The sequence below is a fragment of the Triticum urartu genome, chromosome 5 (genome assembly GCF_003073215.2).
Source record: "Triticum urartu cultivar G1812 chromosome 5, Tu2.1, whole genome shotgun sequence".
Classification (NCBI taxonomy): Eukaryota; Viridiplantae; Streptophyta; class Magnoliopsida; order Poales; family Poaceae; genus Triticum; species Triticum urartu.
Genome location: NC_053026.1, coordinates 130843874 through 130915962, shown reverse-complemented (window position 1 = coordinate 130915962; position 72089 = coordinate 130843874). Strand labels below are relative to the sequence as shown.

Below are 72089 nucleotides of genomic sequence, written 5' to 3'. Positions count from 1 at the left end.
TAAGACCCACAAGTTTTCTGTGAAAAACTATGGTGTGGTGTTAGTGATCCGACAAATGAGGTGTTTGATTAGGTGCCAAGGGTGTGTGGTCTCTGCACTTCGTGCATGTGGTGGAGTGAGTGTGGCTTCAAGCAGGATGTCGTGGCGGTGCGTGAATTAATTCTATGTTGGTAAAATTATTTGCCGTGGTGGTCCTTAATAAAGTCTCAATCTGAGATTTGTTATGGGTGAAAAATCGATTATAAATCATGGCAGCAAAATTACTCATATGCAACTTCAACCAAACCATTCACTCATAGGGTAAATCCTGAGATGCGACACAGATATCAAATCATACAATTAAACACTAGACTAACGATCACAACCATGGTGTCTATGGTACAAAGGTAAGATCGCTAGGGTTCTGAGGAAATATCCCCGGCATTGGGACACATCCTTCTTCCTCCGGGGAAATTCGATGGAGGGGTCGGAGAATGTTCCCTCCTTAGTTTGGCAATAGTGGTCTGTCGATGACGATCTGAGGATTCAAAATAGCAAGAGTCTGGAGGAAGTCCATCACTTGCTGGGCCAAATGCTCCTGTGTGATGACATATTGAACAAGGTTGGCCAGCATTGGATCTCTCTCTGATTGTCCGCAGGGGAAAGATGCTTCTTCTCTGGGTGCTGCACGGCTCGTGTAGTAGTGATACCCCCTTTCACTAGAACGAGGCACTGCGAACCAAAGACGGGTAATCACTTCGTAGGCAGCAATTTCTATAGCCATTTCTGAAGTTCGCATAGATTTCCCAATGAAAACGACATTTGTAGGGTCTTGGTTTGGGTCTACTAGTGGGATGTGCACGACTACCCAATATTTCAAGGCGTTGTGGTTGATCCTCGATTTGAATAGCTCGTACTAGGGTGGTTGAGTGGAGCCAAGAGTGTTGCGGGTGAAATCCCACAATATATTGACAAAACTACCCGGGGTTGCATCTAGGGTTCTCAGATGAATCCCAAGGTGCGACATGGGGGAAATGGTTGTGGAGGCAGTGTACAAAGTGAGGGATGGTGGTTATAGTCACGAGAGTGGCCTCTTATATAGTGTCTGGCTAGGAAACATATTTCAGTGTGGGTACGATTTTGGGTATCGGCTCTGTTCTAGAGTGGTCGGGGTCAAAGTCGCAGATATAAATCACAAAATGTGACGTATTACTGTTGTTGTTGGTTAGGGAGGTAGGTTGGGCACCGACTGCTGAAAGGTGTCGACTGGCCACTGCAGGTTGTCGGATAGGATGGGCTTGACTATGGACACGGAAGGATGTGGATGGTGTGGAGACCTAAGGACAGTGACCAGGCTATGATAGGATTAGCCAATGGTCAGTCTAGCTCTGGTACCAAGATTGTCATTGCCAGATTTTCTGAGACATAAAATCCCAGCAAATAACCCTTGTGTCATCACCGTCCCCAGGATTTTACTGTTGTTGGTGGACACTTCCTTGATATAGAATTCCAAGTAGTTACAAGAATTTGAATACAAGACCATAAAGGTCCATTGAGTATATCAAGGATCTCTAGTGGTGGATGACGGAAGCGACTCGTGGATCTCCAACGTTGATGGGACTCCATTCCCACTGGAACAACTGGCCTAGCTAACTTCTATCTCAAGTGGCTGCTATCTCCAATTTCTAGGTTGCAAGGTGTCTTCGTAGTCCTCGTCTCCGAATTGTAAATTTGGCCAAGACAATAGCCAAATACAAGCCAGTGAGTACGCTTGAATGTGCTCGCAAATATCATGAACAAAAGATATAATAAAAGCAGGCAGAATGCATGCAACTAATTCTAAGTATATTCTACCATGTCGTGATAAGAATTTAATGCTATCATGTGAAGTATTATATATGCACAATTAATAAAGGTTGTCAACTAATATCAGTAAGGTATAAGTAAATCATAATGTTGCATAGAAATTTAGATTCGGGCCTCAGGAGGTAGAACCGTCCCAAAGGAACCCAAGAGAAAAAGGTAAAACAATGCCACAGTTGGATGTCTTCGCGACGCCACACAAAGGGCTTTACTTCAATTGGAATTAAAGGCAAAGGGAATTCTAGGTGCTAGAACCGCCCGGTGAATTCCAAAAGAAAATAATATATGAGCCAGTCAGGTGTCTGAAGTGACGCCTCGAAAGGTCTTGAAAATAAATACCACAGTCGGGTGTCTGAAGCGGCGCCTCGTAAAGGGCTTACAAGAAAATAAAAACACGAGTATCCAGGTGGTAAAACCTTCCCAGAGATACTCAACAATTAATATAAGAGAAAGGGTTAGTCCATAATAACATCAGTGATCACAATCTTCCATCGTAAATCATAACCAGTTTCTGATTTAGTTCCTTTTTCCTCCGAAGACCAACACTAAAACCGACACTTGACCGATCCCAGACTATAGTCCTTAACCGCGGACACAGCTATTTGAATAGGTTTTATACTCTGCAGAGGTTGTACCCTTTACCCACAATTTCTTTAGTCAACACCGAGACATTGACTAATTCCAGTTACAGCCTTTCGGTTGACAACACACCTAACTAGCACACACCAACTTAAATTTCCTGATGTCGAGAATCACCGAAAGCATCTCTCAAGAAAACTCTAAGACGGAGAGGTCACAACCTTGCATGGGATCACAATTTATACCGCGCGCTAACTAAGGGGTGCCCTCCTCTCGGCCTCCGCCGGAAACACCCATGCCCCCTGACCCGATGACTGGCATTATTCCTGGAACCGGGAAACCCGCATCATGGCCCTCTGTATGGTGTGCACAGGAAATGGGTTAACAACTTACTAAATCGTACCCTACCTATGGAAGGGACAAGTGGGAGCATGAATCAAGTATGGGGGTTACCGGAACAAGACTCGATCTATCGTCAACTCAGGAGATTTATATTTTCTTGCAATGATTAGCACAATATATTTCCTTGGTGGTACCCAACAGGGCCACCCCATGGCATGTCCCAACATGCACTCACTATTCATACTCGTCACAACGAGATCCATGTCTCACGGTCACTTTCACTAGTGAAAGATTCTTTCCTGCATGTTAGTCAGAACAAATATAGCCATGGGTGTCACGAGGCAATAACCACATCCACATGAGTTCATGTCATGTCTAAGTGAAACAATTCTATCAAAGAATCCTCACATGCCTAAATATCATTATGCAAATTTTTATTTGAATTACCATACACATGATCAAAATTATTCTAGCAAGCAAACAACCAAACTTTCACCATATCAAGTGTTAAAGGTGCTTGCCTTGAGCATGCAGAAAGGTTGGGTGTACTTCACAAGGTTTTGAAAACATCATCTTCCCTCCACTTTCCTATTTTCAAAATAATGCAAATCTCACATAAAACCATAATAGTACAAAAAGCTGTTTGTAAATTTTTGAAATAAATACTAAGATAAATTAGATAAAATTTTAGGAATAACAGAAAAAGAATCAAGTTGTTTGGAGTTGTGCTTTAAAAACTAAAGGCGGTCAAAGTTGTAGTCAAATCTATTTTTAATTTAAAACTTAAAAAGAAAACGGTCCGGACATAAATACGTCTCCCTGCAGGGTAAACGTACTAAGCCGAACGCGCCAGCGATTTAGACGGAAAAGAATAGAATCCTGGCAGATGGGTCCCCCCGTCAGGTTTGAAAATCGCGGGCGAGAACAGAGAGGAGGAGGGGGTGGTCACCGGCAGCGATCGACGACGATCCAGGGGATGGCGGTGGTGCAGGTGTGCACAGGGTGCTTGTCCGCATCGGTGGGTGGTGTATTTGGTCGCCGACGAGCAGCGTAACGACGGCGACGTCGACTCCGGCGGACGGCGGCTTCTGGTGATGTGGGATCTCATCGGAGGGACCTCCGAACGTCAAATTGACGCACGGGTCAGATGAAGAAACGTATTTTGAGGCTACTGGTGAAATTTGGGAGGTGGAGGTGGACGAACGGCATCGGTTTCTTCTCGGGATCAAAGGCGGATCGGGCGGCCGGAGTTGGGGAAGAAGACCTCCCCGAGGCCGTTAGATCCCTCTGGTGTGCGATTGGGAATGGGTGGAGGTGGTGTGTGCTCAAAACGGGGCTTGGATTGCCGTTTTAAAACCCGAGCGGCGATGATAGGAGACGATCGGATCACGCCGGAGTTGATTTGGCCGGTGGAGGTAGCTATGGCCGATGCGCGTGGACGGTGGGTGTCGATGTGATCGGTGGAATCTCCTCAAAGCGCCAGCGCGCTCGATTCCAAGCTCCACCGCCTCGCCCACAGTGAATCTCCCGTACGGCCATGGCGGACGACGCCAGCTCCGGCGACTGACAACAGGGCCTGAGCTGTCTAGACGGTGGTCTGGCGTCGCGAGGTAGTGCCGCGTGGAGGAAGGGGTAGGCCTGGGCAGTGCGGGGTGTAATGGCGCGTCGGTGGCAGTGGCTAGCTGGCGGCTGCCCGTGGCTTGGCCGGCAGCCATTGCACCGGTCTGGTGCCCCGCTGGTCGGTGCTATCGACTGGCGAGTGGGTCAGGGCGTAGTCTAGAAGGTTTGCAATGAAGGGGAGGAAGAGCTCCTCTGATTTTTTTTCCCAAAATCAGTATGGTGCACAGAAGGTGTTCGACGAAATGCCAATGCTAGCTAGGCATTTTTGAAAAATTTGAAACTTTTTGTGGAGGCTCTCTGATGCAGTTCTTAGATGCTGTAAAAGTTCCAGAATTGTTGGAGTAGGAGAGATTGGGTTTTAAGCAAGGAATATGAATCTGGTCCAAATTTCATTCAAATGGAATTTGAATTATTTGAACTATGGACCTGAATGTTTTTAAGAAATTGAATGAGGGTATTGATGTTTTGTTGTAGTAGGATTTGTGAGGCCAGAAGTGCTAAGGAGATCATAGTTCCTTTGCAATCCACAAGAATCAATAATTGTTGGAAAATTGGGTTTAGAAATAATTTGAATAACAAAAGAAATTTTTGTGTGGGTAGAATGAGGTATGGATTCTGCCATAGGGCAGGGGAGGTGCTTGAGAACACATTTTGAAATAAATTTGGGTCTAAAAGGGCCCCAACTTTTTTTAAAAAAAATAAAACAAATTAGACAATTGAAGAAAAAATTACTTCCATAATAATTTAAAATATGAAACTTTTCAGGATATTTGTGAAAAGAAAACCATCATATATAAATCACAAGAAAACTTTAAACACCAAAAAGAAATTATTTGAATTAGTTTTAGTGCAACAAAAACATTCTAAAGTTTAAAAAATACCATAAAAGATAATCTTTGGGCAAACTTTTATTATGGAAATATTTCTTACTGAATTTTAAAAGTTAAATGAAATGATTTAAGAACACTCTCAAACACACAATATTTTTCAAAATTTTCTATATGGAGGGAAGAATATTAGAAAAGAAACTAGAAATAATAAAAGTCCTAATATAATTCAAAATTTTATTTCTGTCCATGTTTTACTTAACAAAAGCATGGTTAATTTTTTGGGGTGTCACATAGGGTCACCGCTAAGAGGGTGACCAGATTGGTGATCCTTTCTTGATCAAAAAGTTGGTGGAGATTGTTTTGGAAGATCAGCTTCCTCAGCCTAGGATCATATCATGTCCCTTGGGCCTGGTTGGCATTGAAGTCGGTTTATCGTCTGGCTTCCCAGGAGGTGAGCCACCCACAGTACCTTGTACCATCAATAACTTCTTATAAGAATTCTATGGGTATGTTACCATTTCAAATGGTTTATGCATCATCATGTAATCTACCTTGAAGATAAAACATAAAGCACATTGTCCTGTTAAACAACAAAATAATGATTCGGATTGGCTCGGGAGAAAATGTTACTTGACATGAGTGCTTTAGGTGAATGTCAGAATTAATCTTATGAAAATACTAAGATGTTTGACAAGTGTTGGCCACTGACCACAATACTTTTTTTGCTCACGCAAGCATAAACACTGAAGATGTTCACCGACACCACTTCATAGACTCCAGTGTAATTACAACCAATTAAAACATAAAGAGTGCAGCTAAAAGGTTGACATGACAAATACTAAGCGTTCATTCAACACCACATAGATGCTCCTCTACTAAAATGCCCACGGGTTCTCCCTGCGGATCTTCTCCTCGTCCTCTGGCAAGTAGTCGTTCTCGATGTTGAAGAAATTACGGATCTCCTCTGGAGGTTTGCCACTAATCATGTCTGCAGCAGTCTGGCAAGTCAGGTCGAACAACCCCTTGATGTCGAGGTAACTTGCAACCTGAGAGGGGGTAGAAAGAACCATAGGGTGTCAGAGAGAAGCATTAATGGCTATAGAACATGGATAATTAGATAGATCGTCTTGCATTAAGATTACAAGCTAATAAAACACAAAACAACACATGAAGTGACCTATCATGTGAGAGAGAAGCATTAATATATGTAGCATAATCATAAAACATAAAACAACACATGAAGTGACCTATCGTCTGATGTTTCCGCATGTTAATCACATAAAATTTGCTGGCACAATGATAGTGCATTTGGTAAGTTCACACTGATCATAATAAAGCTTCATAGGTTACACATAACAATGACATACACATATCAATGAAACATATCAGATCACAAGATGATACCCTAACCTATTTACTAGGATTTTGTATGGCCGACCAATGTGTACATCACTAATAAATCATAGTCATGTATAATCTAAACCTAATCTAGTCCAATCGAATCGAACCAAATCTACCTTGATGCTTGTACGAGGAGTCCATCCAATCTAATATAAACAGTAGCAAGACGGGCAAGCCCAATCTAGATTCGAGTGCTAAAAGGGGAACATCAAGAAAAAGTAGATCTAGAAAAACGAAATGGTCGAATTGAAGGATATCATACCTTGATGAGTTCGAAGAGGGTGTCAGGGTCGACGTTGATGAATTCTGCGTCCCAGATCTTGAGGTCCTCGGCTAGGGTGGCAGGAGCCATGGTGTCAGACGCAGTAGCACATGTGGCTCCACTAGAGACGTCGACTGTCTTGGCCAGGACATGTTTATTGCAGTACTCGATGACCTTGGAGAGGACCTTGGAGTTGATGTTGGGTATCGGGATGCCTTTGTCGGCGTAGTCATCCTCGATCATGTGGCGGATGGTCTGCGACTCCATGGTGACTGCCTCCTCCACCTCGAACTCCTCGCCATCGGCCGACTTGAGCATTATCATCTTCTTCTCACATGCCTCTACGGTCGCCATCTGCTGGATCTGGTCTAAGGTGGGGGCGGATGAATTGGGGATTGGGCAAACCCTAGAAACACAGCGATGGTGACGACGGCAGAGGAGAGGAAAAGATGGGAGATTTGGTTGTTGTGGGGTGGGCTGGGCTAGGTTCCAGGGGAATTTATTTATTGAGGCGGGGCAACACATGAATGGACACCTATCTATCATACATCACAAGGAAACGAAGACAAGTACTACCAAACCAATTCGAACCAAATTTGGACGGGATTTGTTTTATGAGATCTGTAGGAGCAAGGGTCCGAGTACATATTCCACCGTCCGATCTATATCTAGCGCATGCAAGGCCAGCGGTTGCACTTTTACAAAAAGGCTTCCGCCACTCCGCTCTTTACTTTTGCACAAAACCACTTTGTCTCCCCGTGCAACCTCATCCCTCCCCCAACGTCCTCCAGCCAGTCATGGATCCCGATCTAGCATGGTGGGCACCACACCATCCCGCGCCTCAATGCCACACATGCCTCCTCTTTATCGCGGTCGCCCACCACCACCAGGACCCCCTTCTCCGGCCATCTCCTCTATGCCATTCCTCGTCTCCTCCAATGCCGACCTTTGCAAGTACGTGACCAACACTGTAGTTCCTCGATGCATCGTGAATTTCCTCCTCTGTTCCAACAGCCCCACCACCCACCATCACCACCACCTCCCCTTCCTCCTCCTCGGCAGTGGTAGCGGCTAGGCGAAACCCTAGCAGGGTGAGGAAGAGGAAACATGGTGGTGGTGGAAGATAGGAAAGATGGATGATTTTGTTGTTGTAAGATGGGTTGGGCTTCTAGGGTCCGGGTTGGGATATTTAATGGGGGAGGGTCGGCAACGCCTGGTAGGATAGAGTGTCGGACCTCACAAGGAAGTGACCCAAATTTGGACCGTGTAGATGGATTAAACATTTATCAATGTTAAATCATGGGACATAGTTGTATTGTGGTTTCCTAATTTGGCTTCTGCCTGAGCACTAAAGTTTGTCATAGACACTTAAATTTAAGTTTCTATATACGAGAAGATTGTACTTACGATAAAAAGTGCTCATTGCAAATATCCTAGACATGTTAAATATATGATTCAAAGAAGAAATGTAGAGTTCGTTGGTCTCCATCTACCATCAAATATTATGCAATAATATTCAATGCTTTGGTGGACTGGGGATTAGGGAAAACCCTAGTGTGATAGCGGTGGCGGTGGAAGAGAGGAAAGATGGGCGCTTTGTGAAGGAAATATGCCCTAGAGGCAATAATAAAGTTATTATTTATTTCCTTATATCATGATAAATGTTTATTATTCATTCTAGAATTGTATTAACCGGAAACATAATACATGTGTGAATACATAGACAAACAGAGTGTCACTAGTATGCCTCTACTTGACTAGCTCGTTGACCAAAGATGGTTATGTTTCCTAACCATAGACATGAGTTGTTATTTGATTAACGAGATCACATCATTAGGAGAATGATGTGATTGACTTGACCCATTCCGTTAGCTTAGCACTCGATCGATTAGTATGTTGTTATTGCTTTCTTCATGACTTATACATGTTCCTATGACTATGAGATTATGCAACTCCCGTTTACCGGAGGAACACTTTGTGTGCTACCAAACGTCACAACGTAACTGGGTGATTATAAAGGTGCTCTACAGGTGTCTCCGAAGGTACTTGTTGGGTTGGCGTATTCAAGATTAGGATTTGTCACTCCGATTGTCGGAGAGGTATCTTTGGGCCCACTCGGTAATACACATCACTTAAGCCTTGCAAGCATTGCAACTAATGAGTTAGTTGCGGGATGAGGTATTATGGAACGAGTAAAGAGACTTGTCGGTAACGATATTGAACTAGGTATTGAGATACCGACGATCGAATCTCGGTCAAGTAACATACCGATGACAAAGGGAACAACGTATGTTGTTATGTAGTTTGACCGATAAAGATCTTCGTAGAATATGTGGGAGCCAATATGAGCATCCAGGTTCCGCTATTGGTTATTGACCGGAGACGTGTCTCGGTCATGTCTACATAGTTCTCGAACCCATAGGGTCCGCACGCTTAAAGTTCAATGACGGTTATATTATGAGTTTATGTGTTTTGATGTACCGAAGGAGTTAGGAGTCCCGGATGAGATCGGGGACATGACGAGGAGTCTCAAAATGGTCGAGACATAAAGATCGATATATTGGACGACTATATTCGGACTTCGGAAAGGTTCCGAGTGATTTGGGTATTTTTCGGAGTACCGGAGAGTTACGGGAATTCGCCGGGGAGTATATGGGCCTTATTGGGCCATACAGGAATAGAGGAGAGAGGCCAAAAGGAAGGAGGCCTATGCCCCCCCTCTGGTCCAAATTGGACAAGGGGTGCAGCCCCCTTTTCCTTCTCCCTCTCCACCTCTTTCCTTCTCTCCTACTCCAACAAGGAAAGGAGGAGTCCTACTCCCGGTAGGAGTAGGACTCCCCCCTTGGCGCGCCCTTCTCCTAGGCCGGCCGCCTCCCCCTTGCTCCTTTATATACAGGGGAAGGGGGGCACCTCTAGACACACAAGTTGTTCAAGTTGATCGTCTCTTGCTCCTTCATGACTTATACATGTTCCTATGACTATGAGATTATGCAACTCCGAATAGCGGAGGAACACTTAGTGTGCTATCAAACATCACAACGTAACTGGGTGATTATAAATATACTCTACAGGTGTCTCCAATGGTGTTTGTTGAGTTGGCATAGATCAAGATTAGGATTTGTCACTCCGATTATTGAAGAGGTATCTCTGGGCCCTCTCGGTAATGCTCATCACTATAAGGCTTGCAAGCAATGTGACTAAAGAGTTAGTTACGGGATGATGCATTACAGAACGAGTAAAGAGACTTGTCGTTAACGAGATTGAACTAGGTATGAGGATACCGATGATCGAATCTCGAGCAAGTAACATACCGATGGAAAAGGGAACAATGTATGTTGTTATGCAGTTTGACCGATAAAGATCTTCATAGAATATGTGGGAGCCAATATGAGCATCCAGGTTCCGCTATTGGTTATTGACCGGAGACGTGTCTCGGTCATGTCTACATAGTTCTCGAACCCGTAGGGTCCGCACGCTTAAAGTTCGATGACAGTTATATTATGAGTTTATGTGTTTTGATGTACCGAAGGAGTTCGGAGTCCCGGATGAGATCGGGGACATGACGAGGAGTCTTGAAATGGTCGAGACGTAAAGATCGATATATTGGACGACTATATTCGGACTTCAGAAAGGTTCCGAGTGATTCGGGTATTTTTCGGAGTACCGGAGAGTTACGGGAATTCGCCGGGGAGTATATGGGCCTTATTGGACCATACGAGAATAGAGGAGAGAGGCCAAAAGGAAGGAGGCCTGCACCCCCCCTCTTGTCCGAATTGGACAAGGGGTGCAGCCCCCTTTTCCTTCTCCCTCTCCTCCTCTTTCCTTCTCTCCTACTCCAACAAGGAAAGGAGGAGTCCTACTCCCGGTAGGAGTAGGACTCCCCCTTGGCACGCCCTTCTCCTAGGCCGGCCGCCTCCCCCCTTGCTCCTTTATATACAGGGGCAGGGGGCACCTCTAGACACACAAGTTGATCAAGTTGATCGCCTCTTAGCCGTGTGCGGTGCCCCCCTCCACCATAGTCCACCTCGATAATACTGTAGCGATGCTTAGGCGAAGCCCTGCGTCGGTAGAACATCAACATCGTCACCACGCCATCGTGCTGACGAAACTCTCCCTCAACACTCGGCTGGATCGGAGTTCGAGGGACGTCATCGGGCTGAACGTGTGCTGAACTCGGAGGTGCTGTACGTTCGGTACTTGATCGGTCGGATCGTGAAGACGTACGACTACATCAACCGCGTTGTGCTAACGCTTCCGCTTACGGTCTACGAGGGTACGTGGACAACACTCTCCCCTCTCATTGCTATGCATCACCATGATCTTGCGTGTGCGTAGGATTTTTTTTGAAATTACTACGTTCCCCAACAGTGGCATCTGAGCCAGGTTTTATGCATTGATGTAATATGCACGAGTAGAACACAAGTGAGTTGTGGGCGATATAAGTCATACTTCTTACCAGCATGTCACACTTTCGTTTGGCGGTATTGTTGGATGAAGCAGCCCGGACCGACATTACGCGTACACTTACGCGAGACTGGTTCTACCAACATGCTTTGCACACAGGTGGCTGGCGGGTGTCAGTTTCTCCAACTTTAGTTGAACCGAGTGTGGCTACACTCGGTCCTTGCGAAGGTTAAAACAACACCAACTTGATAAACTATCGTTGTGGTTTTGATGCGTAGGTAAGAACGGTTCTTGTTAAGCCCGTAGAAACCACGTAAAACTTGCAACAACAAAGTAGAGGACGTCTAACTTGTTTTTGCAGGGCATGTTGTGATGTGATATGGTCAAGACATGATGCTAAATTTTATTGTATGAGTTGATCATGTTTTGTAACCGAGTTATCGGCAACTGGCAGGAGCCATATAGTTGTCGCTTTATTGTATGCAATGCAATCGCCCTGTAATGCTTTACTTTATCACTAAGCGGTAGCGATAGTCGTAGAAGCATAAGATTGGCGAAACGACAATGATGCTACGATGGAGATCAAGGTGTCGTGCCGGTGACGATGGTGATCATGGAGGTGCTTCGGAGATGGAGATCACAAGCACAAGATGATGATGGCCATATCATATCACTTATATTGATTGCATGTGATGTTTATCTTTTATGCATCTTATCTTGCTTTGATTGACGGTAGCATTATAAGATGATCCCTCACTAAATTATCAAAGTATAAGTGTTCTCCCTGAGTATGCACCGTTGCGAAAGTTCTTCGTGCTGAGACACCACGTGATGATCGGGTGTGATAGGCTCTACATTCAAATACAACGGGTGCAAAACAGTTGCACACGCGGAATACTCAGGTTAAACTTGACGAGCCTAGCATATAACAGATATGGCCTCGGAACACGGAGACCGAAAGGTCGAGCGTGAATCATATAGTAGATATCATCAACATAGTGATGTTCACCATTGAAACTACTCCATCTCACATGATGATCGAACATGGTTTAGTTGATTTGGATCACGTGATCACTTAGAGGATTAGAGGGATGTCTATCTAAGTGGGAGTTCTTAAGTAATATGATTAATTGAACTTTAATTTATCATGAACTTAGTCCTGATAGTATTAGCATATCTATGTTGTAGATCAATTGCTCGCGATATTGCTCCCTGTTTAATTTTTTATATATTCCTAGAGAAAACTATGTTGAAAAATGTTAGTAGCAATGATGCGGATTGGATCCGTGATCTGAGGATTAACCTCATTGCTGCATAGAAGAATTATGTCCTTGATGCACCTCTAGGTGACAGACCTATTGCAGGAGCAGATGCAGACGTTATGAACATTTGGCTAGCTCAATATGATGACTACTTGATAGTTTAGTGCACCATGCTTAACGGCTTAGAATCGGGACTTCAAAGACGTTTTGAACGTCATGGACCATATGAGATGTTCTAGGAGTTGAAGTTAAATATTTCAAGCAAATACCCAAGTTGAGAGATATGAAGTCTCCAACAAGTTCTATAGCTAAAATATGGATGAGAATAGCTCAAGCAGTGAGCATATGCTCAGATTGTCTGGGTACTACAATCGCTTGAATCAAGTGGGAGTTAATCTTACAGATAAGATAATGATTGACAGAGTTCTCTAGTCACCATCACCAAGTTACTAGAACTTCGTGATAAACTATAGTATGCAAGGGATGATGAAAACGATTCCCGAGATCTTCGTGATGTTGAAATCAACGAAGGTAGAAATCAAGAAAGAGCATCAAGTGTTGATGATTGACAAGAACACTAGTTTCAAGAAAAGGGCAAAGGGAAAGAAAGGGAACTTCAAGTAGAATGATAAGAAAGTTGTCACTCCCGTGAAGAAGCCCAAAGCTGGACCAAAGCCTGAAACTGAGTGCTTCTACTGCAAAGGAAATGATCACTGGAAGCGGAAATTCCCTGAATATTTGGTGGATAAGAAAGATGGCAAAGTGAACAAAGGGTATATTTTATATACAGGTTATTGATGTGTGCCTTACTAGTGTTTATAGTAGCCCTGAGTATTTGATACTTGTTCGGTTGCTAAAAATAGCAACTCTAAACAGGAGTTACAGAATGAACAGAGACTAGTTAAGGGTGAAGTGACGATGTGTGTTGGAATTGGTTCCAAGATTGATATGATCATCATCGCACACTCTTTATACTTTCGGGATTAGTTTTGAACCTAAATAAGTGTTATTTGGTGTTTACGTTGAGCATAAATATGATTTGATCATGTTTATTGCAATATGGTTATTCATTTAAGTTAGAGAACAATTGTTGTTCTGTTTACATGAATAGAACCTTCGATGTTCATACACACCAACAAAAATGGTTTGTTGGATCTTGATCGTAGTGATACACATATTCATAATATTCAAGCCAAAAAGATGCAAAGTTAATGATGATAGTGCAACTTATTTGTGGCACTACCGTTTAGGTCATATTGGTGTAAAGCGCATGAAGAAAATCCATGCTGATGGGCTTTTGAAATCACTTGATTATGAATCAGTTGATGCTTGCGAACCATGCCTCATGGGCAAGATGACTAAGACTCCGTTCTCTGGAACAATGGAGCGAGCAACAGATTTGTTGGAAATCATACATACTGATGTATGTGGTCCGATGAATATTGAAGCTCACGATAGGTATCATTATTTTCTGATCTTCACAAATGATTTGAGCAGATATGAGTATATCTACTTGATGAAACAAAAGTCTGAAATATTTGAAAAGTTCATATAATTTCAGAGTGAAGTGGAAAATCATCGTAACAAGAAAATAAAGTTTCTATGATCTGATCGTGGAGGAGAATATTTGAGTTACGAGTTTGGCCTTCAGTTAAAACAATGTGAAATAGTTTCACTACTCACGCCACCTGGAACACCACAGTGTAATGGTGTATCCGAACGTTGTAACCGTACTTTATTAGATATGGTGCGATCTATGATGTCTCTTACCGATTTACCACTATCGTTTTGGGGTTATGCATTAGAGACAGCTGTATTCACGTTAAATAGGGCACCATCTAAATCCGTTGAGACGACACAATATGAACTATGGTTTGGCAAGAAACCAAAGTTGTCGTTTCTTAAAGTTTGGAGTTGCAATGCTTATGTGAAAAAGTTTCATCTTGATAAGCTCAAACCCAAGTCGGAGAAGTGTGTCTTCGTAGGATACCCAAAAGTAATTGTTAGGTACACCTTCTATCATAGATCCGAAGGCAAGACATTTGTTGCTGAGAATGGATCCTTTCTGGAGAAGGAGTTTCTCTCGAAAGAAGTGAGTGGGAGGAAAGTAGAACTTGATGAGGTAACTGTACCTGCTCCCTTATTGCAAAGTAGTTCATCACAGAAATTTGTTCCTGTGACTCCTGCACCAATTAGTGAGGAAGCTAATGATGATGATCATGTAACTTCAGATCAAGTTACTACCGAACCTCATAGGTAAACCAGAGTGAGATCCACACCAGTGTGGTACGGTAATCCTGTTCTAGAGGTCATGTTACTTGACCATGACGAACCTATGAACTATGAGGAAGCGATGATGAGCCGAGATTCCGTGAAATGGCTTGAGGCCATGAAATCTGAGATGAGATCCATGTATGAGAACAAAGTATGGACTTTGATTGACTTGCCCATTGATCGGGGAGCCATTGAGATTAAATGGATCTTCAAGGGGAAGACGGACGCTGATAGTAGTGTTACTATCTACAAAGCTAGAATTGTCGCAAAAAGGTTTTCGACAAGTTCAAGGTGTTGACTACGATGAGAGTTTCTCACTCGTATCTATGCTTAAGTCTGTCCGAATCATGTTAGCAATTGTCGGATTTTATGAAATCTGGCAAATGGATAAACAAAACTGCATTCCTTAATGGATTTATTAAAGAAGAGTTGTATATGATGCAACCAGAAGGTTTTGTCAATCCTAAAGGTGCTAACAAAATATGCAAGGTCCAGCGATCCATCTATGGACTGGTGCAAGCATCTCGGAGTTGGAATATACGCTGTGATAAGTTGATCAAAGCCTATAGTTTTATACAGACTTGCGGTGAAGCCTGTATTTACAAGAAAGTGAGTGGGAGCACTACAACATTTCTAATAAGTATATGTGAATGACATATTATTGATCGAAAATAATGTCAAACTATTCTGCAAAGCATAAAGGAGTGTTTGAAAGGAGTTTTTCAAAGAAAGACCTCGGTGAAGCTGCTTATGTATTGAGCATCAAGATCTATAGAGATAGATCAACACGCTTGATAAGTTTTTTCAATGAGTACATACCTTGACAAGATTTTGAAGTAGTTCAAAATGGAACAGTCAAAGAAGGAGTTCTTGCCTGTGTTACAAGGTGTGAAGTTGAGTAAGACTCAAAACCCGACCACGGCAGAAGATAGAGAGAGAATGAAATTCATTCCCTATGCCTCAGCCATAGGTTCTATAAAGTGTGCCATGCGGTGTACCAGACCTATTGTATACTCTACCCTGAGTTTGACAAGAGAGTACAATAGTGATCTAGGAGTAGATCACTGGACATTGGTCAAAATTATCCTTAGTGGAATAAGGATATGTTTCTCGATTATGGAGGTGACAAAAGATCCGTTGTAAAGGGTTACGTCGATGCAAGTTTTGACACAGATCCAGATGACTCAAAGTCTCAATCTGGATAAATATTAAAAGTGGGAGCAATTAGCTAGACTAGCTCTGTGCACAGCATTGTTGACATAGAAATTTTCAAAATACTTACGGATCTGAATGTGGCAGACCCGTTGACTAAACTTCTCTCACAAGCAAAACATGATCACACCTTAGTACTCTTTGGGTATTAATCACATAGCGATGTGAACTAGATTATTCTCTCTAGTAAACCCTTTGGGTATTGGTCACATGTCGATGTGAACTATGGGTGTTAATCACATGATGATGTGAACTATTGGTATTAAATCACATGGCGATGTGAACTAGATTATTGACTCTAGTGCAAGTGAGAGACTGAAGGAAATATGCCCTAGAGGCAATAATAAAGTTATTATTTATTTCCTTATATCATGATAAATGTTTATTATTCATGCTAGAATTGTATTAACCGGAAACATAATACATGTGTGAATACATAGACAAACAGAGTGTCACTAGTATGCCTCTACTTGACTAGCTCGTTGATCAAAGATGGCTATGTTTCCTAACAATAGACATGAGTTGTCATTTGATTAACGGGATCACATCATTAGGAGAATGATGTGATTGACTTGACCCATTCCGTTAGCTTAGCACTCGATCGTTTAGTATGTTGCTATTGCTTTCTTCATGACTTATACATGTTCCTATGACTATGAGATTATGCAACTCCGTTTATCGGAGGAACACTTTGTGTGCTACCAAACATCACAATGTAACTGGGTGATTATAAAGGTGCTCTACAGGTGTCTCCGAAGGTACTTGTTGGGTTGGCGTATTTCGAGATTAGGATTTGTCACTCCGATTGTCGGAGAGGTATCTCTGGGCCCACTCGGTAATACACATCACTTAAGCCTTGCAAGCATTGCAACTAATGAGTTAGTTACGGGATGAGGTATTACGGAACGAGTAAAGAGACTTGCCGGTAACGATATTGAACTAGGTATTGAGATACCGACGATCGAATCTCGGGCAAGTAACATACCGATGACAAAGGGAACAACGTATGTTGTTATGCGGTTTGACCGATAAAGATCTTCGTAGAATATGTGGGAGCCAATATGAGCATCCAGGTTCTGCTATTGGTTATTGACCGGAGACGTGTCTCGGTCATGTCTACATAGTTCTCGAACCCATAGGGTCCGCACGCTTAAAGTTCAATGACGGTTATATTATGAGTTTATGTGTTTTGATGTACCGAAGGAGTTTGGAGTCCCGTATGAGATCGGGGACATGACGAGGAGTCTCAAAATGGTCGAGACATAAAGATCGATATATTGGACGACTATATTCGGACTTCGGAAAGGTTCCGAGTGATTCGGGTATTTTTCGGAGTACCGGAGAGTTACGGGAATTCGCCGGGGAGTATATGGGCCTTATTGGGCCATACAGGAATAGAGGAGAGAGGCCAAAAGGAAGGAGGCCTGCGCCCCCCCTCTGGTCCAAATTGGACAAGGGGTGCAGCCCCCTTTTCCTTCTCCCTCTCCACCTCTTTCCTTCTCTCCTACTCCAACAAGGAAAGGAGGAGTCCTACTCCCGGTAGGAGTAGGACTCCCCCCTTGGCGCGCCCTTCTCCTAGGCCGGCCGCCTCCCCCTTGCTCCTTTATATACAGGGGAAGGGGGGCACCTCTAGACACACAAGTTGTTCAAGTTGATCGTCTCTTAGCCGTGTGCGGTGCCCCCCTCCACCATAGTCCACCTCGATAATACTGTAGCGGTGCTTAGGCGAAGCCCTGCGTCGGTAGAACATCAACATCGTCACCACGCCGTCGTGCTGACGAAACTCTCCCTCAACACTCGGCTGGATCGGAGTTCGAGGGACGTCATCAGGCTGAACGTGTGCTGAACTCGGAGGTGCCGTACATTCGGTACTTGATCAGTCGGATCGTGAAGACATACGACTACATCAACCGCGTTGTGCTACCGCCTCGGCTTACGGTCTACGAGGGTACGTGGACAACACTCTCCCCTCTCATTGCTATGCATCACCATGATCTCGCGTGTGCGTAGGAATTTTTTTGAAATTACTACGTTCCCCAACACTTTGGTGCAAGGTGGTCTGGGTTGGGGGTTCTGGGGCATTTATTTCATTGAGGCAGGGTAACGTGTGGATTGATAACTATCGTATTTGTGTCTCCCAATGAGAAGGAAACCGAACCAAATTTAGATGGATTTGTTACAATCGGAGAGGGAGCACCGGTGTGGACAAACCTCCAATGCTTGGGGCGACGACATCATTGGGTGAGCACCTACCTCAGTCGTGCACTAATTGTCTCGGACTCGTCCTTGGGGGGCTGATAATCATCCGCGACTGCCACCGTGACCTCATGGAGGTCGAACATGAACCTCTCACCAAGATGCTGCAAGGAAGAGGATCTAGTTAGATGAGGATGCTGGTGGTCCCTCAACCACATTGCCAGGAAACCTTTCTCTATCCGTTCTCTCACTCAGGAGTATCTAGGTGACATTAGAGTTGGTTGATGTGTTGGCTTGTGAGAATTGCTAAAACTTGCCAAGAACTAAAATTGGGAAAAGCTAGGTTTTCATTTGGTCAAGTAGTCTAATCACCCCCTCTAGACCTACTTACAATCCTACAAAGGCGGTCACTAGAATCGAGCTCATACGTCGCCATTGTCAGAAAGCGGATCAGATCTTCTTCCTTGTAGCCTCACCGACTCCTCACCGTGTTGTGTCGACCATCTCTAGGCCATGCCACCCCTACTATCGGTTCAACATCGCCGATCAACCGTGACACATCCACCGCCTTGCAAGTGTTCGATGAGTTTTTATTTTTTTTGCTTTTCCTTGTTTTTCCTTTTGTCAATTGAATTGAACCCAGTCATTTAAATTGAAGATGAAGAGGCTGAGAGAGATGATGTTAGTGGACTCTTCATCATCATCTAAGGAAGAAGATGACGCTGACTTTGAAATGGTCACTGGCATGATCTTCAACGATGATATTCGGCGGCCGAGGAGATGATCATAGTTCGTCCGCATACACTTCAATTGTGATAAGCGAAGGGCCATGCCAAGATCATGAGGGATTATGTAGACCCGAATCCAACCTATCTAGAGAAGTAGTATTGCTAGCTATTTTGAATGCACACAAGTATCTTTCTCACCATTTCAAATGTCGTGGAGAAACATAATGATCGGTTCAAGGTCACGAGGAATGTATGTGGAGATACAAGTGTGGGCCCTTTGATAAAGTGTATCATGACCGTTCAACTGCTAGCCTGTGGGTATTCCACTGATGCCATTAATGACTATGTTCGCATTGGAGAAGGTACAATCTTGGAGGTTGTTCAAAAGATACATAAGAGCCATGATTGATATCTTTGTGTGATGCCCCGAGACCAACGCGTCAGGTGTATTCCAGTTATTCGCCGACGTTGCCATGTCTTTTGCTTGCGTGTTGCATTGTATCATGTCATCATGTGCATTGCATCATCATGTTTTCAAAACTTGCATTCGTCCGGGTCTCCCCGTTCTCTCCGTTGTCCGTTCTGAGCCCAAACACACTCGCACGCGCCCGCGGCATGTCAGAAATAGTATTTTATAAGTGGCCAGAAAATGTTCTCGGAATGGGATGAAAGTTGGCATGCGGTGTTGTTTTAGTGTAGATAGGCAGCTTGCCAAGTTTCATCGCTTTTGGAGTCCGTTTGATGCCCCAACGGATAACTATAGCGGCATAGTAGTCGGTCTTTCGTCGGACGTTTTGGTCTCTGAAACTGTTGTCGGGCATCTCTCTTCTCTCTCTTTTCTGAGCCCATCAAACCCCTCACCTTCGTTGACCGTTCTGAGACCAACCGGGTTATCATTTCCCTCTTGTCAAACCACCTACTCCCTCTTTGCACAATGCATCGACCCCTCGCCCATGTCTGAAATTGTCCCGAACCCGACCCGCTCTGACGTTACCAACGGGTCTGGATCATCCCCAAACATCTACAAAACATCGCCATTTTCTTATTTGGACTCCCTAGCCTATTTTTCCCGACCATCCGATTTTGATTCGAGGGACGAGATAGCCCCTAATCTAACCCACTCACTATATAAACTAGACCAACCCTAGATCCTAGGCAGTTTGTCCCATCCATCAAATCCTCCTCCGCCGCCGCCACTGTCTTTCTCCCATCTCGGGATCCCCATCGCCCAACCCAGTGCCTCCACTGTTTCCCCAATCCAATCCCCTCTGCCTCCACTCTCTGCATCCACTGCAGCCTCACTCCCAGCCTCCCGCAAGAAGAGCCCCGCTCCTCCCGTGCGCGTGCACCAGACCTCGACCCCGCGCCCTGGTCTGCTCCATCGAGCCTCTCCACCACTAGCACCCTCCAGCACCTCCCAGAACGGCCCGCGCTCGTGCTCCCGTCGCCCCCTCGTCCCGGAGCTCCACGAGGAGAGGAGCTCCTCTTCGTCGCCCCAAGAAGCAGCCGCGCCCGAGCGCTCCTCTCCACGCCAGCATCCCCGTCCCGAACCCTCCTTGACGCCTGCATCTCCTCCGGCAGCGCTGCCGTGCCCGCATGCCTCTGGCGAAGCTCCGGAGCCGAGCCGTCGTTGTACTGTTCGACTCCCACCATCGGGGACCAGCTTCCCTCGTCAGATCCGGTGGAGCCCCTCCGCCGTCCACCTCCCATGCACGCGACGTTGCCGCTGCTTGAGCCCCAAGTCCGGCCACTGCAGGTGTTGCCCCGCGTCCTACTCGTCTGCGCTTGGAGATGAACACATTGAGCGAGCGTTGCCGCCCCTGCATTAACCCGTTCCAGCGCCAAGTCGCCCCGTCCACACCATCATGTCACCCGCGTCGCGCCAGGGCCTTCATCGCCCGAATCTCATTGCCACCAAGCTGTTTCCTCGCCTTCCCGCCGACGACCTCGACCACCAGCACCTCCGCAAGCCGCTGCCGCTGAGCCTCTTCATCAAGCTGCTGCGTCCCTCTATTCGTCTCGAGCATGAGTCCCTCCGCTTCCCTTCCCTGCATCGCCGCCATGCCTCGTCGCCGGAGTCCCGTGCGTCGTCGTGCCAGTTGACCGATTCCGCTGCTGCGCCTTCTTTTCGTGGGAGATGAGCGTCACAACCTGGAGCCCGCGTCCCTACCTCGCGTTGACCGCGGCCTAGATCCAAGCCAGCGTGGACGAGCGCCAGGACCCAACCCCCTCTGCCTCGCCCACGGGCCTCCCCCTTGTTCGGCCCAGCCAGATCTGGCTGTTGGGTGAGCAGCCTCCCAGCCTTTTCCACTGTTGGGCCAGCCTTTGTTTCGGCCCATGTATGTTTTTTTAGCATCTGCGATTTTAGCACTATTCATGAGACCAGGAATTTTGTAGTTTAGCCCCTAAACTTCATGCATATAATAACTCTTTAACCGTGCATCGTATTAAAATGTTTTACATATGAAACATGCTTAGAATTTTATCTAGTTTCATAATATCCAACTTTCATGCATGTTAAAAATGTTTAAAATGATGTTTGCATATATTTTGCCTCTTGGCATGTTAAAATGCTTTATTTCATAACTAAATAACCGTAGCTCCAAACCTAATAAACTTTATATGTAAATGGGGTAGAAAAATGCCTAGTTTAACATGGTGCACCCCTCTTGCATGTTTAACAACTCTAAAATATGGTTTATGGCAGAACAGCACCATGTCTAAAATATGCATATGGGGATTTACCAGAATTGTTGTTCGTTGTTTCCGGCCTCTTTTAAACTTGCCTAGATGGGTAGTTTTGTTGTGCTTCACCTCTTGCCATGTTAATCAACATTTAATATTGTTGGGTACCTAAACGAGAGAGAACTAAATAAGTCAGGTGGTGTTTCGTCAATATGCAACGGAGCTGCATATTGAGCTCCACTTAATTTGTAGGATTCTTTGTGCATTTTGCCATGCCATGCCTCAGTAAACCGGACATGCATCATACTTGGTTGTGCAACGTGCCATGTTTATGTGTGATGGTTGTTTACCATGTTATTTGCTTCTTTCCGGTGTTGCTTCTTCGGGTTAGTTCCGATAACGTCGCGTTTGTGAGGATTCATTCGACTTCATCCGTTTGTATTTTTCATGGACTCGTTCTTCTTCCTTGCGGGATCTAAGGCAAGATGACCATACCCTCGAAATCACTTCTATCTTTGCTTGCTAGTTGTTCGCTCTATTGCTATGCCCCGATACCTACCACTTGCTATATTATACCTCCCATATTGCCATGTCAAGACTCTAACCCTCCTTTCCTAGCAAACCGTTGTTTGGCTATGTTACCACTTTTGCTCAGCCCCTCTTATAGCGTTGCTATTTGCAGGTGAAGCTGAAGTTTGTTCCATGTTTGGAACATGGATATGTTGGGATATCACAATATCTCTTATTTATATTAATGCATCTATATACTTGATAAAGGGTGGAAGGCTCGGCCTTATGCCTGGTGTTTTGTTCCACTCTTGCCGCCCTAGTTTCCGTCATACTGGTGTTATGTTCCTTGATTTTGCGTTCCTTACACGGTTGGGTGTTATGGGGACCCCTTGACAGTTCGCTTTGAATAAAACTCCTCCAGCAAGGCCCAACCTTGGTTTTACCATTTGCCTCACCACCACCTATTTTTCCCTTGGGAGTCGCGCTCCCGAGGGTCATCTTTATTTTAACCCCCCCGGGCTAGTGCTTCTCTAAGTGTTGGTCCGAACCGAGCCGCTTGCGGGGCCACCTCGGGGAAACTCGAGGGCTGGTTTTACTCGTAGCATGTCTCATCCGGTGTTGCCCTTAGAACGAGATACGTGCGACTCCTATCGGGATTGTCGGCACATCGGGTGGCTTTGCTGGTCTTGTTTTACCATTGTCGAAATGTCTTGTAACCGGGATTCCGAGACTGATCGGGTCTTCCTGGGAGAAGGAATATCCTTCGTTGACCGTGAGAGCTTGTGATGGGCTAAGTTGGGACACCCCTGCAGGGTTTTGAACTTTCGAAAGTCGTGCCCACGGTTATGGACAGATGGGAATTTGTTAATGTCCGGTTGTAGAGAACTTGACACTGAACTTAATTAAAATGAATCAATTGCATGTGTAGCCGTGATGGTCTCTTTCCGGCGGAGTCTGGGAAGTGAACACGGTTCTTGTGTTATGCTTGAATGTAAGTAGTTTCAGGATCACTTCTAGCTTCTCGACCATTGCGTTGCTTCTCTTCTCGCTCTTTTTTGCGTATGTTAGCCACCATATATGCTTAGTGCTTGTTGCACCTCCACCTCACTACCCCTTTCCTGCCCATAAGCTTAAATAGTCTTAATCTCGCGGGTGTGAGATTGCTGAGTCCTCGTGACTCATAGATACTTCCAAACAGTTGCAGGTGCCAATGATGACAGTGCAGGTGACATAACCGAGCTGAGCTCGATGAAGATCTTGTTCGTTGTGTTGTTTCATTTCTTGTTGATCAGTAGTGGAGCCCAGTTGGGACGATCGAGGATCTAGCATTTGGGGTTGTCTTATTTTATTTTGGTTCCGTAGTCGGACCTTGATTGTACTCTGGATGTTGTATGAACTATTCATGTATTGTGTGAAGTGGTGATTGTAAGCCAACTCTTTATCCCTTCCTTATTCAGCACATGGGATTGTGTGAAGATTACCCCTCTTGCGACAAACCTACCATGCGGCTATGCCTCTAAGTCGTGCCCCGACACGTGGGAGATATAGCCGCATTGTGGGTGTTACAAGTTGGTAATCAGAGCCATCCCCGACTTAGGAGCCCCCTGCTTGATCGAATCGCTGACGTTGTTGAGTCTAGAACAAAATGTTTTGAGTCTTAGGATTATATATATCGGAGAGTAGGATTCTTTTTACTCCTCAGTCCCTTCGTGGCTCTGGTGAGGCCTCCTGATGTAGAGTTTTGACTCTTCCGTCCTCAAATTTCACGAAAAAATTTTAGGATCACGCGGGTATCTTGTAATCATTCCGATGGTTTTGTGATGAGAACATTGTTCTTGGTGCCTCCTGACATTTAGGGGTTGTGGCCGTGTCCCGGGGAGTTGAGATCTGAGGTGTTGTTGTCACAATTTTATCGTTGAAGTTCTGGAATACCTGAGTTTCGCCGACATCAAAAATCTCTTTTATGCAGTTGTTGGTGAGATAACCTCGACGCCACCCAATACTAGGGCGGGAGTTCGGGAGTATTGCCATAACTTGTATGACGGATGCTTTTTGAAGGTTGAGGTACATGATTTCCGAAGGTTTCTTGGTTATGTGTTGAAGGATGGATACAGCTGGATGTAGGAATTGTTAGTTTGGGTGAGATATTATGCTTCCCCTGTATCCCCAACACCCGATTGCATAACCAGAAAGTTTCGGGAGTTTATAAGTGGGAATTCAAGTATCACCTAGGATATCCTTCCAACAGACACATGATACGATATGGGGTCTATCATATGTTTGTTTCCGGCTTATTCTGCAAGCCAATCCTTTGTTTTTGTTTTGGTTTGTGGTATTCGAGTTGCTTCAATGTCAAGTGTTGATTCCATACCTTTCCTAAATGGTGTTCTCATATTTCTATGTGAATACTAATCCTTCATGATAATCGAGATTGTCATGTCAATCCTTTTCAACCGGCGTGTTTCTCTTCAAGTGGATCCGATCATTTTCCCATCCGCAAGATCAACTCAAAGTCTTCTCAACGTTATTTGTTTCATCCGTCCGAAATTGCCTTTGTTTTCCCGCCCTCGCACCCTTTTTCTATAAGGACTCGAATTTATTATTCAAGTATCCTTTTATTGATGGCAAGTCTCTCCATTCTTTTCCATCAATGTTCTTATCCGGTGATTCTCAGGAAGATGCTAACGGAGCTTCAAGTTCATCATTCTTCGTTCTCTTTCTTCTCCGGTGGATGCAATTCAAGCTTTTGGTGTTGATTATATCCATTTCCTCATTTCAAATGCTTTCTCTTGCCGGGGCACCCCCCCTAATCTTTCACCTCTCGTTTCCCATTTGTTCCGAAGTGCCGAAGATATCTCAAAAAATTCACGTTTCCATTCTCAATCCGTTCAAGTTATTTCGAGGTTGTTATCTCATACAAGCCATTTAATTCAACCGGTGCAATCTCCCTTTCAAGTAATCGTTCGAAGGTGTGTATTTTGAGTGGGCCCTAACCCACAGGTCTTTTCCCAGGATCTTACCTGACTCTTCTAATTTTTCTAGAGCTATTCTAAAATCTTTCAAAGTTTGACGTAAAAATGAATTGTCATCAGTCATATGTCTTTCTCCAAGATCTTTCAAATTCTTTTCATCGTTGGTTCAACCTTTCTATTCTTCATCCCGGAGTGCCTCAACAATTCAAGGTGGTGTTTCTCATCGACATTCTCAACATTTGAAGACCAAAGAAGAGTTTTTCCTCCAAATCTTATCCGTTCTCTTAGAGATGCGTAGTTCAAGATTGATGCCATTCTCTCATAATTGTTTTTGATTATGACAACTATTTTCAACCATCCGGAGAAATTTAAGAGTCTTTTTAGTTTGATTCTCCGAAGGCCATCATTTTAGAAGATTTATTCATTCTCCGCTTTCAGCTATTGTTCTCCAAATCTTACCGGTGCATCATTCAAATATTCTCTAATCAGTTCGTGATCTATTCGTTCTCATGTATCAAATTCCCTCAAGTATCTTCATTCGTTTTCTAATTCTTCCCGGTGTTTCCTTATCTTTTCTTTGTTCATTTTCAATTCTTACGGTGGTTTGCTCAAGATTCTCTTCCATGGATATCATATTAATTCATTCGTTGTTTCAATCCTACCGGTGGTTCGTTGAAGACCTTCTCAAGTTATCGATATCTCTCTCTTAATCCTTTCTACCGGAATAAGTTGTATGCAATCCGTTGATTGGCATCAATTTAATTTGGTGAAGGATACTCATAACATAACTCTTATTCTTGCTTCATCCAAATGATGGGTTCATTCTTCCAGAGTTTGTTCACAATGAGTAAATTCTCGGTTCAAGTGCTTCATACTTTTCCCGGAGTTCCAAAGATCTCTCAACTATATCACCATGAAGGTTCATCTAAATCATTGCAAGGATTCACCTTGTGTTTTCAACTTCTCTTTCTTTCTATCATCCTTTTATTACCGGAGTTCTTCATGGAGGCTCTACATGATGGTTCATCAAGGATTAAATTCCTTCTCGAAGTGTTCATCGAGATTCTTTTCAGAGGAGCTCAAGTATTCTTCATCTTGCATTTCAAAGTTCAATCCCTTCTCCCTTATCTTTTGAGGTGGTGTTATGTCATTCTTGATAATTTCCCTTCGTGTTTCATGATTTACAAGTTATCAAGAATGAGGTATTTTAAATCCATTAATCTCTTCGTTGGAGTATCTTGGTTTAGATTTCACCGAAACCCTTCCATTGGGAATGTTGCTATTGGGATGCTTATCCATTTAACCGAAGTGTTGTGTCATCTGCTCAAGTTCTTTTCATCTTATCAAGTCTTGCATCTCTTTTCAACCGGAGTGTTGTCTGAATTTGTTCGTCCTTGTTCCTCTTTTCTGACGGAGATTGTCAACTTTGTTCATCTTTGTTGTATTCTTTCTTTCAAGTTGTTCAACCTCTCAAGGCTCTTTGGTTTCACTCGTTTGTCAAAGAAGCAACTTAGTTTTACCTCTTCTCTTCCTCTTCTGTTTCCCTCTGGTGCCATCCTAGATCTCGGGACGAGATCCTCTCGTAGTGGTGGAGTGTTGTGACGCCCCAAGACCGACGCGCCAGGTGTCTTCCAGTTATTCACCGACGTTGCCATGTCTTTTGCTTGAGTGTTGCATTGTATCATGTCATCATGTGCATTGCATCATCATGTTTTCAAAACTTGCATTCGTTCGGGTCTCCCCGTTCTCTCCGTTGTCCGTTCTGAGCCCAACCACACTCGCACGCGCCCGCGACATGTCCGAAATAGTATTTTATAAGTGGCCGGAAAATGTTCTCGGAATGGGATGAAAGTTGGCATGCGGTGTTGTTTTAGTGTAGATAGGCCGCCTGCCAAGTTTCATCGCTTTCGGAGTCCGTTTGACGCCCCAACGGATAACTATAGCAGCAATAGTAGTCGGTCTTTCGTCGGACATTTCGGTCTCCGAAACTGTTGTCGAGTATCTCTCTTCTCTCACTTTTCTGAGCCCATCAAACCCCTCGCTAATACGTCTCCAATGTATCTATAATTTTTTTATTGTTCCATGCTATTATATTATCTGTTTTGAATGTTTATGGGCTTTATTATACACTTTTATATTATTTTTGGGACTAACCTATTAACCCAGAGCCCAGTGCCAGTTTCTGTTTTTTCCTTGTTTTAGAGTATCGCAGAAAAGGAAAATTAAACGGAGTCCAATTGACCTGAAACTTCACGGAACTTATTTTCGGACCAGAAGAAGCCCACGGGGTATCGGAGATGGACCAGGAGAGTCCCAGGCTGCCCACGAGGGTGGGGGGCGCTCCCACCCCCCTGGGCGCGCCCCCTGCCTCGTGGACAGCCCGGAGATCCACCGACGTACTTCTTCCTCCCATATATACCCATATACCCTAAAAACAACGAGGAGCACAATAGATCGGGAGTTCCGCCGCCAGAAGCCTCCGTAGCCACCAAAAACCAATCTAGACCCGTTCCGGCACCCTGCCGGAGGGGGGAATCCCTCTCCGGTGGCCATCTTCATCATCCCGATGCTCTCCATGACGAGGAGGGAGTAGTTATCCCTCGGGGCTAAGGGTATGTACCAGTAGCTATGTGTTTGATCTCTCTCTCTCTCTCGTGTTCTTGAGGAGGTACGATCTTGATGTAGCGCGAGCTTTGCTATTATAGTTGGATCTTATGATGTTTCTCCCCCTCTAGTCTCTTGTAATGGATTGAGTTTTCCAAGTTATCTTATCGGTTTGAGTCTGTAAGGATTTGAGAACACTTGATGTATGTCTTGTGTGGGATACATGTGGTAACAATGGGGTATTCTATTGATCCACTTGATGTATGTTTTGGTGATCAACTTGCGGGTTCCGCCCATGAACCTATGCATAGGGGTTGGCACACGTTTTCGTCTTGACTCTCCGGTAGAAACTTTGGGGCACTCTTTGAAGTACTTTGTGTTGGTTTGAATAGATGAATCTGAGATTGTGTGATGCATATCGTATAATCATACCGACAGATACTTGAGGTGACATTGGAGTATCTAGGTGACATTAGGGTTTTGGTTGATTTGTGTCTTAAGGTGTTATTCTAGTACGAACTCTATGATAGATTGAATGGAAAGAATAGCTTCATGTTATTTTACTACGGACTCTTGAATAGATCGATCAGAAAGGATAACTTTGAGGTGGTTTCATACCCTACCATAATCTCTTCGTTTGTTCTCCGCTATTAGTGACTTTGGAGTGACTCTTTGTTGCATGTTGAGGGATAGTTATATGATCCAATTATGTTATTATTGTTGAGAGAACTTGCACTAGTGAAAGTATGAACCCTAGGCCTTGTTTCCTAGCATTGCAATACCGTTTGTGCTCACTTTTATCATTAGTTACCTTGCTGTTTTTATATTTTCAGATTACAAAAACCTATATCTACCATACATATTGCACTTGTATCACCATCTCTTCGCCGAACTAGTGCACCTATACAATTTACCATTGTATTGGGTGTGTTGGGCACACAAGAGACTCTGTTATTTGGTTGCATGGTTGTTTGAGACAGACCATCTTCATCCTACGCCTCCCACGGATTGATAAACCTTAGGTCATCCACTTGAGGGAAATTTGCTACTGTCCTACAAACCTCTGCACTTGGAGGCCCAACAGCGTATACAAAAAGAAGGTTGTGTAGTAGACATCACTCACCTTCGTTGACCGTTCCGAGACCAACCGGGTTATCGTTTCCCTCTTGTCAAACCACCTACTCCCTCTTTGCACAGTGCATCGAACCCTCGCCCATGTCTGAAACTGTCCCGAACCCGACCCGCTCTGACGTTACCAATGGGTCCGGATCATCCCCAAACATCTACAAAACATCACCGTTTTCTTATTTGGACTCCCTAGCCTATTTTTCCTGACCGTCCAATTTTGATCGGAGGGACGAGATAGCCCCTAATCTAACCCACTCACTATATAAACTAGACCAACCCTAGATCCTAGGCAGTTTGTCCCATCCATCAAATCCTCCTTTGTCGCTGCCAATGTCTTTCTCCCACCTCGGGATCCCCATCGCCCAACTTAGCGCCTCCACTGTTTCCCCGATCCAATCCCCTCCGCCTCCACTCTCTGCATCCACCGCAGCCTCGCTCCCAGCCTCCCGCAAGAAGAGCCCCGCTCCTCCCGTGCGCGTGCACTGGACCTCGACCCCCCGCCCTGGTCTGCTCCGTCGAGCCTCTCCACTGCTAGCACCCTCCAACACCTCCCAGAACGGCCCACGCCCGTGATCCTGTCGTCCCCTCATCCCGGAGCTCCACGAGGAGAGGAGCTCCTCTTCGTCGCCCCAAGAAGCAGCCGCGCCCGAGCGCTCCTCTCCACGCCGGCATCCCCGTCCCGAACCCTCCTCGATGCCTGCATCTCCTCCGGCAGCGCTGCCGTGCCCGCATGCCTCTGGCGAAGCTCCGGAGCCAAGCCGTCATTGTATTGTTCGACTCCCACCATCGGGGACCAGCTCCCCTCGTCAGATCCGGTGGTGCCCCGCCGCCGTCCACCTCCCCTGCACGCGACGTTGCCGCTGCTTGAGCCCCAAGTCCAGCCACTGCAGGTGTTACCCCGCGTCCTGCTCGTCTGCGCTTGGAGATGAACACATTGAGCGAGCGTTGCCGCCCCTGCATTGACCCGTTCCAGCGCCAAGTCACCCCGTCCACGCTGCCGTGTCACCCGCGTCGCGCCAGGGCCTTCTTCGCCCGGATCTCATCGCCGCCGAGCTGTTTCCTCGCCTTCCCGCCGACGACCTCGACCACCAGCACCTCCGCAAGCCGCTGCCGTTGAGCCTATTCATCGAGCCGCTGCGTCCCTCTATTCGTCTCAAGCACGAGTCCCGCCGCTTCCCTTCCCTGCATCGCCGCTAGGCCTCGTCGCCGGAGTCCCGTGCGTCGTCGTGCCAGTTGACCGGTTCCGCTGCTGCGCCTTTTTTTCGTGGGAGATGAGCGTCATGACCTGGAGCCCGCGTCCCTACCTCGCGTTGACCGCGGCCTCGATCCGAGCCAGCGTGGACGAGCGCCAGGACCCAACCCCCCTCTGCCTCGCCCACGGGCCTCCCCCTCGTTCGGCCTAGCCAGATCTGGCCATTGGGTGAGCAGCCTCCCGGCCTTTTCCACTGTTGGGCAAGCCTCTGTTTCGGCCCATGTATGATTTTTTAGCATCTGCGATTTTAGCATTATTCAGAGACCAGCAATTTTGCAGTTTAGCCCCTAAACTTCATGCATATAATAACTCTTTAACCGTGCATCGTATTAAAATGTTTTACATATGAAACATGCTTAGAATTTTATCTAGTTTCATAATATCCAACTTTCATGCATGTTAAAAATGTTTAAAATGATGTTTGCATATATTTTGCCTCTTGCCATGTTAAAATGCTTTATTTCATAACTAAATAACCGTAGCTCCAAACCTAATAAACTTTATATGTAAATAGGGTAGAAAAATGCCTAGTTTAACGTGGTGCACTCCTCTTGCATGTTTAGCAACTCTAACATATGGTTTAGGGCAGAACAGCACCAAATCTAAAATATGCATATGGGGATTTACCGGAATTGTTGTTCGTTGTTTCTAGCCTCTTTTAAACTTGCCTAGATGGGTAGTTGTGTTGTGCTTCACCTCTTGCCATGTTAATCAACATTTAATATTGTTGGGGTACCTAAACGAGAGAGAACTAAATAAGTCACGTGGTGTTTCGTCAATATGCAACTCCACTTAATTTGTAGGATTGTTTGTGCATTTTGCCATGCCATGCCTCATTAAACCGGACATGCATCATACTTGGTTGTGCATCATGCCATGTTTATGTGATGGTTGTTTACCATGTTGTTTGCTTCTTTCCGGTGTTGCTTCTTCGGGTTAGTTCCGATAACGTCGCGTTTGTGAGGATTCGTTCGACTTCGTCCGTTTGTCTTCTTCATGGACTCGCTCTTCTTCCTTGCGGGATCTAAGGCAAGATGATCATACCCTCGAAATCACTTCTATCTTTGCTTGCTAGTTGTTCGCTCTATTGCTATGCCGCGATACCTACCACTTGCTATATCATGCCTTCCATATTGCCATGTCAAGCCTCCAACTCTCCTTTCCTAGCAAACTGTTGTTTGGCTATGTTACCGCTTTTGCTCATCCCCTCTTATAGCGTTGCTAGTTGCAGGTGAAGTTGAAGTTTTTTCCATGTTTGGAACATGGATATGTTGGGATATCACAATATCTCTTATTTATATTAATGCATCTATATACTTGGTAAAGGGTGGAAGGCTCGGCCTTATGCCTGGTGTTTTGTTCCACTCTTGCCGCCCTAGTTTCCGTCATACCGGTGTTATGTTCCTTGATTTTGCGTTCCTTACACGGTTGGGTGTTATGGGGACCCCTTGACAGTTCGCTTTGAATAAAACTCCTCCAGCAAGGCCCAACCTTGCTTTTACCATTTGCCTCACCACCACCTACTTTTCCCTTGGGAGTCGCGCTCCCGAGGGTCATCTTTATTTTAACCCCCCCCCCCGGGCCAGTGCTTCTCTAAGTGTTGGTCCGAACCGAGCTGCCTGCGGGGCCACCTCGGGGAAACTCGAGGGCTGCTTTTACTCATAGCATGTCTCATCCGGTGTTGCCCTAAGAACGAGATACGTACGACTCCTATCGGGATTGTTGGCACATCGTGTGGCTTTGCTGGTCTTGTTTTACCATTGTCGAAATGTCTTGTAACCGGGATTCCGAGACTGATCGGGTCTTCCTAGGAGAAGGAATATCCTTCGTTGACCATGAGAGCTTGTGATGGGCTAAGTTGGGACACTCTTGCAGGGTTTTGAACTTTCGAAAGCCGTGCCCGCGGTTATGGGCAGATGGGAATTTGTTAATGTCCGGTTGTAGAGAACTTGACACTGAACTTAATTAAAATGAATCAACCGCGTGTGTAGCCGTGATGGTCTCTTTCCGGCGGAGATCGGGAAGTGAACATGGTTCTTGTGTTATGCTTGAACGTAAGTAATTTCAGGATCACTTCTTGATCACTTCTAGCTTCTCGACCGTTTCGTTGCTTCTCTTCTCGCTCTTATTTGCGTATGTTAGCCACCATATATGCTTAGTGCTTGTTGCAGCTCCACCTCACTACCCCTTTCCTATCCATAAGCTTAAATAGTCTTGATCGCGCAGATGAGAGATTGCTGAGTCCTCCTGACTCACAGATAGTTCCAAACAGTTGGAGGTGCCAATGATGACAGTGCATGTGACGTAACCGAGCTCAAGTGGGAGCTCGATGAAGATCTTGTTCATTGTGTTGTTTCGTTTCCTATTGATCAGTAGTGGAGCCCAGTTGGGATGATCGGGGATCTAGCATTTGGGGTTGTCTTCTTTTATTTTGGTTTCGTAGTCGGACCTTGATTGTACTCTGGATGTTGTATGAACTATTCATGTATTGTGTGAAGTGGCGATTGTAAGCCAACTATTTATCCCTTTCCTATTCAGTACATGGGATTGTGTGAAGATTACCCCTCTTGCGACAAACCTACCATGCGGCTATGCCTCTAAGTCGTGCCCCGACACGTGGGAGATATAGCCGCATTGTGATGTTACACTTTGGGCTGGAGTACTTGAGGAAAACCAACAAGGAAGACATTGAGAGGTTGTTGGCATTAAGTGAAGAAATAGGATGGCCTAGGAGGGTAGGATCAATTGACTGCATGCACTGGAGATGAAAGAATTGTCCTGCATGGTGGAAAGGTCAGCACAAAGGCCACTGCAACAATCCAACAATCATTCCTGACTCTTGACGCTATTGCATCAGAGGATCTATGGATTTGACATTCATTATTTGAATTGCATGGGCCTCATAATGACATGATGTGCCATCAAGATCACCACTGTTTGCTAGGATTGTTCTCGAAGAGGCTCGTCCTTACAACTACAAGGTCAATGGCCATGAGTACACGATGGGTTACTACCTTGCAAATGACATCTATCCTCCATGGGCCACATTTATCAAGACAATCTCACGTCCAAAAGGTGTCAAGAGTCGATAATGAAGGATGTAGAGAGAGCTTTCGATGTGCTTCAGAAGCGCTTTGCCATCCTTCGGGCCCTGCCGAGTATTGGAACCCCAAGGTTTTGTGGAAGATCATGACATGCTGCATCATCTTGCATAACATGGCGTCGAAGATGAGAGAGGCATGTCTAAGAACTATCTATACATCACCTATGTGAATCATGTTGAGCCGGAGCACGACATAAATAGGATACAAAGACTCCTCATGGCACATCACAGGATCGTGAACCAAGAAGTTCATCTCCAAGATGATTTTGTTGAGCACCATTGGCATTTCCATAGCACTTCGTAGTTGTGCTTTTGTCATGCTATTCACTTCATTGAACCCTTTTGTGTGTTTGAATTTGAATAATTTGGTTTGTACACTATGAATTTGTAATATTCATGAATTGTGTGAAGCTTAATTATTATGTTTGGATTTAATATTAGTTCAAATATTTAATATGTGTGCAAACTAAAATTGATTTTTTTTGGCAAAAACAAAATTTTACTCCAAGTTTAGGGGATCGGTTAGAAATGACCAATTTTTAAAAGAGTAAAAGTACTTCTCCAAATGATACTTGACCGTTTACTCCTCTTAAATTTAGGGGATTGGTTATAGTTGCTCTTAGCCCGTAATCCCCTGTAGTTGTAGCAAATCTCAGGTTGGATGGTCGGCTTCTCGCAAGCTATCCACGGACACGTCCTGATGCATCCACGAACATTGTGCAGCGTTGGAGTTTCCCTTAAGCTGCTAGTTAAGAAGTTTTGCCTGGTTTTGGTGATGGAGAGGCGATGATGATGACGTGGCTTCATCTCGCTCTAGTGTTTGTAGTCACTGTTAGGTGGTCTACAGACCTCCAAATAAAATAAATTAGTTGTAATCACATCAAATAAAAAAGTGGAAAATAAAAATAGATGAAAGTAGCAAAAGAATACAAAGTTTCGAACTCACAGCTTAATAGATAATTGTGCTAACCAGGACGATGCCACATTTTCTTTATTTCTTCAACTTTGTTGGTGTACATGAGTAAATTTTTTTTGCATATATCAAGGTTTGAGATTGCTTACCGGGTCTGCCACCCGGTAGAGTACATGGATATATATGTGCATTTTTACACCCACTAATAAATTATGGAAAAATTAAAAACATTCATATTTTCTCTACTGTCACGCTATTGTGTGACCTCATGATATATCATTACATGGTAGGAATATTTTCTGTAGTGTCATCATTGCATTTAATGACATTGATAATGTTATTTAGGAATGCAATTGTTTCCTTTTACTAGTGGGTGACTATATGGTAGGAATATATCACTTTCGGTTCTGGTGCTTCCTATCTCTACTCCTAAAGTCCTAGATGGTAGGCCGGTAACCGCGGTTTTTTTACCTCATCTCCCACCACCCCGTCCCACTCGATTTTTTTCCTCCCATTGAAAAACCAAACCCCACTAAAAACCCTAGGCCGCCAATATTTACTCCCAGAAAAGGGAGGCGGGTTGATTTGGTTGTCAAAAAAGGAATCACATTGATTTGGCTATCAAAAATAAAGAATCACCTTGATTAGGCTTCCAAAAACAAAGACGCGTTGATGTGGCTGCCAAAAAAAGCAGTCGCATTGATTTGGCTATCAAGAATAAAGAATCGACTTGATTAGGCTTTCAAAAACCAGGAACCAGGACGTGCCTTGATTTGGCTTCCAAAAAAAGAGGAGGCTCCTGTGACCACGCCGCCCCTCGGAACCTCAGGTGACGCCGCGCCTGCAAGGGCCACGCCAGACTCCCTACCACGGAGACGTCTTGAGGGAGCAAGCTTCGACTGCTGCGGCGGCCGCAGCGGCAACACCATCACCTGGTATGTCTTCCTGCCACGAGCCGGCCGCTGACCTTAGCCTACTTCTATCCGTGTCCTCCGTATCCGCTGTTGAACATAGTATGACTCTTTGGAGTTTGTACATCACATTCTTAGACAAATGCTTCAGCTAGGTAGCATTACATGCTTCACACAGGTAAATTTGGTGCCCCACATTTACTTGCCGTCCCTTGTCTATCTTTAACGCATTATCATCTTCACAACAAAGTAATGCATCCATCTAAGTACCATTGGTGATCTTGGCGGCCCAGTGGAGACTTCGCTGACATTGCTAAAGCTCTCATAGAAGTAGGCTAAGCTCAGCGGCATGTACAACCATGACCGCCGGATATAGTTTTGATGCCTGCAAAACTAAAACAATGGTACGCTGAAGATCTTTTAGTGCAGATTGAAACTCAGATAACAATCATGGAAGGAAATATAACTATCGTATCAGGAATAGTCACAATTAGTGATGTAGATGCAGACAGTACTCCAAGATGTTAACAGTACTGATAAACACAAATGTTCATATCAAATATACTCCCTCCGTTCCTAAATATATGTGTTTTAAGAGATTTCAATATAAATTACAGAGTGTAGGTTTAGCTAGAAAGAAGTATGGGATGTAATGCATCCTCTCGTTTTTATATAGACAGGACAGGAGCTAGCGATTAATCTTGGGGTTTAATAGTGCCCTGTCAACATGCTTTGTGATATCCAACTCTCTAGCGGGGAGAGTTTGGGGAGATCGGTCGGGATCCGTCGCCGCCGCCTCTGGTCGTCTTCCTCTGCAAACGACGCCGCCGCATCGCCTCTGTGCCTCATGCCGCCGTGTAGGAGAGTGGGAGGGGATTGAGATGGAGTTGGAGAGGCGGAGGGAGTGAGGAATGCCGGTGACTATGGTGAGAGTGGGGGTGACTTGAGGGTGACGCTGGGTAGGTGAATTTTTTGGGGGATTGTGTCACTCATGTTTATTAATATGATTTGTATATATTTATATGTAATTAGTGGTACCCAGCTTTTTATTGCAAATAAAAATGTGTTAGTCTCACTTTTTTAAATATATTTTATATGTTTATTTATATAATGTAGTATAAAATATTTTTATCAATTCCACTTTTGTTCATCAGAAATAATAAGTATTGGATTCCGATGTTTTTTTAGAAATATCATCTCACATAAGCACTTATGTAACGATGACGGACCAAACTAATACACCATGAGAAGAGGTGCATACCTAAACCTTCTTTATATGTATGTTATACAAAAGGTGCATTTTTATACTCCCTCCATTTCATAATGTAGTGCTTTCTCTATCCACGTGCTTCAACTTTGACCGTAAATTTAACTATCAAGACCGATTGCGGCGGGAGCGAAAATTATATCAGTGAATTCGTATTTGAAAGAAGTTTTCAATTATATAATTTTTTCTTCCACCGCAGTTGGTCTAGTTGGCTAAATTTATGGTCAAAGTTGGACCTCGGAAAGCGCGTGCGCACTATATTATGGAATGGAGGGAGTATGATTATTGTTGCAGAACATGGGAGAGACAGAGATGTATTCTGGCGATGTTTAAAAAGAATCCATCGACAAGGGTTTCGAGGCCACGTCGTTGGAAGGGGTTGAAAGTTTCTAAAGCCTTTTACAACATAATGATGTGCAAGCGCTGATAACAAATCAAGAAAAAACAAATACAAATGTCATCGCACAAGGTATTTTTTCAGTGTTATTATCCGTCCTTACTTTGTCATATTGTTTTTTGTGTTGAACTAGTTTGGCTCATTTTTGTATCACGACGGTAAACTATGTTTATACATCTAAATATATCACTAACATCGAGTCAACCATGTCTGCTCCCAAGAAAACCAACTTTGTGGACAGTAGAGATGCCTTATTATCAAACAATGAGTTGAAATGCCTTATGAAAGATGATATGATCTTGCACAATGGTGTAAGACCAATCGCATAACCTTTGTCCTTAATAATCGCAAGTGCGTGGGCTTCAACTATCATTCGATTGTGCGTGTGTTATATTGTCTCTACATGTAAAATCTAGCATGCATTATCTTTGTGTAATAACTCTAGCAAAGTATTTCAGAAGCCCGTGGCAACGCACGGGCATTCTACTATTTTTCTAAAACTTGCCAAATATGAATGTTGGGAGACCTATTTTTCTAAAACTTGCCAAATATGAGTGTTGGATGACCTATTACCTCGTTCAATCTAGACCCTTGGATCAGAAATAATGGTGGGTCCTTAATAGTTGGGACCATCTTAAAATTTGCCTTAATGTAATTGCTATGCTCAGTGGCCAGCATGACAGTGGCATCTAATCCCAGTCGGAGAGATAAGATCAATTTCCCCACCTTTCTTCCTTGCAATCTTTGTGAACACACTCGCTGCTGATAGGCATCCATGACCCAACTTTACCCGACCCATCATGATCACAAGACAAGGTTCCCGTCTCTGCCCCCCTTGCGTCGGCTTGAAAACTTCTTGGCGGGTCCCGATCCGATAGTGGAAGATTTCAAAAATTTCCGCCTTCAACCGGGCAGAAAAGCAAGCGGAGAGAAGACAGGCGACGCCTGGAATCCTCTTTCCTGCCATTTCTAATTGAGAAGAGAAGAATTCTTGCGGCTGACATGGCTTCGGGCTGCGCCAAGAGGAAGCATGGAGGGGAGGCGAGATGCCGGTGCAGATGCCGCCATGTCCACGTCCACTACCACCTGCCACGCAGGCGAGTCTCGCTCCTCCGGTGGTTGCCTCGCCCTCGCCTCTCGCTGCTCTCCTACCTCCTGGTTCCTCCTGTTCTCTCCTTCGCCCTGCTTGCCTTTGTGGTGTCGTTTCTCTGGTTCACCTTGCTCTATTTCGTCGCCTCGCTCTTGAGCAACGATGACGATCTCGAATCCGTCAAGAATGTCGGCATCGGCGGCCCTGCCAGCGACGTCGAAGACAGTGGGCAAGAGGGAAATTCAGAGGCGAAAGGGGAAGCTGTGAGGCATGCGGCGGAACACCTGACTGGTGATACTGCTACGGCTGACAATTCTTTCAGGAGACTCGAGATAAAAGAAGTTCGGGCTGATGGATTCTCTCAAGTACCTCGGACGAACGACGACAAACTGGTCGAAGATGTGAATATCTTTGAGACAAGCAGTGCCACCATGGCTGATTCAGAGGGATTTTCCGGATGGCGTCAGGTACAGGATGTGCCGGTCGATTGGTTTGTGGATGAACACGACATCAGAGTGGACAGCAGTAGCACACCAGATGATTTATTTCCATCTCTGTATTCCACTGATTCAGCTGAAATTCATGATTTTCCTGACATGGACGAACCGAGAGGGATGTCACCGGACTTCCTTGCTGAAAGCAAGCAAAATATGGTCGTGTCATCAAATACTTCGTGTCATCATCATGGTATTAGCGACGAATATGGTGAAGAATATCGTGACGATAGGAAGGAGTTATCAGCTTGTGGTACATATGAAATTATTGATTTCATTGACAAGCACGAAACAAGAGACCAGGCACCTGACGGTTCTTTTGTTGAAGATGAGGAAACCGGACAGTTTGAATCCTCAGATGAAGGGAGTACCCAAGAAAAAGATGCAAAGAGTGTACTTGAACTGGTTGTTGATAGCATAGCGACTCTGGAAGATTTTCGTGAAAAGCAAGAAGTACAAAACGTGCCCGAAGTTCTGATCACGGAGGCAAATGCAGAGCAGAGTGTTGGAGCTTCAAACGAAGGTCAGGATTCCAGCAGTGAGAAGGAAGCATCAATGGTGTCACTTCATTCTGTTTGTGAAGATGCAGCCTCCTCAGATGCTTCATCCCACCATTATTTGGTTTATGAAGATGACAAACAGGAAGAGGTTACCAAACACAGCACAGCAGAAGCAGAGGCACCCGATCCTGCATCTGCTGTAATTTGCAACATCTTTGAGAACCGTCAGACACCAAGAAATGAGGCATTTGATGGTTTCGAGAATGACGACGAAGCCAGAGAGGTGGCCTCACAGGAGAGTCTGGGAGATGAAGCTGATAAAATTAACGATGACTCTGCCTCGGAGGTGAGTCAAAAGAGCCTTTTGTTTAGTTTTCTTCATTAAGTAAGCTGTCGACTGAAATTTTCCCGGGTTCATGTTTCAGCTGGATTTGAAGGGAGTGCATTGTGGAGCGCCACTCCTCAGGAGGTCCCCATCACAATGGTGGAATTTATGTGGAGTCGTTGATGTGTTTGCTGGCTCGGGGGATTAAATGAAAGGTGATGCTATTCGTGGCTTCCTCTGGTCCACTCCGTTTGTCAGGCTTCCGTGTTTTGTAACTTCATAAAGTGTTTTCCTTGTCGATAAAGTCAAGACAGCTATGCTTGAATCAAGCTGCAGCGTTTTTTCCCTGAAAGAAATGTCTCAAACTAGGATAACATAGCGACATTTATTTTCATTGTGATGAATTGTTCTTTCTTTTTGCGGGTGATGATGAATTGTTCTTGCATTGTGAATTGTCATGACTGCCGAAATCTATGTGTGAATTGCTTGACCTATTCACTTAAAACAAACATACACTCCCTCCGTCTTAAAATAAGTATTTGTACTAAATCAAAGACACTTGAGTAACCCAACGCACCGACCCATTTCATACGTGTGTCCGTTGGGTCAAAACGGACACAAAAATCGGCCCAATGCGCCGACCCAAACGGACACGCGTCCGCTTTTTGTTCGCCTGCCGACCCATTTCCGGTCCAAATTTGAGCCTCATTTGCGTCGGCGCGGACACGAAACGGCCATCCCACCCCGCCGCCGCCGCCCAGTTCCGGTGCCCATGCCAGTAGTCCGCACCCACATACATCCCCCCGCGCACGTCACCGGCACCACTGCCTCGCCGTCGGGCCCCCCCCCCCCTCGATATCGACACGAGCACCTCCTTGGACCCGCACCCCCCGCGTCCCTGGCCAGCTCCTCCGACAACGCAGGCACGCTCGTCTGACGCCGCCACGCTAGCCGGATGCTGCCAGGGCAGCCACTGGTCCAGGGCAGGCGCGCGTCTCTTCGCGGGCCTGCTTCTTCGACGACGCCCGTAAGTTGTTCGACGGTTTGCCTGCAAGGTACAAATGGACTCTGCCGACGAGTTCTTTTCCATAATTTTATTTGCGACTCGGATGATTCTTCATCTGACGATGAGGAGATGGTGGCTGCTGTGTTCGTCGTCCATGACCACCTTAGTAATTAGCGGCCGTTGTTTCGAGGCTCGATCCCGGGGCACACTCCGGCGTTGAATCTCAACCGAGAGAGCGGTCATTTCCTTCTTTGGAATGACTACTTTGAGACACCCAACCCGCTCTTCAAACATCACCAATTCCGGCACCATTTCAGCATGGCTAGCCATCTTTTCAACCGTATTCGAGACGGGGTGGTCGGGTACGATAAGTATTTCGAGTGCAAGGAGGATGCCCTTGGAAAGATTGGATTCTCCTCTTATCAGAAATGCATCGCGGCTATTCAGACGCTTGCATACGGAGTTCCTGGTGATCTCATTGATAAGTACGCCTGTATGAGCGACTCCACGTGCCTAGAGTCCATGTACATGTTCTGCAAGGTTGTGATTGCAATTTTGGCACTGAGTACTTGAGAGAGCCAAACGCTACAAATACAGCCCGCTTGTTGGCGATGAAAGCCAGCAGGGGCTTCCCGAGGATGCTTGGTAGTATAGACTGTATGCACTGGGAGTGGAAGAACTGCCCTTCTGCTTGGCAGGGGCAATATAGGGGCCATGTCAAGGGTTGCACTGTCATACCTGAGGTCGTGGCCTCACAAGATCTCTGGATCTAGCACTCTTTCATCGGCATTGCCGAATTGCGCAATGATATCAACGTGCTTCAACGCTCTCCAGTGTTTGCAAGGCTTGCCGAAGGCAACTGCCCGCCGGTGAATGTTAACATCAACGGCCACAACTACAACAAAGGATACTACCTAGCTGACGGTATCTATCCTCAGTGGACAGCTATTGTGTGTTGGGGAACGCAGTAATTTCAAAAAAAATCCCACGCACATGCAAGATCATGGTGATGCATAGCAACGAGAGGGGAGAGTATCATCTATGTACCCTCATAGACCGTAAGCGGAAGCGTTATGACAACGCGGTTGATGTAGTTGTACGTCTTCATGATCGACCGATCTAGTACCGAAGATACGGCACCTCCGAGATCTGTACACGTTCGGCTCGGTGACGTCCCATGAACTCACGATCCAGTAGAGCTTAGAGGGAGAGCTTCGTCAGCACGACGGCGTGATGACGGTGATGATGTTGCTACCGAAACAGGGCTTCGCCTAAGCACCGCTACGATATTACCGAGGTGGATTATGGTGGAGGGGGGCACCGCACACGGCTAAAGATCAATGATCAACTTGTGTGTCTATGGGGTGCCCCCTCCCCCGTATATAAAGGAGTGGAGGAGGGGGAGGGGGGCGGCCTCTCTAGGCGCGCCCGGGAGTAGGACTCCCTTGCCCCTTCCCTTTGTTGGTTTTAGGAGAGAAGGAAGGAGGAGGAAGAAGGAAGGAAAGGGGGGCCCGGCTCCCCTCCCAATTCAGATTGGGCTTGGGGGGCCCTCCTTTGCTTCTTTCCCCTCTCTTCCACTAAGGCCCAATAAGGCCCATATACCTTCCGGGGGGTTCCGGTAACCTCCCAGTACTCCGGTATACTCCCAATTTCACCGGAACCATTCTGATGCCCAAACATAGACTTCCAATATATCGATCTTTACGTATCGACCATTTCGAGACTCCTCGTCATGTCCGTGATCAAATCCGGGACTCCAACTACCTTTGGTACATCAAAACACATAAACTCGTAATACCGATCGTCACCGAACGTTAAGCGTGCGGACCCTACGGGTTCGAGAACTATGTAGACATGACCGAGACATGTCTCCGGTCAATAACCAATAGCGGAACCTGGATGCTCAGATTGGTTCCTACATATTCTACGAAGATCTTTATCGGTCAAACCGCATAATGATATATGTTGTTCCCTTTGTCATCGGTATGTTATTTGCCTGAGATTCGATCGTCGGTATCTCAATACCTTGTTCAATCTCGTTACCGGCAAGTCTCTTTACTCATTCCGTAATGCTACATCCCGTAACTAACTCATTAGCTACATTGCTTGCAAGGCTTATAGTGATGTACATTACCGAGAGGGCCCAGAGATACCTCTCCGACAATCGGAGTGACAAATCCTAATCTTGATCCATGACAACTCAACAAATACCATCGGAGACACCTGTAGAGGACCTTTATAATCACCCAGTTACGTTGTGATGTTTGGTAGCACACAAAGTGTTCCTCCGGTATTCGGGAGTTGCATGATCTCATAGTCATAGGAACATGTATAGTTTTGGAGAAAGCAATAACAACAAACTAAACGATCATCGTGCTAAGCTAACGGATGGGTCAAGTCAATCACATCATTCTCTAATGATGTGATCCCGTTAATCAAATGACAACTCATGTCTATGGTTAGGAAACATAACCATCATTGATTCAACGAGCTAGTCAAGTAGAGGCAAACTAGTGACACTCTGTTTGTCTATGTATTCACACATGTACTAAGTTTCCGGTTAATACAATTCTAGCATGAATAATAAACATTTATCATGATATAAGGAAATATAAATAACAACTTTATTATTGCCTCTAGGGCATATTTCCTTCAGTCTCCCACTTGCACTAGAGTCAATAATCTAGTTCACATTGTCATGTGATTTAACGCTAATAGTTCACATCTTTATGTGAGTAGTTCACATCTTCATCTGACTAACACCCAAAGGGTTTACTAGAGTCGATAATCTAGTTCACATCGCTATGTGATTAACACCCAAAGAGTGATCATGTTTTGCTTGTGAGAGAAATTTAGTCAACGGGTCTGCCACATTCAGAGCCGTATGTATTTTGCAAATTTTCTATGTCTACGATGCTTTGCACGGAGCTACTCTATCTAATTGCTCCCACTTTCAATATGTATCTAGATCGAGACTTAGAGTCATCCAGATCGGTGTCAAAGCTTGCATTGACGTAACTCTTTACAACGAACTCTTTGCCACCTCCATAACCGAAAAACATTTCCTTATTCCACTAAGGATATTTTTGACCGTTGTCCAATGATCCACTCCTGGATCACTATTGTACCCTCTTGCCAAACTTATGGTGAGGTACACAATAGGTCTGGTACACGGCATATCATACTTTGTAGAACCTATGACTGAGGCATAGGGAATGACTTTTCATTCTCTTTATTTTTCTGTCGTGCTCGGGTTTTGAGTCTTTACTCAACTTCACACCTTGCAACACAGGCAAGAACTCCTTCTTTGACTGTTCCATTTTGAACTACTTCAAAATCTTATCAAGGTATGTACTCATTATAGATCTTGATGCTCAATATGTAAGTAGCTTCACCGAGGTCTTTCTTTGAAAAATTCCTTTCAAACATTCCTTTATGCTTTCCAGAAAATTCTACATTATTTTCGATCAACAATATGTCATTCACATATACTTATCAGAAATGTTGTAGTGCTCCCACTCACATTCTTGTAAATACGGGCTTCACCGCAAGTCTGTATAAAACCATATGCTTTGATCACTTTATCAAAGCATATATTCCAACTCTGAGATGCTTGCACCAGTCCATAGATGGATCGCTGGAGCTTTCTCACTTTGTTAGCACCTTCAAGATTGACAAAACCTTCTGGTTGCATCATATACAACTCTTCTTTCAGAAATCCATTAAGGAATGCGGTTTTGACATCCATTTGACACATTTCATAAAATGCAGCAACTGCTAACATGATTCGGACAGACTTTTAAGCATCGATACGAGTGAGAAAATCTCATCTTAGTCAACACCTTGATCTTGTCGAAAACATTTTGCGACAATTCGAGCTTTGTAGATAGTAACACTACTATCAGCGTACGTCTTCCTCTTGAAGATCCATTTATTCTCAATGACTCATCGATCATCCGGCAAGTCAATCAAAGTCCATACTTTGTTCTCATACATGGATCCCATCTCAGGTTTCATGGCCTCAAGCCATTTTGCGGAATCTGGGCTCATCATCGCTTCCTCATAGTTCATAGGTTCGTCATGGTCTAGTAACATGACTTCCAGAACAGGATTACCGTACCACTCTGGTGCAGACCGTACTCTGGTTGACCTACGAGGTTTGGTAGTAACTTGATGTGAACTTTCATGATCAACATCATTAGCTTCCTCACAAATTGGTGTAGGAATCACTGGAACTGATTTCTGTGATGAACTACTTTTGAATTCGGTAGAAGGTACAATTACCTCATCAAGTTCTACTTTCCTCCCACTCACTTCTTTTGAGAGAAACTCCTTCTCTAGAAAGGATCCATTCTTAGTAACAAAATATCTTGCCTTCGGATCTGTGATAGAAGGTGTACCTGTCGTGGTTCTAACTCTGACAGTGATGTAGGGGGGTGTGTATGGAGAGGCTAGATCTTAACTATGGAGGAGCTGTAAGCACACGAGGATTACGAGTTCAGGCCCTTCTCGGAGGAAGTAACAGCCCTACGTCTCGGTGCCCGGAGGCGGTCGATTGGATTATGCGTGTGTGAATAACAGGGGTGCGAACCCTTCATACTGAGGAGGGGGGTGGCTTATATAGAGTTCTCCGGCCCCCTCCTGCCCTCAGTAATGCAGGGTTTAAGGTACATTTAAGGTCGGGCGTTACTGGTAACGCCCCTAATAAAGTGCTATAATGACCATAAAGACTACTTAACAGCTGACCGTTTGCCTGCGGAGTGACTATAGGTCTCCTGGCGGTCGAGTGGTTGGCTTCATGGTCGAGTGATAGCTTCTTGGTCGAGTGTCTTGAACCCGTCGAGTGGGATACCTTCAAGTCGATTGAAAGGTGACTTCTTCTAGGGATGTCCTAGGGTAGGGCTCCTTGGACAGGTCCGTGCCCCTACCCTAGGTACATGGCTTCATCATTAGCCCCCGAATGGATCGAGGTTAGAGTGGGGAAAGAGTTGGAGATCTTTCCGACTGGTTCTTTGGGCTACGTGAGCGCCTCGTTTTGGGCCAACCGTCACGGATGACGTCATCAACCTCTTTCAGTCGCCTTGATCCATTCCAGGCCTTTCGTCGAGTGAATTTCTTTACGTGTGACATACCGAGTGTTGGCGCGAGCGGGGTCTTCTGTTTCAACAAGTTGTTCTGCGGCCCGCGGGTGTCGCGGGATTCGGATTTCGGGAAGCGTGCGGGACGGGAGCGGCCGCAGTAATCGGAAGCGATAAAGTGGAAGCTCCTCGATCCTCGCGTCACCTTTTTCGCCACGTACTGCGCGCGCGTCTGCTGCGGGATTTGACTGGATAGCCTGGGCCTACCAGTCAGCCACTCGGAAGCGGCCCCTTATAAGTTGCCGCTCGGGGTTTCCAAACAGTGCGCTTCCTTCTTCCTCTCTCCCTTCGCGAGTTCCTCCGCCGCCTCCGCTCTCACCCTAGCGCCGCAGGTCCGTGCAAGATTTGCCGGCGACGATGGCGAAGGACAAGACATCCGCCCTGGAGCGCGCGAAGAAGGCAGCGGCGCAGGGGAAAGGGAAGAGGTTCGCTCGGGGCGGATCCTCCTCAAGGTCTGCTCTGCCCCGAGGCTGGATCCAAGGCGATTGGATGCCGTCGGTGATCCGGCAAGAAGATCTTGACGACATGGTCGAGGGGGGGGGGGTCATTCCCCACGAAGCTGCGCGTCTCCCGGGGAGAGAGATCGAACCTCAACCTCGCGACGGTGAGTGTGTGCTCCTAGCCACCCATGTCGACCGCAGGTTTTCTCTGCCGCCCCATCCTTTTTTCCGGAGCTTCCTGAACTTCTTCAGAGCGCAGCTTCACCACTTCACTCCCAACTCCATCGTATACCTCGCTGCTTTCATTTCCATGTGTGAGGGTTTCTTGGGTTGCCGCCCCCATTGGGGTCTCTTCAAGCACATCTTTACGTGACGTTCTCAATCGGTCAAGAAGGCCAAGTCAAGTGACGAAAGGACGCAGGTGATCCAGCTGTGCGGGGGCCTGGCGATCCAGACGAGGGGAAATAGTTGTTTTCCATCTATCACTTTCCCGGAGTCAGTCCATGGCTGGCAGGCGACCTGGTTCTATTGTCAAGACCAGGCGACCCCAGGACAGTCGACTGGTCTTCCCCCTTTCTCACTCGACCGAGCTGAAAAACCTGCTTCTTTGAAAGTGACGCCGGAGGAAAAGGCCCAAGTCAAAGTGCTGGCTGGTCGAGTGGTTGAGCTTGTCCATGAGGGCGTGACGGGTATGGATTTGCTGGAGGTCTTCCTCCGGAGGCGCATCCAACCGCTCCAGGCTCGTGACCACCCGATGTGGCTATACTCGGGTCTCGACGACACCACTCGGATCCACCCGGAGGAGGTCACTGATGAGATGCTGGAGGGGTGGTTGTCGAGCATCACAAGAAACAAGGACAACCCCCGAGGAGCCAGGAGGGTAATTCCACTCGACAACCCGTATGACGTGGACCAGGTATGTCTTTATGCTCCTGACTGAGATCTTGTTTTCTTCATTGGTCTTCTTTGAGTTGGTCGATTAACCTTTGTCTTGTTTGTTGTTTTTTTCAGGCGACTACTGAGATGTACTCGACGCCCAACGGGGCACAGGGGCCAACCGAGGAAGGGGAGGCAAGCGGAGGTGAGAGCGGAGACGATCAAGGCGAGTGGGAGTCCGACGGTGAAGGAGAGGGAGGCGACGACGTCGACTCCAGCGAAGAGGAGGAGGAGGAGGTTGAGCCCCCCCGCCCGGAGGGGCGATCCAAGCTCACACACGATCCAGCGCGGGAGCGTGGTAGGGCGACTGCTCCTGTTGGGCAGTCGTCGAAACGCCCTCGGACCTCTTCTCCTACGCCGACTGGAAAGGCTCCCAAGCACCCACGCGCGACGCCGTCCAAGCCGCCCAAGGCTCTGCCCAAGATGAAGATGGCCGTCCCCACCATTTCTGGGTAATAATAATAAAACTTGCTTTCTTTCGTCGACCGCGGACAGATCCTTGGTCGATTCATTGAGCCAACCGACTGATTTTCGAGATTTGCAGCGCTGCTACTTCTGAGATCTCCGCCAAGGACGACGACCAAGAGATGGAGGATGCTGTTACCTCCAACCTTGGTACGATTACTGACGTTCTGCTTTGAGTCGACTGAGCATTTATTGCAACTCTGGTCGATTGAATGTTTCCCTTGTAGCTCCTCCTCATGTTATCGACCTCCCGGATGACGACGACAACGAACCGCTGAGGGTGAGGAGGAACAAGAGGGCGTCGGCTGACAAGACCCCCCAATCCGCTCCGGCGTCTGAGGCCGTAGCTCGGGATGGTGGTGACATCACTCGAGCTTCTGTGACCTTTGCCATTCCTCTGACGAGTGTGCGCCCCTCGACGTCGACTGCGGATCCGTCTTCGCTTTTTGCCGCATACCCCGTCCCTGAGGACCAAGCGGCTGCTGCAAAAGAGGCTATATGCCAGGCGGGGATCATGATGGAGCAAGTGAAGGTGGCTCGGGAGGCCAGCCAAGTAGCTTACGACGCAAGTTTGGCTCTTCAGAGTAACGTCTAGGTCAGTCGACTCAACACTTGGTCTGTTCGCGATATGCTGTTTGAAGAACCTCTTTTCCGAAGATCTTTGTATTTGTACACCCACTGGGTGTGTTTTACAGTGGGGGCACGCTGAGTGCACCCACTGGGTGTAGTCCCCGAGACTACGGTGGACTGCTGGCAGTCGACTGTAGTCTTTATGTTGTGTTGCTGTAGCTGTATTTCTTCACTCGGTCTGGTCAGGCCATGTCGAGTGGGACTGTATCCGGTCGACTGTGGGCAGTCGACTTTTTTTTACAGTGGGGGCACGCTGAGTGCACCCACTGGGTGTAGTCCCCGAGACTACTGTCGAATGTTCTTGATTCGGCTGTAGTCTTAGAAACGTCATCATTGTCTCTTAGTCGCTCGGAAGCAACTTGTCTTGGACGTATGTCGACTGATTTTTCTTTTTACAGAAATCTTGCGAACTTGTAGCTCGCTATACTGAGCTAGAGAATCAGCAGATCCAGCTCAACCTTAACTTGAAGCTTGCTCAGGAGAATTTGAAGAAGGCGCAGGAAGAAGCAAAAGGTATGGCTGGTGAGGTTCTCCATTCTTGACGAGTGGCTTTTCTTTCTTGTCCATTCTTGATGTTGATTTCACTCGACGCACCGCAGATAAACTGGAGGAAGCTCTGAAGAAGAAGGATCAAGATCTTGCAGAGGCACAGAAGGAAGTCTTGAACAAAACGAGGCTTGCTGAAGAGAAAATGGCCTCGGTCGGAGCTCTTGAGCAGGAGAACTCCAGACTGAAAGCTGCTCTCGAGGTAGCCAATCAAGAGGTCAGCCGACTGAAGAACGACAACGTGGATCTGCATGACAAGGCAGGTGAGCTGGCGGGGAAGAGGAACGATCTGGAGGCTTATCTCGGTGGACTCGCCAAGAAGCTGTTCGTCGTGCTCGAAGGTAATTACTCTGCCCCGACTGTATTGCAGTTACCAAGTCTGTGTAGGGTCACTGTCTTATTCTTGAATCGTGTTTGCAGAATTCTGCCAGAACTTTGAAGAGGAGACCAGTCGAGTGGAGCCAGGCTTGGACTCTGCTAACTCCCTTGTGAAGGACGAGGCTGCAATGAACGTGCTCCGTCTGGAGTCTCGTATTGCCAGCGTGGTTGACTATCTTGCTCGACTGAAGGTTGCGATGTCGCGGATCGACACATCACTCTGGCCTGGGACGACGCTTCAGAACGACCTCGAGTCCCTGATGGCTCGACTTAATGAAGTCCCAGGTTGAGTGGAGGAATGGAAGAAATCTTCTGCTAGATGTGGTGCTGATGTCGCTCTGTCCCTGGTCCGTGTCCATTGCAAGGAGGCGCGAGAAGAAAAGCTGGCCGCCATCCAAGTTGCCAATACCAGGAAGCACAACTTTCAAGACTTCATGGAGACTTTCATTGCTGCTGCCACTCGTATTGCAGACGGGATCGACTTGGACGAGTTCGTCGCCCCTTCCAGTCCTCCTCCTGAGGAATGAAAAACTTTTATGCTTCACTTTAAATTTGCCTCGGAATGCCGAGTGGATTTGTAACCGTTAAACTCCGCCGAGCCGAGGGCTCGAGTACTTTGATCTGAGGTCTGGGACCTTTTAGGCTTTATCTGATCTTGATTTCTCATTGAATATCTTCATGATTTGATTCGTCGAGTGGAACTCGATCTTCACTCGGAATAACCTTGTATTTGCGGCGCAACTCTGAAGGAGAAGGTAGCAGTCGACTTGCGCCTCGTCGTCCTTGCGGATTGGGCTGTGTCCTGTACTTAGGCGAGCACTGGGCTGTAGCTAAGCCTCCGAGTGGGAGGTTTGCTCTCCACTCGGTAGGATTTTTAAACACTTAGGCGAGCACTGGGCTGCAGCTAAGCCCCCGAGTGGGAGGTTTGCTCACACTCGGTAGGATTTTTAAACACTTAGGCGAGCACTGGGCTGCAACTAAGCCCCCGAGTGGGAGGATTGCTCTCCGCTCGGTAGGATTTTTAAACACTTAGGCGAGCGCTGGGCTGCAGCTAAGCCCCCAAGTGGGAGGTTTGCTCTCCACTCGGTAGGATTTTTCAAACTTAGGCGAGTGCGTGACTGCAGCTAAGTCTCTAAGTGGGAGAACTTAGGCGAGTACTGGACTGCAGCTAAGCCCCCGAGTGGGAGGATTGCTCTCCACTCGGTAGGATTTTTAAACACTTAGGCGAGCGCTGGGCTGCAGCTAAGCCCCCAAGTGGGAGGTTTGCTCTCCACTCGGTAGGATTTTTCAAACTTAGGCGAGTGCCTGACTGCAGCTAAGTCTCTAAGTGGGAGAACTTAGGCGAGTACTGGACTGCAGCTAAGCCCTCGAGTGGGAGGATTGCTCTCCACTCGGTAGGGTTTTTAAACACTTAGGCGAGCGCCTGACTGCAGCTAAGTCTCTAAGTGGGAGAACTTAGTCGAGTACTGGACTGCAGCTAAGCCCCCGAGTGGGAGGTTTGCTCTCCACTCGGTAGGATTTTTTCAAACTTAGGTGAGTGCCTGACTGCAGCTAAGTCTCTAAGTGGGAGAACTTAGGCGAGTACTGGACTGCAGCTAAGCCCCCAAGTGGGAGTCTGGCTCTCCACTCGGTAGGATTTTTGAACACTTAGGCAAGCACTGGGCTGCAGCTAAGCCCCCGAGTGGGAGTCTGGCTCTCCACTCGGTAGGATTTTTCAAACTTAGGCGAAACAGATTCGCAGCTAAGTCACCCACTGGGGGATTTCGTATGCAAACAAAAGTGACAACAATTATTGGAACACTCTTGTCTTTGATAAAAATGTACTGCAGAAATTTTTTTTTATTACATCTCGTCCGAGTGAGAATTCAAGTGTAAAAGGGGCGGAGCAGTTCCGCATTCCAAGCTCGTGGCTCGTCGATCTGGCGATCAACATTGTAGAGGTGATACGCTCCATTGTGGAGGACTCTGGTGACGATGAAGGGTCCTTCCCAAGTAGGAGCAAGCTTGTGTGGTTTCTGTTGATCCACTCGGAGGACCAAATCTCCTTCTTGGAAGGCTCGACTCTTCACATTCCTGGCGTGGAATCGACGCAAGTCTTGCTGGTAAATGGTCGATCTGACCATGGCCATCTCCCTCTCTTCTTCTAGGAGGTCGACTGCGTCTTGCCGGGCTTGTTCTGCTTCATCTTCGGTATAAAGTTCGACTCGGGGTGCGTTGTGAAGAAGATCACTCGGCAGAACTGCTTCGGCTCCATAAACCAGAAAGAATGGAGTTCTTCCAATCGACTGGTTCGGGGTGGTCCTTAATCCCCACAGAACTGACGGAAGCTCGTCGACCCAAGCGCCTGCCACGTGCTTGAGATCACGCATCAGTCGAGGCTTTAGTCCTTTGAGAATCAGACCATTTGCTCTCTCGGCTTGCCCATTCGACTAGGGATGGGTGACCGATGCGTAGTCGACTCGCGCGCCTTGAGAGGCGCAAAAAGCTCTGAACTTGTCCGAATCAAAGTTTGACCCATTGTCAGTGATGATGCTATGCGGGACTCCATATCTGAACGTTAGCCCTCTGACGAAGCTGATAGCAGTGCAAGCATCAAGATTCTTGATGGGCTTAGCTTCAATCCATTTGGTAAACTTGTCGACTGCTACAAGCACATGAGTGAAACCGCTCCTGCCTGTTCTCAGTGGACCAACCATGTCCAGTCCCCAGACAGCAAAGGGCCAGACGAGTGGAATGGTCTTCAGGGCTGATGCAGGCTTGTGCGACATGTTGGAGTAGAACTGGCACCCTCCACACTTGTCGACTATCTCTTTTGCCATCTCATTTGCTCTTGGCCAGTAAAATCCTGCTCGGTATGCTTTAGCCACAATGGTCCGAGAGGACGCATGGTGACCACAGGTCCCTGAGTGGATATCATCAAGGATTATCTGACCCTCTTCTGGTGTTATGCACTTCTGACCGATTCCAGTCGCGCTTTCTCTATACAACTGTCCCTTTATGACTGTGAAGGCCTTGGATCGGCGGACGATCTGTCGAGCCTCTTCCTCGTCCTCCGGGAGTTCTTTCCTTAGGATATACGCGATGTACAGTATCGTCCAGTCAGGAGTGATTGCCAAGACTTCCATGATTAGGTCGACCACAGCAAGAACTTCGACTTCAGTCGGATCTGTGGCACTTTTCGGTTGCGGGGCTTCTTCTGTGAAAGGATCCTCCTGGACTGACGGCGAGCGGATGTGCTCCAAAAACACATTGCTGGGAATGGCTTCTCTCTTGGAGCCTATCTTTGCCAGATCATCAGCTGCTTGATTTTTCAGTCGGGGGATGTGATGAAGCTCTAACCCCTCGAATTTCTTTTCTAGCTTTCTTACTACGTTGCAGTAGCCAGTCATAGCTGGGCTTCTGACGTCCCACTCCTTCATCACCTGATTAACCAGCAAATCTGAGTCGCCGTAGACCATGAGGCGCCGGACGCCGAGTGAAATGGCCATGCGCAACCCATATAAGAGTGCTTCATATTCTGCTTCATTATTGGAGGAATCGAAGTGAATCTGGAGAACATATCTGAGCTTATCTCCTCGGGGGGAGACCAATACTACCCCAGCACCAGAACCATTCAGCATCTTAGATCCATCGAAGAACATGGTCCAGTGCTCCGAGTGAACTTGAGTCGGAAGCTGCTGTTCAATCCACTCGGCGACGAAATCTGCAATTGCTTGGGACTTGATAGCCTTCTTTGCTTCAAACTTGATATCTAGGGGAAGGAGTTCAATCGCCCACTTCGCCACTCGACCGGTTGCATCTCTGTTGTGCAAAATCTCTAACAGTGGAGCGTCACTGACGACTGTAATGGAATGGTCAGAGAAGTAGTGTGCAATCTTCTTTGTGGTCATGTAAATCCCATATACAAGCTTCTGGTAATGGGGATATCTTTGCTTCGAAGGAGTCAAAACTTCAGACACGTAATATACTGGGCACTGAACTCTGAAGGCCTTTCCTTCTTCTTCCCGCTCGACCGTAAGTACTGTACTGACAACTTGTCCCGTGGCCGCAATGTAAAGCAGCAGAGGCTCTTTACTGATTGGGGCAGCAAGCACCGGCTGGGTGGAGAGTAGAGCTTTGAGCTCTGCGAACGCTGCATCAGCTTCCGGAGTCCACTCGAACTTGTCAGACTTCTTCATCAGTCGGTAAAGAGGCAACGCCTTTTCACCAAGACGAGAAATGAATCGACTTAGAGCGGCCAAGCAACCTGTAAGCTTCTGTACATCGTGTACACGCACAGGGCGCTTCATCCTGAGTATGGTGCCAACTTTCTCGGGATTGGCGTCGATTCCTCGTTCGGAAACGAGGAGACCGAGTAACTTTCCACCTGGAACTCCAAATGTGCACTTTGATGGATTGAGTTTGATATCATATCTCCTGAGGTTAGCAAAGGTTTCGGCGAGGTCAGTTAGTAGGTCAGAACCTTTCCGTGACTTAACCACAATATCATCCATGTATGCTTCTACGTTCCGACTGATCTGAGTGAGCAAACACTTCTGAATCATCCTCATGAACGTGGCTCCGGCATTCTTGAGGCCGAAGGGCATGGTGATGTAACAGAAGCACCCGAATGGGGTGATGAAAGCCGTTTTGATCTCGTCGGGTCCATACAGACGGATCTGATGGTACCCTGAATAAGCATCTAGAAAAGACAAACGCTCACACCCCGCGGTCGAGTCGACTACCTGGTCGATGCGGGGGAGGGGCAAATGATCTTTCGGGCAGGCCCGATTGATATGTTTAAAGTCAATGCACATGCGAAGTGACTTGTCCTTCTTTGGGACCATGACAACATTGGCGAGCCACTCGGAGTGGTAAATCTCTCGGATGAACTCCGCTGCTAAGAGCCGAGCCACCTCCTCGCCAATAGCTTTCCTTTTCTGGACGGCGGACCGTCGAAGATGTTCTTTCACAGGCTTGAACTTCGGGTCGACTCGTAGACGGTGCTCAGCCAGCCCCCTGGGAACTCCAGGCATGTCAGAAGGCTTCCATGCGAAGACGTCCCAGTTCTCACGGAGGAACTGGATGAGCACTTCTTCCTATTTGGAGTCGAGCGTCATTGACATGTGAGTCGGAGCAGCATCGGGGTCGGTCGGGTGAACGTGAACTGGCTTAGTTTCACCGGACGACTGAAAAGCAGATTCTGAAGCAGGCTTCTTGGCTCGTAGCAATTCACTCGGATCAGCAGTCTTCTGGTACTCTTGTAGCTCAACAACTGCCATCTGAGCGTCAGCAATCTTTGATCCTTTCTGAAAACACTCCTCTGCTTTCTTCCGATTGCCTGTAACGGTGATCACACCTCTGGGGCCGGGCATCTTCAATTTGAGATACACGTAGCACGATCGAGCCATGAAGCGTGCATAAGCTGGCCGGCCCAGAATAGCATGATAAGCACTTTGGAAGTCCACAACCTCAAATGTCAACTTTTCCTTGCGGTAATTCTTTGAATCACCGAAAACCACATCGAGAGCAATCTGGCCGAGTGACTCGGCTTTCTTTCCAGGAATGACTCCATGGAAACTCATGTTGCTGGCGCTGAGCCTGGACATCGGAATGCCCATCCCTTTCAATGTTTCAGCAAACAATATGTTCATGCCACTGCCACCATCCATCAGGAGTTTGGTTAGTCGAGTGCCTTCGACAACTGGGTCGACCACCAAAGCTTGCCTCCCAGGGGTGGCAATGTGCGTAGGGTGATCGGACTGGTCGAATGTGATGGCAGTCTGAGACCACTTCAGATAACTGGGTGTTGCCGGAGCAACCATATTCACCTCATGGTTAATGACTTTCAGTCGACTTTTGCTTTCGACATCAGCAAAAATCATCAGGGTGGAATTAATTTGGGGGTATCCATCATCACTATCTTCCTTGTCCTCAACTCTGTCCAACTCTTTTTCCTTATCTTTGGACCATTTGCCCTGAAACTGCTGGATCAGGAGCCGGCACTGTCGAGTGGTATGCTTTGGGTAAATAAAATTACCCTCCTCATCTTTCTTGGTGTGGATGTGACATGGCAGATCCAAAACATCATTTCCATCTTGATCCTTGACTTTCTTGGGCTTCCAGGGGCCTTTGGGTTTTCCCTTGAAATTTCCCTGGGTTGCGGCCAGGGCCTCCCCAGGGGCGGCTGGCTCGGCCTTCCGCTTCTGTTTCAGACCGGAGTTTCCTCCGGTTTCTTGGGCGACTGCCTTGTGCTTTCCACTCCGGAGTCGATCTTCGTCTTCACCATTAGCGTATTTGGTGGCAATCTCCATCATCCGGTTCAGAGACATCTCTCCAGTTCGACCGAACTTCAGATTCAATTCTCTGTATTTAACGCCTTCTTTAAAGGCACAAACTGCCTGGTGGTCAGGCACATTCTCAACTGTGTGATGCAACGTGATCCACCTCTGGATGTAATCCCTCAGAGTTTCATTCGGTTTCTGTACGCAAGAACGCAATTCTGTAAGGCCTGCGGGTCGCTTGCATGTTCTCTCAAAGGTTGTGACAAACACTCGGGAGAGGTCCTCCCAAGTGTAGATGCTGCTGGGTGCCAACTGATTTAGCCACGCCCTGGCTGAGCCCTCTAACATGAGAGGCAAATGCTTCATGGCCACCTCATCATTGCCACCGCCAATCTGTACAGCCACTCGGTAATCTTTGAGCCAAGTGTCAGGCTTAGACTCACCGGTGAACTTGCTGACTCCAGTCGCCAACCTGAAGTTGGGAGGAATCACTGCGGCTCTGATGGCTCGATTGAAACACCCTGGCCCCGAAACACGCACTCTGCTGCTAGCAGGCGCATCCCTGTCGTGGCCTTCTCGGTGAGCTCTGTTCCTGTCAACCAAACCTTGGACGAGGATAGACCTCGCGTCAGAGCCTGGATCCCTGGGGTCGACTGGAATCCTCTGCCCAACACTATGAGGGCGCCTGTCGTCTCGATGTCGAGGCGCATATGACCCACTCCTCGGGGGAGGGGTTGGCACTCGACGTCGACCATCACGATCGGATCGGTGATCATACTGCTCATTCCTTCTGTACTGATCATGCCGGTCACCACGTCCCTCACGCCTCGGGGGCGATCTCGGGCTGTGAGCTGACTGGACTGTATCTGTTGCAACGAATCGACTGTGGATCCTATTCCGCGAATGAGAAACAGCAGAATTCTGGTTTCCCGCCGCCCGGAGCAACGTTCTGATCTGCAACAAGCCCCTGCCAGCCTCCGACTGGGAGGGCTGAATCGATTCTGCTATACGGGCCGCGGCGGCCAAATTCTGAACTGGGGTTCGGTATACCTGCGTCGGCGGGAAGAGCTGATGTCGACTAGACTTGGGAGCGCGCTGACGCACTTGCTCGTCGAGTGCTCACTGGAGATTCTCCAGTCGAGTGCGCTCGACCAAGTTAGCCAAGCGCGCGTCCTCCAAGGCCCGGGCCTCGGGGGTCTCTCCGACGATAGGAGTGTGGAGCGCGTCCATGTTCCGGCGGCGAAGCTCCTCTCGCTGTAATGACGTGAGAGGTTCGGGGAGATACTCATCGTGGGGATGCGACGGGTCGCCCCCACCCGCGCCTCCATCAGCGCGAGGGAAACCAGGAGAACTGTGCGTTCCATCGACCGCCAGAACCTCAGCCGCTGGGACGCTGCTGTCACACTCGGATGCGGTCTCTGCGGAGCCAGTCGAACAGGCCGCAGAGGGATTCGTTGGGCTCGATTGCCGCGACTTGTGGGGCGGCCGACTGGCGAGCCACGGCATGCCTCGCCCACCTCTGAAGTCTCGACCGACCGGAGCGCTTGCGCCGGTGGGAGACAGAGCGGGGAGACGACACAGGGGCCGACCGATACTGGGTCGACGGCTGCCGCAGGAGGACGCCACGAACGCATGCGCGGAAGTGCGTCGCACCGCGGACGGGGAGCGCGTCGATGTCGAGTGGTGCCTCCTGAAGCCAAGCGGAGTCGTCGGCGATGAACGTGAGCGCGCCGAGGCGGATCTCGCGGCCCTCCACCAAAACTCCGCACGAAACCATGATCAAAGGGATCGGAAAAATCGCAACTTCTCCAATCAGGCGCTAAGATTCCCGCCCCACGGTGGGCGCCAACTGTCGTGGTTCTAACTCTGACAGTGATGTAGGGGTGTGTGTATGGAGAGGCTAGATCTTAACTATGGAGGAGCTGTAAGCACATGAGGATTACGAGTTCAGGCCCTTCTCGGAGGAAGTAACAGCCCTACGTCTCAGTGCCCGGAGGCGGTCGATTGGATTATGCATGTGTGAATAACAGGGGTGCGAACCCTTCATACTGAGGAGGGGGTGGCTTATATAGAGTTCGTCGGCCCCCTCCTGCCCTCAGTAATGCAGGGTTTAAGGTACATTTAAGGTCGGGCATTACTGGTAACGCCCCTAATAAAGTGCTATAATGACCATAGAGACTACTTAACAACTGACCGTTTTCCTGCGGAGTGACTATAGGGCTCCTGGCGGTCGAGTGGTTGGCTTCATGGTCGAGTGATAGCTTCTTGGTCGAGTGTCTTGAACCCGTCGAGTGGGATACCTTCAAGTCGATTGAAAGGTGACTTCTTCTAGGGATGTCCTCGGGTAGGGCTCCTTGGACAGGTCCGTGCCCCTACCCTAGGTACATGGCTTCATCAGTACCCAATAATTTCTTTTGGGTATCCTATGAAGACGCACTACTCCGATTTGGGTTCGAGCTTATCAGTTTGAAACTTTTTCACATAAGCTCATAACCTCAAACTTTAAGAAACGACAGCTTTGGTTTCTTGCTAAACCATAGTTCATATGGTGTCGTCTCAATGGATTTAGATGGTGCCCTATTTAACGTGAATGCAGCTGTCTCTAATGCATAACCCTAAAATGATAGTGATAAATCGGTAAGAGACATCATAGATTGCACCATAAATTATGGTTATGACGTTCGGTCACACCATTACGTTGTGGTGTTCCAGGTGGCATGAGTTACGAAACTATTCCGCATTGTTTCAAATGAAGACCAAACTCCTAACTCAAATATTCTTCTTCATGATCAGATCGCAGAAACTTTATTTTCTTGTTACGATGATTTTCCACTTTACTCTGAAATTCTTTGAACTTTTCAAATGTTTCAGACTTATGTTTCATCAAGTAGATATACCCATATCTGCTCAAATCATCTGTGAAGATCAGAAAATAACGATTCCCGCCGCGAGCCTCAAAACTCATCGGATTGCATACATCAGTATGTATTATTTCCAATAAGTCAGTTGCTTGATCCATTGTTCCGGAGAATGGAGTTTTAGTCATCTTGCCCACGAGGCATGGTTCGCAAGTACCAAGTGATTCATAATCAAGTGATTCCAGAAGTCCATCAGAATGGAGTTTCTTCATGTGCTTTACACCAATATGAACTAAATGGCAGTGCCACAAATAAGTTGCACTGTCATTATCAACTCTGCATCTTTTGGCTTCAATACTATGAACATGTGTATCACTACTATCAAAATTTAGTAAAAATAGACCACTCATCAAGGGTGCATGACCATAAAAGATATTACTCATATAAATAGAACAACCATTATTCTCTGATTTAAATGAATAACCGTCTCGCATTAAACAAGATCCAGATATAATGTTCATGCTCAACGCTGGCACCAAATAACAATTATTCAGGTCTAAAACCAATCCCGAAGGTAGATGTAGAGGTAGCGTGCCGACGGCGATCACATCGACTTTGGAAGCATTTCCTATGCGCATCGTCACCTCGTCCTTAGCCAATCTTCGCTTAATCCATAGCCCATGTTTCGAGTTGCAAATGTTACCAACTGAACTAGTATCAAATACCCAGACAGTACTGCGAGCATTAGTAAGGTACACATCAATAACATGTATATCAAATATACCTTTCACTTTGCCATCCTTCTTCTCTGCCAAATACTTGGGGTAGTTCCGCTTCCAGTGACCAGTTCCATTACAGTAGAAGCACTCAGTCTTAGGATTAGGTCCAGACTTGGGTTTCTTCACTTGAGCAGCAACTGGCTTGCCGTTCTTCTTGAAGTTCCCCTTCTTCCCTTTACCCTTTTTCTTGAAACTGGTGGTCTTGTTGACCATCAACACTTGATGCTCCTTCTTGATTTCTACCTCTGCAGCCTTTAGCATTGCGAAGAGCTCAGGAATCGTCTTATCCATCCCTTGCATATTATAGTTCATCACGAAGCTCTTGTAGCTTGGTGGTAGTGATTGAAGAACTCTGTCAATGACACTATCATCAGGAAGATTAACTCCCAGTTGAGTCAAGTGGTTGTGGTACGCAGACATTCTGAGTATATGTTCACTGACAGAACTATTCTCCTCCATCTTGCAGCTGTAGAACTTATTGGAGACTTCATATCTCTCAATCCGGGCATTTGCTTGAAATATTAACTTCAACTCCTGGAACATCTCATATGCTCCATGACGTTCAAAACGTCGTTGAAGTCCCGGTTCTAAGCCGTAAAGCATGGCACACTGAACTATTGAGTAGTAATCAGCTTTGCTCTGCAAGGTGTTCACAACATCTGGCGTTGCTCCTGCAGCGGGTTTGTCACCTAGCAGTGCTTCCAGGACGTAATTCTTCTATGCAGCAATGAGGATAATACTCAAGTTACGGACCCAGTCCGTGTAGTTGCTACCATCATCTTTCAACTTAGCTTTCTCTAGGAACGCATTAAAATTCAACGGAACAATAGCACAGGCCATCTATCTACAACAACATAGACATGCAAAATACTATCAGGTAGTAAGTTCATGATAAATTAAAGTTTAATTAATCAAATTACTTAAGAACTCCCACTTAGATAGACATCTCTCTAATCATCTAAGTGATCACGTGATCCATATCAACTAAACCATGTCCGATCATCACGTGAGATGGAGTAGTTTTCAATGGTGAACATCACTATGTTGATCATATCTACTATATGATTCACGCTCGACCTTTCGGTCTCCAGTGTTCCGAGGCCATATCTGCATATGCTAGGCTTGTTAAGTTTAACCCGAGTATTCCGTGTGTGCAAAACTAGCTTGCACCCGTTGTATGTGAACGTAGACCTTATCACACCCGATCATCACGTGGTGTCTTGGCACGACGAACTGTAGCAACGGTGCATACTCAGGGAGAAAACTTATACCTTGAAATTTAGTGAGAGATCATCTTATAATGCTACCGTCGAACTAAGCAAAATAAGATGCATAAAGGATAAACATCACATGCAATCAATATATAAGTGATATGATATGGCCATCATCATCGTGTGCCTTTGATCTTCATCTCCAAAGCACCGTCATGATCACCATCGTCACCGGCTTGACACCTTGATCTCCATCGAAGCATCATTATCGTCTCGCCAACTATTGCTTGTACGACTATCGCTACCGCTTAGTGATAAAGTAAAGCAATTACATGGTGACTGCATTTCATACAATAAAGCGACAACCATATGGCTCCTGCCAGTTGCCGATAACTGTGTTACAAAACATGATCATCTCATACAATAAAATTTAGCATCATGTCTTGACCATATCACATCACAACATGCCCTGCAAAAACAAGTTAGACGTCCTCTACTTTGTTGTTGCAAGTTTTACGTGGATGCTACGGGCAGAGCAAGAACCGTTCTTACCTATGCATTAAAAACCACAACGCGGTATAGTGATTGCTTTTTGATCTTCAGAAAGATCCCTGTTCATTGAATCCTATTCAACTAAAGCTGGAGAAACAGACACCCACTAGCCACCTGTGTGCGAAGCACGTCGGTAGAACCAGTATCGCGTAAGCGTACGCGTAATGTTGGTCTAGGCCGCTTCATCCAACAATGTCGTTGAATCAAGAATCAACTAGTGACGGCAAGCAATATGTATATAACCACGATACGTCTCCAACGTATCTATAATTTTTGATTGTTCCATGCTATTATATTATCTGTTTTGGATGTTTAATGGGCTTTATTATACACTTTTATATTATTTTTGGGACTAACCTACTAACCCAGGGCCCAGTGCAAATTGTTGTTTTTTTTCCTATTTCAGTGTTTCGCAGAAAAGGAATATCAAACGGAATCCAAATGGAATGAAACCTTCGGGAGAGTTATTTTTGGAACAAACATGATCCAGGGGACTTGGAGTAGACATCAAGAAAGAAGCAAGGAGGCCACGAGGCAGGGAGGCGCATCCCCCACCCTCGTGGGCCCCTCGCAGCTCCACCGACCTATTACTTCCTCCTATATATATATCCATATACCCCAAAAACAGCCCGGAGCACTACGAAACCCTATTTCCACCGCCGCAACCTTCTGTGCCCAAGAGATCCCATCTTGGGGCCTTTTCCGGAGCTCCGCTGGAGGGGGAATCGATCACGGAGGGCTTCTACATGAACACCATAGCCTCTCCGATGATGTGTGAGTAGTTTACCACAGACCTTCGGGTCCATAGTTATTAGCTAGATGGCTTCTTCTCTCTCTTTGGATCTCAATGCAAAGTTCTCCTCGATCTTCTTGGAGATCTATTTGATGTAATTGTTTTTGCGGTGTCTTTGTCGAGATCCGATGAATTGTGGGTTTATGATCAAGTTTATCTATGAACATTATTTGATTCTTCTCTGAAATCTTTTATGTATGATTGATTATCTTTGCAAGTCTCTTTGAATTATAAGTTTGGTTTGGCCTACTAGATTTATCTTTCTTGCAATGGGAGAAGTGCTTAGCTTTGGGTTCAATCTTGCAGTGTCCTTTCCCAGTGACAACAGGGGCAGCAAGACACGTATTGTATTGTTGCCATCGAGGATAAAAAGATGAGGTTTATATCATATTGCTTGAGTTTACCCCTCTACATCATGTCATCTTGCCTAATGCGTTACTTTGTTCTTATGAACTTAATACTCTAGATGCATGCTGGATAGCGGTCGATGTGTGGAGTAATAGTAGTAGATGCAGTGTGATGCCCGGATAATTAAGCCACAGTAATTCTCTGCTAATGGTGCCACATCACCATGATTACTGTTGCTAATCTCTCGTTAGTTCAAAAAACTGGTTCAAAATTCAAATTTAAAATAAACTCAAAATGGTAAAAGTTTTCAAACTTCAAAACTAAAATGTTCGCATTGTTCAATAATTTCCCTGATCATTTTTCATGTTGAACCCAACCTTATTTGACCCACCAATTAACCCCTAGGAATTTATAAAGTGGTCCAACGACAAATAAAATAGCCATCTCAAAATAAGAAAATATTTATACAATTCCAATTAACCTCAAACTTGGTATGTCATCCCAAAATATTGTGAAGTATTTAATTGACAAGTTTCATGATGAATAAAATCTAATTGGTATTTTAAGGAAGTGCCAAACTGTGGTGAATAGAAGAAATCAGAGAGTAAATAGAAGCAGAAAAGTAAACAAATAGGGGATACCTAACTACTGTACACCTAAAGCCCAAAGGGCCAGTAGCCAGCCCAGCCCACCAACAAACCATCTCCTTCCTCCCTGTACAGAGGCTTGGCGTGGCAGAAATCCACGGTGCCCGGTCCGCCGATGCTCGATGTCTGGCGCTATAGGGACGTCGGGAGGAGGATAAGACCATCCCCGAGCGCATAGGCAAACCCTAGCTTCCACTTTCCCCTCCCCTAGCTCATTCTCTTCTTCGCACCGCACAACAGCTCGCTACCGTCGTCATTGCCATGGCCACCGGCTGCCCCGCGCCGCACCACCGAGTCCCAAAGAACCCCCGACGTCCTCTTCTCTCACTAGACACCGAGACCGACGCCGCTGCTACCCAGTACGACTACGGTGTTGATGACCACTCTCTCTTGCCAGAGCAACCAGGCAAGCCCCCCTTGATCACCAGATATCGCCTACTCTCCTCTATACTGCTTGCATTAGAGTAGTGTAGCATGATACTGCTTTCCGTTAGTCCTATCCTGATGCATAGCCTGTCCTTGCTACTACTGTTGTTACCTTTACCTGCAATCCTAATGCTTAGTATAGGATGCTAGTTTATCATCAGTGGCCATACATTCTTGTCCGTCTGCCATGCTATACTATCAGGCCGTGATCACTCGGGAGTTGATCACGGGTATATACCTATACATACTATATGATACTTGTGGTGACTAAAGACGGGTCGGCTCGTAGGAGTACCCGCGAGTGATTCACGGATTGGGTCCAAAAGGACGTTTGTCCCGTCGGCCCTCTGAGTGGATCTTTGAGGCGAAGCGACAGGGTAGGTTGAGACCACCTAGGAGAGAGGTGGGCCTGGCACTGGTCAGCGTTCGCGGTTAATTCAAGATAATACATTTAATGAGATCTTGGTATTTGAGCTGAGTTTGGCCACTGGCCTATACGCACTAACCATCTACGCGGGGACAGTTATGGGCACCCGACGTTGTGGTATCAGCTGAAGCCTTCATGACGTCAGCAACTGAGCGGCGCGCGCCGGATTGGAACGTAAGCCTGCTCTTGTATTAAGGGGGCTAGTTCTGCTTCCGGCCGCCCTCGCAACGTGCAGGTGTGCAATGGGCGATGGGCCCAGACCCCTGCGCCATAGGATTTAGACCGGCGTGCTGACCTCTCTGTTGTGCCTAGGTAGGGCTGCGACGTGTTGATCTTCCGAGGCCGGGCATGACCCAGAAAAGTGTGTCCGGCCAAATGAGATCGAGCGTGTTGGGTTATGTGGTGCACCCCTGCAGGGAAGTTAATCTATTCGAATAGCCGTGATCTTCGGTAACAGGATGACTTGGAGTTGTACCTTGACCTTATGACAACTAGAACCGGATATTTAATAAAACACACCTTTCCAAGTGCCAGATACAACCCGGTGGTCGCTCTCTAACAGGGCGACGAGGAGAGGATCATCGGTTAGGATTATGCTATGCGATGCTACTTGGTGAACTTACCATCTACTCTCTTCTACATGCTGCAAGATGGAGGTGGCCAGAAGCGTAGTCTTCGACATGACTAGCTATCCCCCTCTTATTCTGGCATTCTGCAGTTCAGTCCACATATGATACCCCCTTTTCCATTTGATACCAATGCATACATTTGTAGTGTAGCTCCCTGCTTGCGAGTACTTTGGATGAGTACTCACGGTTGCATTTCTCCCCCTTTTCCCCTTTCCTATACCCGATTGCTGCGACCAGACGTTGGAGCCTAGGAGCCAAACACCACTGTCGACGACGACTACTACTACTCGGGAGGTGCCTACTACTACGTGCAGCCCGCTGGCGGCGACCAGGAGTAGTTTAGGAGGATCCCAAGCAGGAGGCCTGCGCCTCTTTCGATCTGTATCCCAGTTTGTGCTAGCCTTCTTAAGGCATACTTGTTTAACTTATGTCTGTACTCAGATTTTGTTGCTTCCGCTGACCGTCTATGATCGAGCTCTTGTATTCGAGCCCTCGAGGCCCCTGGCTTGTAATATGATGCTTGTATGACTTATTTTATTTGTAGAGTTGTGTTGTGATATCTTCCCGTGAGTCCCTGATCTTGATCGTACACGTTTGCGTGTATGATTAGTGTATGGTCAAATCGGGGGCGTCACAAGTTGGTATCAGAGCCGACTGCCTGTAGGAATCCCCCTTCCACACTCCTTGGCTGAAGTTGAGTCTAGTCATTACAAAACTTTTACTAACATGGATGTGTGTCTTACGGGCCCACGTCGCCATTGGGTGGTATTAGGATCTTTTATTTCTCGTCTATGCTCTGGGACTCTAATCTCTCTTCTACTCGGGTTAAATGATTTTACGAACTCTGACTCTAGGTTCTCGTAATTGCGTCCTCCCGGAGAGCCCCTCACTCCAGATGATTGCATGGTGCGTCGAAGGATTCCGAAGATACTCTCTGATGTTATTACGAGAACTTTTGATCATTGCATTTGCAATTCCTTTCACCGTCACCCCTATAGATCACTACATGCAGTTGCCATTCTTTTAACTGGAATTGGTCCTCGACCAATCAAATTGCCGTCAATTGTACCCTTAGGTCTATTGAATTTATCCATCCTTGATCAGAGCGTTTGCTTCTAATCCCTTGATTTGGAAATGATAATTCCTTTGCATTTGAGCTTTGAGTTAGTCAGTTGTTTCTATACTCCAATGCATTTGCATTGTTTCTTCTTCTGATTGTGTGCCGATGCTCACATCAGCTCCATTGTGGACCGCCCTACCCATTGTGGGGTTATTATCAGAAAATGTCCCTCACAACCAAAATTCTTGTGATTTCTTTACATGATACATAATGCCTTTGGTAAATTGTATCCTCTACTTTTGTCAACCATGCTCTACTTTTGAGCTTGTGGTATTTAGTATTGAAGCTTGTGGTATATGTTTCCACGATACCCTAACGGGTTGAACCTATGCCTTCCTTATTAAGTGTGAACTCGAAAGTTTTCACGAGCCATACTCTTCTGGTATTTTGCTAGATAAAATTTCTACACTACAGCTTCATCAAAAGCGAGAAGTAAAATGAAAGGTTATGCATGGAAGAAGTGGGAGTCGACCTTGAGCCTTTGCGTTCATGCTCATGGACCCGATGTGAAACTTATCATCGAAGCTTCTTGTAAATGATAATAATCCCCTTGTTATAAGTTCGTCCTGTATCTATGTTTGGTCCTTTGCAATCATGGTTCCGACCATATTTTCTCATTAATACCATTTATCGGACAAGCTGAAGTAATTGTCTTTTGCAGATCATTGCACCTGTCTAACCTTTACTTTGATCTACCGTTGAGTATTACACTATGATATCTTGATAATGTCATGGAACTGCATAACTTCTTATGGGTACTTCATCCACTGTTATTTCTCACTGATTCCAATTTTTCCCCGGGTTTTGAGTTGTTTGTCACTCGAGAACACCAATAAGTGAATCTATTCCGCACTCCCATTCTATAATTCTTAAGTAATTTTTCGTTGCTTATGAGTTTAATAATCCTTCAAGCCATTCCTAGCCTGATCGACTATATCATTATCCTACTAAATTTTTAACTGTGCTACCGGTCCTTCTTCCGGAGCAAAAATTTTGACGGTGAGCTAATCTTACGTCGATCTTCCTTGTCATATCATTGTCCTTGAACAACAAGCTTGATTTAGAGTTTGTGTCATACTCATGGTTTCAACAACTTTTCGCTTCATCATTCCGTTGACTTGATGTCATCGCGGACCGGTTACATCTTCTTGAAACCTCTCGCCAAATGTGTCGTGATCATCATCAACATTCTGAGGTCTTCCAAGATATCTATCGAATTCTTGATGAGAAATACCATCCTTGCCCTTGATGATTTGTGTTTGTCATCGACCACTTTATGGCCTTCCCTCCAACACAAACTTGTTCGTGTTTTGTGTTATACCTTGAGTTCCTTGCTATCCAGCATTTGTTCTTCTTTACCTTGGAGTATTACCATCTTTTATGTCAAGAATGTCATGAGGATTACTCCACCTCTTAAGAATTCTTGGTATAAGTGATACTTATCACCATCACCATTCTTTCTTGGTCCCCGTGTTGATTCCAACAAGTGAACGGTGTTGTTTGGATTCTTTCCTTCTAGCAACCCTATTGCTTTGAAGTTAATTGTTGACATTTCATTCTTATACCATTGGTTATCGAATCACCATTATAACACCGGTCATGCTACCTAAGCCCATATTTCAGGTGCACCTTTCAACCAATGTTTAAATTGGGTATGCTTTCCTCGAGCATATCCCCTTATATCAATTGATCTGAAAAATGTTATTTCTTTGTTCACATGATTGTGGAAATCCATCTTTTGGAAATCTCAATGAATTGTCGTTTAGTTCATTAGCCACCCTCTCATCCTATCCTTGGTTTACTGATGAACTCTTCTTTCGGAACTCGCTTCCGTGGTTCATTTTCGAGAATCTTATAATGTCTTCTCCTCAAATTGTCGCACCTTTTCTTCTCAGGCATCCTGAGTCTGAAATATTTGGACACCAATCATATCTGAATCTCGAGCAGATATGGTGGTTGGAACTCTGTCCAAGAGTCATAACATTGGTCTTTAAATGACCCGATAAGGTGATGTCAGGCCTAGCACACCTGACCAGAGGACCTAGTCTTATAGTTTCCTTTTTAACAAGGTTAACCATTTTTCCATGAGGAAATTGAATGCCTTGTTTAATAAGTTTATCCTGATGGATCCTTCGTGTATCCGAAGTCCGACCTTTGCTTGAAGACCATGTCAATGCTATCTCGAAGCATGTATGTGGTACTCCTATCATCAATAAGAACACTTGAAGCACAATGCTAAAATTTCTTAATCAAATTATCCAAACATCGTTGTATGGGTAATCTCATGAAATTTTTCTCCCCTTTCCTAAAGGGTTTTCTACATTATATCCTGTCATGGATATCATGCTCTGCTTGTCCTTGGGAAGGATATACCCCTGAAATATGTGTTTAAACGCATTTTCCTTTCCATTGTTTTGTTTAACCTTTCTTGTAATCTACTTAACTGAGCAGTGATAATTCCCTGCTTATGTAAACACCTCTGTGTACAACTTTGTCAGTAAGACCCCGTTACTTTGTTGATGACATTTCGGTAACCGCCGATGGACGAGAACTTTGCCTACTGGTCCGCCTCGTTTCAATGAGCAGAAAAATGGTTCTCTTCGTCCCTCGCCCTTGGTACCGATGTTGTTGTCGACATAACCGGCAGACTAACCTCTGACATGCCTTGCTTACATGACTGTGCAAGATGTCAGCGCCCTTCCTACTTTTAACCACATGGTGGGCCCATAACCCATAGTTCCACAGGATCGAAACCTGACTCTTCGGTACACCCTGTTTCCCAAAGTTAATCCTCACGCTTGGGTTCGTATGCAATTCGCGAGCCACATTCCTAGTGATATATTCTGGTAACAGAAGCAATACTTAATCTCGTTGCTGTGAACCCCTTTCACGCCCTGTTTCAGGCATCGAATGATTGGCTGCCCGCTCGAAACTTCCCATGATACCTCCTTACTTGCTCTTGATATTTTCTTAAGTTTCAATTCGAGGGTTACTTTCCGCCACCTTCCCTGATGTTATCGACCAGATAGTCGACCTTGCAGAGGTCTGTTCTCCCGGGATGCCCACCCTTTATTCTTTCGTAAGTACATGGAGTTCCCGAAGAAAGGATGTCAGCTTCATCATGATGACCTGAAGCAGAGAACTGAAGACATCAATGTATTGGACCGGCCTCTTCGAGAAGAGCAAGCTAGAATGAGAAGACCCGCTAGATTCGTTACCAAACCTTCCCCCCTTTCACTACCTCTTAAATCTTGGGACGAGATTTCTTGTAGTGGAGGAGAATTGTGACGCCCGGATAATTAAGCCACAGTAATTCTCTGCTAATGGTGCCACATCACCACGATTACTGTTGCTAATCTCTCGTTAGTTCAAAATTCAAATTTAAAATAAAGTCAAAACGGTAAAAGTTTTCAAACTTCAAAACTAAAATGTTTGCATTGTTCAATAATTTCCCTGATCATTTGTCATGTTGAACCCAACCTTATTTGACCCACCAATTAACCCCTAGGAATTTATAAAGTGGTCGAACGGCAAATAAAATAGCCATCTCAAAATAAGAAAATATTTATACAATTCCAATTAACCTCAAACTTGGTATGTCATCCCAAAATATTGTGAAGTATTTAATTGACAAGTTTCATGATGAATAAAATCTAATTGGTATTTTAAGGAAGTGCCAAACTGTGGTGAATAGAAGAAATCAGAGAGTAAATAGAAGCAGAAAAATAAACAAATAGGGGATACCTAACTACTGTACACCTAAAGCCCAAAGGGCCAGTAGCCAGCCCAGCCCACCAACAAACCATCTCCTTCCTTCCTGTACAGAGGCTTGGCGTGGCAGAAATCCACGGCGCCCGGTCCGCCGATGCTCGACGTCTGGCGCTACAGGGACGTCGGGAGGAGGATAAGACCATCCCCGAGCGCATAGGCAAACACTAGCTTCCACTTTCCCCTCCCCTAGCTCGTTCTCTTCTTCACACTGCGCAACAGCTCGCTACCGTCGTCGTTGCCTTGGCCACCAGCTGCCCCGCGCCGCACCGCCGAGTCCCGAAGAACCCCCGACATCCGCTGCTTCATCACCGACCACGCGTACGAGCCGGGAGCCGCCACACCATCGGGATCGAGTGCTTCTCCCCGTTCGGCCCCGCCACTGCCTCGCCGTCGTCACCGTCAATCTACGCCACCAGGACCTCCCCGGCCTCCCCGACCACGCCATCGCGTTCACAGTGAGGCCCTCCCTCGAATCCCCCTATTTTTCCGCCTCAATTCGTCGTTGTAGCCGCCGCCTTGAGCTCTTCATCGCCGACCTGAAGCTCTGCGTATGCACGCGTGTGTGCGTACTGCTACTGTCGCTGCTGTTGCCGGCTTGCTACTGCTGCTCTTTGTGCTGTCGTTGCCCTTGCTAGCCGCTGCATGCTCGGCCGCGCCCACTGCTAGCCTGCGCCGGCCACCGCTTGCCTCGCCGCGGACCCTGCCTGTTGCCGCCGCTTCGCCCGCACCCAGCCGCCTCTGCCTCGCCGCTGCACGCACGCGCATGGCCTGCACCGCCTCCGTCCAAGCGAGGCCGCGCCCTCCTGGCCCTTCCCACACCAAGCGCCTGGCCATGGCCGCCGCACGCGAGCGTGCGTGCCCACCTACGGTGGCTGGCTATGCCTTGGCCGGCCCTGTGTATCTGTGTGTGTGTGCGCTAGATTAGATGTAATAGCCCATTGCCATGTGTCCCCTACTAATTAGGTTAGTTATAAATTAGTTACTTACATTAGTTTAGCCACTATCACTGACCACTGGGCCCCACCTTCTAATTAAGCTAACAAAATAATAAAATCAATCTGTTACTAACTAGGTCAATGACGGGTGGACCCTGGTCAGCCCTTTGACTAGTCAAAGTTGACTAGTCAACTACTGAGTCAGTAGTTGACCAGGCCCACCAGTCAGCCTCTGGCTGGGTACACTTCTGGGTATCCATAGCCTTTTCCCTTTTAATTTTCGAATTAATTTAAATTTCATAAATGTTTAAAACTTTAGAAAATCATAGAAAAATATCCGTAACTCAGATGAAAAAACGTTGTACAGGTAAGTTTCTTAGAATGACGAGACGAATCCGGATATGCAGTCCGTTCGTCCGCCCTCCGGTTCATCTGTCCGAAAACGCGAAATACCGGGGATATTTTCCCGTATGTTTCCCCCCATCACCGGTATCACCTCATACTGCGTTAGGGCACACCTAGCACAACACTTTGTCATGTCATGCATCGTCATGCATTTGTTTGCATTATATTTATTGTTTCTTCCCCCTCTTCTCTCGCTAGACACCGAGACCGACGCCGCTGCTACCCAGTTCGACTACGGTGTTGACGACCACTCTCTCTTGCCAGAGCAACCAGGCAAGCCCCCCCTTGATCACCAGATATCACCTACTCTCCTCTATACTGCTTGCATTAGAGTAGTGTAGCATGTTACTGCTTTTCGTTAGTCCTATCCCGATGCATAGCCTGTCCTTGCTACTACTGTTGTTACCTTTACCTGCAATCCTAATGCTTAGTATAGGATGCTAGTTTATCATCAGTGGCCATACATTCTTGTCCGTCTGCCATGCTATACTATCAGACCGTGATCACTCAGGAGTTGATCACGGGTATATACCTATACATACTATATGATACTTGTGGTGACTAAAGACGGGTCAACTCGTAGGAGTACCCGCGAGTGATTCATGGATTGGGTCCGAAAGGTCATTTGTCCCGACGGCCCTCTGAGTGGATCTTTGAGGCGAAGCGACAGGGTAGGTTGAGACCACCTAGGAGAGAGGTGGGCCTGGCCCTGGTCGGCGTTCGCGGTTAATTAAAGATAACACATTTAACGAGATCTTGGTATTTGATCCGAGTCTGGCCACTGGCCTATACGCACTAACCATCTACGCGGGGACAGTTATGGGCACTCGACGTCGTGGTATCAGCCGAAGCCTTCGTGACGTTAGCGACTGAGCGACGCGTGCCGGATTGGAACGTAAGCCTGATCTTGTATTAAGGGGGCTAGTTCTGCTTCTGGCTGCCCTCGCAACGTGCAGGTGTGCAATGGGCGATGGGCCCAGACCCCTGCGCCATATGATACCCCCTTTTCCATTTGATATCAATGCATACATTTTTAGTGTAGCTCCCTGCTTGCGAGTACTTTGGATGAGTACTCACGGTTGCTTTTCTCCCCCTTTTCCCCTTTCCTATACCCGATTGCTGCGACCAGACGTTGGAGCCCAGGAGCCAAACGCCACCGTCGATGACTACTACTACTACTCGGGAGGTGCCTACTACTACGTGTAGCCCGCTGGCAGCGAACAGGAGTAGTTTAGGAGGATCCCAGGCAGGAGGCCTGCGCCTCTTTCGATCTGTATCCCAGTTTGTGCTAGCCTTCTTAAGGCATACTTGTTTAACTTATGTCTGTACTCAGATTTTGTTGCTTCAGCTGACCGTCTATGATCGAGCTCTTGTATTCGAGCCCTCGAGGCCCCTGGCTTGTAATATGATGCTTGTATGACTTATTTTATTTGTAGAGTTGTGTTGTGATATCTTCCCGTGAGTCCCTGATCTTGATCGTACACGTTTGCGTGTATGATTAGTGTACGGTCAAATCGGGGGCGTCACATGCAGAATCGTTTCGGTCTACTTGTCGCAGACGTGATGCCTATATACATGATCATGCATAGATATTTTCATAATTATGCACTTTTCTACCAATTGCTCGACAGTAATTTGTTTACCCATCGTGATACTTATGCTATCTTGAGAGAAGCCACTAGTGAAACCTATGGCCCCCGGGTCTATCTTTTATCATACAAGTTTCCAATATATTTTACTTTGCAACCTTTACTTTCAATCTATATCATAAAAATACCAAAAATATTTATCTTATTATCACTATCAGATATCACTCTCGTAAGTGACCATCAAGGGATTGGCAACCCCTTTATCGTGTTGGTTGCGAGGTTCTTATTTGTTTGTGCAGGTACGAGGGACTTGTATGTAGTCTCCTACTGGATTGATACCTTGGTTCTCAAAAACTAAGGTAAATACTTACCTACTTTGCTGCATCACCCTTTCCTCTTCAAGGGAAAACCAATGCAGTGCTCAAGAGGTAGCAAGAAGGATTTCTGGCGCCGTTGCCGGGGAGATCTACGCACAAGTCAAGACATACCAAGTACCCATCACAAACTCTTATCCTCTGCATTACATTATTTGCCATTTGCCTCTCGTTTTCCTCTCCCCTACTTCACCCTTGCCGTTTTATTCGCCCACTTTTTTCCCTTCGCCTATTTTTCGCTCGCCTCTTGTGTGCTTGTGTGTTGGATTGTTTGTCACAATGTCTCAAGATAATACTAAATTGTGTGACTTTTCCAATAC

The 72089-nt window shown here is 46.3% G+C and overlaps 2 protein-coding genes across 2 annotated transcripts; one reads left to right on the top strand and one right to left on the bottom strand.

Annotated features, from left to right (window-relative positions):
* Window positions 1–5875: 5875 nt before the first annotated feature.
* Window positions 5876–7384, bottom strand: LOC125555765 (SKP1-like protein 1). Its single transcript, XM_048718620.1, has 2 exons — window positions 6877–7384; window positions 5876–6259 (listed from the first exon to the last, which is right to left on the bottom strand). Exons 1-2 carry the CDS (start codon window positions 7228–7230, stop codon window positions 6089–6091), a joined length of 525 nt encoding a protein of 174 aa, XP_048574577.1. The 5' UTR covers window positions 7231–7384; the 3' UTR covers window positions 5876–6088.
* A 28812-nt stretch (window positions 7385–36196) lies between these two features.
* On the top strand, window positions 36197–39530 carry LOC125508180. The gene is made up of 2 exons (XM_048672787.1): window positions 36197–39124; window positions 39204–39530. Exons 1-2 carry the CDS (start codon window positions 37697–37699, stop codon window positions 39309–39311), a joined length of 1536 nt encoding a protein of 511 aa, XP_048528744.1. The 5' UTR covers window positions 36197–37696; the 3' UTR covers window positions 39312–39530.
* The last annotated feature ends 32559 nt before the right edge of the window (window positions 39531–72089 follow it).

Bases quoted from the DNA above. Each gene is read 5' to 3' on its own strand.
- LOC125508180 (XM_048672787.1), top strand. From the start codon at position 37,697: ATGGCTTCGGGCTGCGCCAAGAGGAAGCATGGAGGGGAGGCGAGATGC. The intron at 39,125-39,203 runs GTGAGTCAAAAG...TTCATGTTTCAG, and splicing joins ACGATGACTCTGCCTCGGAG to CTGGATTTGAAGGGAGTGCA.
- LOC125555765 (XM_048718620.1), bottom strand. From the start codon at position 7,230: ATGGCGACCGTAGAGGCATGTGAGAAGAAGATGATAATGCTCAAGTCG. The intron at 6,260-6,876 runs GTATGATATCCT...ACCCCCTCTCAG, and splicing joins CCCTCTTCGAACTCATCAAG to GTTGCAAGTTACCTCGACAT.